The sequence below is a fragment of the Zingiber officinale genome, chromosome 6B (assembly GCF_018446385.1).
Source record: "Zingiber officinale cultivar Zhangliang chromosome 6B, Zo_v1.1, whole genome shotgun sequence".
Taxonomy (NCBI): Eukaryota; Viridiplantae; Streptophyta; class Magnoliopsida; order Zingiberales; family Zingiberaceae; genus Zingiber; species Zingiber officinale.
This window is the reverse complement of record NC_055996.1, coordinates 128,053,335-128,125,423: the sequence shown is the minus strand read 5'-3', so window position 1 is coordinate 128,125,423 and position 72,089 is coordinate 128,053,335. Positions and strand designations below refer to the sequence as shown.

Genomic DNA, 72,089 nt, shown 5'->3' with positions numbered 1-72,089 from the left:
CGAAGAAGAAACAGCGAAGAAACTAGCCGTTGCGTCACAACGGCTAGAACCCTGATCGGTCTGTGGACCGATCAGGGAAGAAGCCTTCGTTTCTGTTCCGTCCCTGATCGGTCCATGGACCGATCAGAAACCTCTGATCGGTCCGCAGATCGATCAGGTCCCGATCGGTCCGTAGACCGATCGAGCTTCTCTTCTCTGCTAGTTTACCATCGATCTCCTTCGATCGGTCTCGCACCGATCGAGATAACCATCGATAGCATCGATCGGTCACTAATCGGTCACCGACCGATCGGATGAGCCATGTATCATTGGATCTGCGGCCCGATCCAAACTTCTCGACCCTAAACCTAAGGCTTTCACACCAACATCCGGCCAACCTTGACTGTTGGTACATCACGCCTAGCATCCGGTCACTCCTCGACCTGCTAGCACTTCCCGCTAAGTGTCCGGTCAATCCTTTTGACCCACTTGAACTTCTCTCCACACCGGATGTCCGATCACCCTCGATCCATGGATTTTTCCTGCCCGCTTCACTCACGTGACTCTCCACACCGCCTAACATCCCGTTAGGACTTTCTCATGACTTCACTCACGGGACTTTCCAACCGCCTAACATCCCGCTTAGGACTTTCCCATTGCCTAACATCCTAGTTAGGACTTTTCCACCGCTTGGATTCACTGACTTCCACACGCCTAACATCCAGTTAGGACTTTCCCTGGCTTCACTCACCGGGACTTTCCAACCGCCTAACATCCAGTTAGGACTTTCCGTGCCAAGTCTCCATACTTGGACTTTTCCAAGTCTCCATACTTGGACTTTTCCGTGCCAAGTCTCCATACTTGGACTTTTCGCCAATCCTGCTTGGACTTTTCGATGCCAAGTCTCCATACTTGGACTTTTCCTGCCAAGCTCCTGCTTGGACTTTTTGCCAAGTCTCCATACTTGGACTTTTCGCGCGCCCTCCATGCTTGGCAAGTCTCCATACTTGGACTTTTTCCCGAATCAGGTCAACCAGGTCAACCTTGACCTACGGTTGCACCAATAATCTCCCAAACATCTATTCTTATCCCATATCAAGAATACAACTCTTCCACGAGTGTCAAACATCAAAATACAACTCAACTAGGTCAACCTTGACCTAAGGTTGCACCAACAATCTTCCTAAGTCAAACATCAAAATACAACTCGAGTCAGGTCAACTCGAGTCAGGTCAACCAGGTCAACCTTGACCTAAGGTTGCACCAACACAAGCATGGGTGCCAAAATCCAACTTGGTTAATCAAGTTGGAAATGGTCTCTATTGGGTCCCCAACGATCAAGTCTATTACCTTGATAGACCATATCGAGGCTATGATCCAGGGGGAGCTAATAGAAAAACAATATTAAAAACATAATTCAAATTAATATTCAAAATTAAATTCAAAATAAAAAAAAATTAAATTAAAAATTCAAAATAAAAAAAAATTCAATTAAAAATTCAAAATTAAAAAAAAATCAATTAAAAATTCAAAATTCAAAATAAAAAAAAATCAATTAAAAATTCAAAATTAAAAAAAATTCAATTAAAAATTCAAAATTAAATTCAAAATTCAAAATTCGAAATTAATAACTAAAATTCAAATTCAAAATTCATAATTAAAATTTAAAATTCAAACTCAAAATTCGTAATTAAAATTTAAAATTCAAATTCAAAAATTCGAAATTAATTATTAATCAAATAGTAGGAGGGTCCAGAATAGCTGGCAACTCCGAAATCTATCTACCCGATAGGGTAACCGAACTTAATCTACCCGAAATGGGTAAACAAGAGTAGATTACCTGGATGGGTAAATAAGGATAGATTAAAAATGGTTAAATTTTAACTTGAAGCACAGTACTGGTGAAATTTTTGGATGATAGTACGTTGGGAAAACTTGGGCATCGCATGTCTAGGAAGATATGGCTTCGACCTGGTGCATTTGGCCAAGTGGAACTAACCGAAGCTACCCTTAAATGGATCCTAACTAGTTAGACCAAGGTTTAGTATTAAGTTCAATGGGTAGGACTATTTGGAAAACCTCAAAGGCTTAGTTACTTTAATGAGCTCCTTGTGACTCACCATAGCCCAGAAGTTTATCCAAAGAATGCTTACTTGTTTAACCCAAAGATAAACCTGAATCTAACATAAAGTTAAACTAAGCCCTAAAAATTGAACTAACTCATCTCACAACAATTATAGGGTTCCCTGATTGAAAATTTAGATCGGGTGAGATGACTAGGAAATTAAAATTAAAATTAAAATTGACTTAAATCAAGTTAATTCAACTAAATTATTTCAAAATTATTTCAAAATTATTTTAAAAATCTTTTAAACTCAATTTCAAAATTATTTTAAAATTATTTCAAAAATCTTTTAAACTCAATTTTAAAATTATTTCAAAAATCTTTTAAACTCAATTTCAAAATTATTTTAAAAATCTTTTAAACTCAATTTCAAAATTATTTCAAAAATCTTTTAAACTCAATTTTAAAATTATAATGGTCACCTATTTGGAATTCTAACTGATATTTTCAATGTTGTAAATTAAAGTAAACTCCATCTCACACTCACTCATATGCTAAACATGCTTGTTAATATAGAATGAGTGAGATGGAAAATTAGGAAAATAATGTTTTAACCTCTCATGCTTGAACTCCTGAACTCAAAAAATTTATTAAGGCATTAATTAAGGGGGAGTGATTTTGAGTCAGTTTTAAAATTAGTTTTTCTTTAAAAAAAAATTTTTTGACTTGACCTCAAAATTAAAAACTATTTTTGACATATTTCGAAAGTTCAAGCTATTTTTTTTAAAATTACTTTATAACCTGACCTTTAAAACTAAGCCCTTATGTAAAACCCCTTTAAGCTAAGTACCCAATCAAATCCTCTTTAACTAAACTCAATTAAATTACACTCTAGACTTAACTATTTGGCAAGATGTTCTCTAGAGGCAATATTAAAGTTTAAGCATGCTTGTACTTAAGGGCTCTGATACCTGACCAAAACCAAATCTTGACTCATTCTTGGACCTTAGGGCTCTGATACCTTACTAAAACAAAATTTGTAAACTATTAAACACTAAAGTTAACGCTTCTCCTCTGCCTTAAGTATCTTTGAAATTCATTTCTCTTAAGCAGTTTTTCAAACTTAAAACTTTCAAATCTCTTCTATTTGAAAATTCTTTTTGGAATGTTGTTAGAAAATTATTTAAGTTGAAACTTTTTCGAAAATTCGTTAAGTTGAAATTCTCTTTAAGATGAAATAAATTCTTTAAGTTGAAAATTTTTAAGCTGGAAAAATTTTGAAATCAGAAAATTTCTGAAGTTGATTGAAATTTTTTTTTTTTTTGGAAACTTCTCAAAATTCACTAAGTTAAAAAGAGTTGAATTCTTATTTAATATAGCACAAAGAATAATCTCCTCAAGCAAAATCAATGGTCTAAAGTTTTTTTAAAACTATTTTCCTTAGCAAATTTTCAAAAATGTTGTTATTAAAACCAATTCTAAGATGTTGCTTTTCTCTTAACCCTTTTTTTTGCCTCGTACCTAAGTTTTTTCAAACAAACTCTGCTAAGTTTTGTCTTGAAAAGTCAAGTCTTTTTTCAAAACTAGCTTATTTTTGATATATGGCAAAGGGGGAGAGTAGAGAAATTCAAAAGAGAACAATAAATCCAAAGGGGAGGTTATATTAAGGGGGAGTTTGTAATGCCATGTCTTTCTTTACATCTTACTGCATATTATTACTTAACTTTGAATTTCGATTGCCATAATAAAAAAGGGGGAGATTGTTGGTGCGGGGAGCATCCGACAATCGAACCTGAGTTTTGATAATGGCAAAGGATTCAAAGTTAAGGTTTGTGGTGATCTAACGTGCTGAATAAGTGTTTCAGGAAAGTCCTAGCTGCGGTTAGGCAAAGGGAAAATCCTAAGGGGTGGTAACCTTAGGTCCTAGGGGGCGGTAACCCTAGGTGGAGGAAAACCCTAAGGGGCGGCAACCTTAGGTCCTAGGGGGCGGTAACCCTAGGTGGAGGAAAACCCTAAGGGGCGGCAACCTTAGGTCCTAGGGGGTGGTAACCCTAGGTGGAGAAAAACCCTAGGGGGCGGTAACCCTAGGTCCTAGGGGGTGGTAACCCTAGGCGAAAAGTCCAGTCGGTCTGGAGGACCGGACTGGCATCAGGTAATCTCTCCTGAGGGGAGTAGGTGAGGACGCATTCCCCGTAGAGGGAACAGTAGACGTCAGGTCGACCTAGGGTTTCCGGTTGGGAATCCGAAGTCAGACTCGGACAGTCCGAAGACTGTCAGTTATTCCTTACTGTGTTTTATCAGATTCTAACACTGTCTTGGTTGCAGGATTTTGCGGACTAACCTTGTTTTGCAGGAAAGAAGGTGCTGAAAAAGGAGGTCCGGGCGCCCGGGACCAACTTTTATCCCTGCCGCGACTTCGCCACGTGGAGCATCCTGGTTGGTTGGCCACGTCACACTCCAGGCGCCCGGAAGGGATCCAGGCGCCCGGAATGTCATATAAAAAGAGGGTCGAGGGTGCAGCCAAAGAACAACGATCTTCTAAGCATTCTCCGTGCGACAAGCTGCTAACGTCTCGACCTTGAAGTGCTACTACTCGACGTCGACAACCCGAAGCTCAGACTCTTCGATCTTTTGTTGTCGGTATTAGTTTACTTATTGTATTAATTGTAATTCAAATTGTAATCTTTTCGATATATAGTTGTTGCCCACCGAAAGCGGTCAAGGACCGCGGGCCTTCGAGTAGGAGTCGCCATAGGCTCCGAACGAAGTAAAACACCTGCGTCTCTGTGTGTTTGATTTTACTTTCCGCTGCGTTTCTATTCTGCGTTTTAAAAGTACTTAAAATAGCCACGAGCGCTATTCACCCCCCCCCCCTCTAGCGCTTTCGATCCATCACAATCTAGTAAACTTCTTTGGTCTTTCTCCATGGTTGATTGACACAGTTCCAATCGGGGTGAAGGAGATCTTCATGTGTTGAGTCTGTTGCACCTCAACACTTTGTTCTATGACCATCTCAACAAAACCGAGTCTGTTTCAAGATTGTTCGACAATCTATTGCCGGATATACTGGAGAAAATTACTAATGACCTGAGCAGATAATCTCAGGCTGCCAATGAAGTTTGTTTGAATGTTCGAGTAGAGAAGTCAAGTTGTCATGAAGCCAGTTTAGAAGACGAAGTCGAGACCTGCATTCAACACAGTTTTCTTTAAAAGAGATTCAGCCCACCTTCGACTGTGCTTTAAGACTATCTTGGGTCGAGCGGGTGCATGACTAAGAGAGTTTTTGTGGGAGAACACGAGTGGACACACGGGTGGACAGAGGTTCGCTTCGTGCTCTTCCTCGCACTCTTTTTTTTTTCTTCTGCTCAAGATCTGGTCTTAATAAATGACCAATTAATGGTCATTTATTGTCATTAATTATTGACAACTTCAATTGAATGAAAATACTCAATCGATCTAACATTCGATGTGCTTAGATCATGTTCACACATGAGTCAATTTTGGTTCAGTGCAATCTGAACCTTGGATTTACACTCACCCCCTGTGCATTCAGGGGTGAGAGAGTCTCTCCCCCATATATATGTTTATAATATCAATATATGCCCTATAATTTAAACCAATAATAAATTCAAGAAACTTTTAATATAAGATTAAAAATCCATGTATAATAGAATCTGTTTGTCTCTATTTTTTTTTCCATTCACATTTCAAATAATTACTGTATAGATTTGAACCGTTCACAATTGCTAAACAAAGTGATTTTACAAGCCCATAGGGTCCTACAAAATAAGGATTCATATTTAGGATTCAATAATTATATTTTTTTGGTAAAAATTGTCACATGGTCTTAAAACTATTTAAAATTATAAAGGATGCTATTATACAATGGCAAAGGGGAACATAAGATATGGTTCATATTTGAATTTTGGATAGTTTAGATTCATACAACAATTTTAGTCGAAATTATTATATAAACTTAAATTAGGTCCAGGAAATAAAGCATGAATCTATATTTCAAATTTGGACCTTATAAATATATGTGGCAATAAAAAATGACATCTACATAATTTGTCTTCTAGGATTCTTATGTGGAATCACATCAACAGCTTGAAATAATATATATTATGGTAAAAAAATTCTCCGAAAAAATTTAATTTTAGGGAAATTTATTTTTACAATAAATATGAAGTGACAGTTTTGGGTGGTTTGAGGAGACAAAGCCTAGGGCTGTTGAAAATGAGAAGAAAAATACAGCTATTTCCACAATTTGTCGAGACATTAATTACTGCTCTCCCTTTCAGTTTCTTTCTGGTTTAATTCTCTTGAATCACTTCAATTGGATCTTTAAATTTTTACAGTTTACAATGTGGAAGATTGGTAAGTCAAGTCAATATATAGTTTGTTTTTTAAAAAAAAAAATAATTGAAAACTTAATTTAATGATTTTCATAAAATTGTCTTCCGAAATTGGATCTTTAAATTTTACTTGGGCGCTTAAGATTAGATCAACAAAAATAAGATAAGCTGATCGAGTAAATTATTGATCAAATAAAATAATGAAATTGACATCATGTCAAATATATACTTTTCTTGAAAATGAAAAAGATTATTGAAATTATAATCATTTTATTTATAATATTAAAAAGTATTATACAACCTATCAAGTCTAAAATATACACTAGATTAATTGTTAAAGCTGAATCTGGTGCTAGATTCCTAATCAGGGTCTAAAAGGATATATTCTAGCAATTATCACAACTTTTTAAAAAAATAAAAATAAATATGCGGTTGAGAAAAAGGGGGAAAAAAAACCTTATGAAGATATTTTTGTAGCTCCAAGACCTAAATGAGGTTTAGGTTGAGGCTTATCCAGAGATAATTATTTTCTTATACCGCCCTCTCTTTTTAATATTGAAATTAATTAACTTTTTCTAATGGTATTGCAGGGCCTCCGAGAAATTGCGACAATAAATTCTACAGATGTCCGCCGCCTCCATAAAGTGTCTCATAGATGCATGCAGAGAGATCGAGAGAGATAAATTGCGAATCTAATTAAAATAAACGTGATTTCCATGAGATCACTCATACATATATGCATCTAGATGCGCATCTATATATACCACATAGATGCGCATCTATATATACCACATAGATGCGCATGTGGCATCGTATATATGTAGATGGCGGCGTACAACAGTAGACGATTATATTTTGTCGCGTATAAATATATATATTGTGTCATGTTTGAGAAAAAAAATACATGCTATAATTTATCTTCTTTACGAACTAACATACTATAATGCTATTACTCTCAGTTTCAAAGAAAAAAAATGAGAGAAAAAAATAATAAAAGCTGTCTTTTGTACTATAAAGGATAACTTTTTTATTTATCATTAAAAGAATAATTTAGTTTGTACATTTTTTTTGCCAAACATACCTATCTGAACCACATAAATCAGTACCTCGTCCGTCCACTTAAAAATTAGATTGGTCTTCTTCAAGTGTATGCCCACCCAAACTGATAAATATTCGTCTAATACTACTATATGAATCTATATTAATCAAATTTGACAACCAAATACTCGTATGTATTTTCTAGATCCTATGAAGTCGTTATATACGCACCTTGCATTTCGAATTTAGAAAAAATATAAGTTGATATAATAATTTTAATCAAAATTGTTAAGTGGGCAAATGCTAATGTATATAATTATACAAACAAATATTCTTGTATATTCCTTGAACCTCTAAAGTAACGCAATACCTTCTCTATCCAATTTAGACTACTACGGAATTATGCAACAATTTTGATCAAAATTATTACATGTACTATACTATCTTGATTTAACAAATAAGAATTTTTTTATATATATTCTTTAAACCTTCTGAAATCATATACTATCTTTTTAATCATTTTACACCAATTTAAGACTGGTGTAGCACTATAGATTAAAACTATATGAATTTATACTTGTCCAATATAATTTTACCGACAAACATTCTTATATATTCCTTGGTCCTTATGAAATCTTATAATGTTTCTTTTTTTCAATTAAGTTATATATAATTAATAATCTTGACTAAACCTACTATATGAACCTATATTGATCTACTTTCACAAACAAATACTCTTTTATATTTTCTAGATCTTATGGACTTGTATAATGTCATGTCTAATTCAGTTATATATATATATATATATATAACAATTTTGGTTTTGGACAATTTAAGTTTATATAATAATTTTGATCGAGACTTCTATATACACTTAAATTGTTCAAAATTGAATAAGAAAGACATTGTATAAGTAATCTAGAGGATATATGAGAGGCACATAGGCATGCACATAGAGAGATTTATATTTAAGTGTAGATGATCAAAATTACTATATAAAATTTAAATTCCACAGGTCTAAAAAATAAAATAAAGCACGAGTCTATATTTTAAATTAAGATTAGATGGAATATATGTGACCGTTTGACTAAAAATGACATATTCATCTTCTATGACGAGTATGAGTACTACTCTAACAGGGAATGATAGCAAAAGGTTAATTTAAATTTACTATAATCTCTAAAATCTAATCGAAACATAAACTCCATTGTCGATTGTACATGTAGCTATAGATACGTCAATTATCGATATCGATGTGAGGAAACCACTTTGTTAAATATGAAGTGACAGTTTTGGGTGGTCTGCGAAGACGAAGTCAATGAGCGTCGGAAATGACAAGGAAATTAAGTGCACATATTTCCACACTTTGTCACAAAATTCCACTCCCTTCCACTTTCTGATTTCTTGTGTATGACTTCGATTCCACAGGGTCAAGCTAAAGATATATGAACATACTAGGTCGGATCCTCTGAAATACGATCCAAGGGATAAATTATTTTATTCATAGATAAGATTTTATAGATTCCATTTGTTATATAGATAAGATCCATAGGATCCTATCTATTAGTAATCCCTAGTCCAAGAACGAATTAGAGATTCAGAGGATCTCGAATGGCAATGCATAGCTTCGTGCCTTTGTCCTTTCGAGTGTCAAGGGAAAGGAGGCATCATGTGATTTAAGAACGATTAAGAAAATAATATGTTATTTATTTCACATATAATTAAACCCCGAAAGAGAAATGTTAATTATCAAGTTCAATATTGATGAAAACTACCTAAATTAAACTGAGTTTTTGAAATATATATACCAACAAGCATCACAGTAGTAATATATCATTATGGATGCGAAAAAAATCCCAATAATATTGAAATATACTCATGTCAAGTTCTTCTTAATAGTGTAAATATGCCAAACTTTTCGAGAAAATAAAAATTATTATCGAAATTATAATAATTTTATTAAGAAATTAAAAAAAATGATACACAATTTACTAAGTCTAAAATATGGATTAGATTAATTACAAAACAAACAAAAAATATGAAACTTATAGATTGTTAAAGCTGAACCTGCAGGTGCTCCATTCTTAATATAATAAGGATCTATAAATGCCTTTGTTTTTTTTAAAAAAAAAACAACTCATAAAAAGATATTTTTTAGCTCCGAGATCTAAATGATGAGGTTTAGGTTGAGGCTTACCCTAGAGACAATGAAACTGAAGATTATCTTCGAATTTGTTGTGTTGTAAACTGAAGACAAGACCACCTTCAATTCCATTAATATAAAAAAATAATAATTAATCAAGTTAGGTAACGTCAAATTTGAGAGACCGGTCTAGTCCCACGAAAATTTCCAACTGATCGATTGTTAGGACAAATCAGAAAGCGCTCGCGATGCACGATCTAGAGCCACCCAACAAACTTTAGTTACACGTCCCAAAACCAATACATGAGAATATATTTCTTATAACTTCGAACCAAAGTTAATTAAGTAGCTAGCTAGTGTAGTGCAGTAGGATTGACAGGAAAGGTTGACGATTCCTTGTAGACTAACTACGAACGTTGGATCTCTCCACTTTGTTGCAGTACCTCTCGTCATCATCATCTTCTTCATCACTTCTATCCACTAGTTGGAAATGACAAGGAAAGTGCTCATATTTCCACACTTTGTCAAGTCACTACTGCTCTCCCTTTCAGTTCATGGTTTCTCTTTCTTTGAATCACTTCAATTCAACAGTGTCAAGCCAAAGATCTCCTTTGAACGTGCAAAGCAGAGCTTCGTATCATCTTTCCTTTCGGATGTCAAAGACTCAAAGGAGGTTCCAAGAATAATCAGGGTATTTTTTTCCTAGCAAAGCGGTCTTTAATTTGTATGGAGGATGGAGCATTTTGCATCCGTTAGAATTTAATCTTAAAATTTATTGTAGCAATCACGCATGTAGTTTTCAATCCATGTAATTAGTAGAAAGGGACTTAATTTTTTTGACTCTCTTACCGAGCAGAGATTATCTCCTACCCCAAAAGAATATGATTAACAATACTAAACATCGATGGCTTCTGAATAATTAAAACTATACTTGTACAAAAGATCGTATATATGGACAGACAATTTGTAATTTTATAAACTAAAAGGATATTGTTGAATACTTCAATTATCACTTCTTCACATAGACTTAGATTTTGTCATCAAGTCTTGGTGGATTAAGACGGATCAACAACTCAGTGATGACTTTTCAGTAATTATAAACATTCTGAAAACAAGTTAAAAATTTTCAGAAAAAAGAAAAAATAATTAATACAGATGAAATTATAATAATTTTATTTTAAAATTAAAATTGTTATACTATATATTAAGTTTAAATATTATATATGTATATATATAATAATTATCTCAACTTTTTTATAAAAAAAGGATGCTTAATTTGAAAACTAATAAAAAATAAACTCCTACAAAGCTTATCTTCGAATTGGGCCTACTGCAAAAGAAGCGAAGACCACCTTAATTCAACTGATCTCTAACTCTATAAATAGATAAGAATGGAGTTCATATAACTTCATACCGTAGTTAATTGAGTAGCTAGTGTAGTGCAGTATGGCTCATTGTAGAATAGTTATGAACAATGGACCTCTCCGCTTCGTTGTAGTACCTCTCATCATCTTCCTCATCGCTTCTGCCCTCTTGCCGCCGGCCATGGGAGCAACAGCTAGCAACCCTGCCTACGGAGCCTTAGACCCTAACAAACGTTAGTAACATGTCCCAATCATTTTAAAATGCTTTACGTTGATTTGTTTAATTTCCATATGAATTAGTGTTAGTGCTATGTATGCCTTCCTAGTTCTGCCTTGTGATTAACTGTTAGCCTTCAACTGGGCGTTGCAGCTGTATGCTATAGCAAGAATGGCAAACCATACAACTGTGGAAGTAACACACCTCCTTCAGGTACTGGTACATGTTGCAAATCGCAAATCGCAAATCACATCATGATTGCATGCGATTAATTAGTCTTACTTAATTTGTAAGAACATTTGATAATTACCTTCTTGTTCATGCATGCTTGATTAATTAGTCTTCTCACTTTTATGTTGAAATTAATTAACTTTCTATTGGTGTTGTAGGGTCGACATGCGGCAGAGGCTACTACAGATGTCCGCCTCCGAATCCTTGAGATATCTCATACATGTACGCACAAAGAGGGATAAATTGCGACCCCAACGAACATCCCTCTCTCTCCACGAGATCACTCTTACATTATTATATATATATATATATATATATATATATAAATATATATATATATAGAAGTAAAATAAAATAATGTTGAGGGAAGTCTCAATTTGCATATGTAATGCATGGTTTTCTACGATCCTCTATATTGATGAATATAAATATACTTATCTAACTACTGAATTAACCGTCTAAATATCATGTTTGATGCATCTCTCGCTGAGGACGAACGTATTCATCTTTTGTCACAACGTTTGATGCATCTCTTCTTTATAAATTAGCAAGAATAATGTTATACATTTTCAATCTCACAGAAAAAAAAAGTAAAAAATAAAAGCTATCTTTTTTATTACTAGAGATGCTCATTTTTAATTTATCATTAAAAACTAATTCAATTTGTACTTTTTGCCAATATTTGTGTACCAATCCAACCCCACTATATGAATCTATACTAAATAAATTTAACAATCAAATGGATACATGCGTTTTTTGGAACCTATGAAATTATAGTTTACGTTTCCAATTATAAAAATATAGGACCGGCCGTATAAAAATTTTGACTAAAATTAATACATATATATATATATATATATATATATACAAACAAATACTCTTGTATATTCCTTGGACTATCGATATCATACAATACATTCCTTATCCGATTTGACAACTACAGAATTATATATCTGTTTTAGACAAAATTGCTATATAAAGTATGTTAGTTTAATTTAACAAATAAGCATTCATTTATATTTCTTGAAACTTCTTGACTCATATACTATCTTTTTATTTATTTCAGATCAGTTTAAGTTTATATAGCACTTTTGACTAAAAATATCAAAACATGGCCTCAACGTAGGTCTCTGAGGGCGAGAGAAGAGAGACGGTACAGAGAAATGGAAGAGTAAAGAGGGAGAAGAAAGAGGCCTTTCTCTCTCACTCTTTTCTCTCTGTTTTAATATCAAAAATTAAAATTTCTTGAGAGAAAAAGAGAGACAGGTACAAAGAAAAGGGAAGAGTGACTGAGTGAAGAGGAAGAAGAAAGAGACTGACAAACAAGGAAGAAGAGTAAAATGAAATGCAGAAGTTATCTATCTTGCAAGTTGAAGTCCTTTATTCTTCTCTTGGAATCCGCTCAGGCCCCTCCTAAGATAAATATATATAATTAGTTTGATGGTATTTATCATTTAGTATCCCTAATCTAAAATCCTAGATCCGTCCCGGATTTCACTATATTCTTTAGACCTTATGAGCTTACGTAATGTCTTCCTTTTTCAATATAATTAATTAGTTATATATAGCACTCTTGTATTATTTTAATCCTATGGATATGTATAATGTCTTCATTTTCTATAATTTAGTTATACGTGACAAGGTTGGTCAAAACTACCATATGAATCTATACCATGATCTAATTTTCCAAACAAACACTTTTCATGCATACAACATCTGAATATATAAGAGAATTTTGATATGATACAACTTATATGTAGATACAACACTGTAATATATAACATTTTATGATTGTGTTTTGTTTGTAAGTTATAGAGTACACTAGTTTCTTCCTTGAACATGATCTGCTTAACTATCAAATATATTTTGGATAAAAATTCTAATGTTGAGATTCTCTAGGATGTCCAAATATTGAGAGATTATTGGTGCAATAATTCTCTGGTCAAGGTTGACCAATTTGACTAAACTTGAATGGGTTCGAAGAATTTCAATGTTTAGACAATATGTGAAAAAATATATGAGAAGAGGTCAAATAGGTTAAGGTTGATTGGATATTTGACGATATATGAGACAGGAGTCAAGTAGGTTACGGAGGACTGATTACTTGACTGGAAAGCCCTAACCAGATGTTAGGCAAGGAAAATCCTAACTGCAGTTAGGCAAGGGCAAAGACCTAATTGGAGATTAGGTAAGGCAAAGTCCAAGTGGGTCAAAGATGACCGCATATTGGCAAAGAAAAGTCCAAGTAAGTTAAGGAGGATCACACATTGGCAAAGGAAAGTTCAAGTGGATCTGGGAGGACCGTACGTTGGAAAAGGGTAAGTTCTAGCTACGGTTAGGTAAAGGAAAGTCAAAGTGGATCTGGGAGGACCGCACGTTGGCAAAGGATAAGTTCTAACTGCGGTTAGGTAAAGAAAAGTCCAAGTGGGTTTGCGACGATTACACGTTGGTAAGAGGAAAGTCCTAATTATTGTTAGACAAGAGGAAAATCCAAGTGGGTCAAGGAAGACCGTACGTTGGCAAAGGATAAGTCCTAGTTACGGTTAGGTAAAAGAAAGTCCAAGTGAATCTAAGAGGACCACACGTTGACAAGAGGAAAGTTCTATCTATGGTTAGGCAAGAGGAAAATTCAAGTAGGTCAAGGAGGACCACACTTAGTTATCAGAAGTCCAACGGAAAGTTGACAAAGTCCAAATGGATCAAAGGTTAATCGAGCACTTAGTGGGAAAGTCTCAACATGTCACGGTTGACCAGATGTTGAGTAAGAAAACTCTAGACTTAGATTAAGCAAGTTAGGGTTAGGCAATCGATTAGCCCTAAGCTATTCGATTAGGAGGTTCTTGCGAGAGCACATAAAGGGCCCAAATTGATTAGTCAATCGATTGGGCCGAGCTTAATTGATTGGGCTAAGCCTAATCGATTAGGGTTGCTCCAATCAATTAGGATGGATTCCTAATCGATTGGGAGCTTCAAGAAAACAAGGTTTGAATCGATTAGCCCAATCGATTCAGCCATTGCTAATCGATTGGGTCAATCTATTATACACTATTTTTTCACGAGGAGAAAGGATCGATTGAGGCAATGGATTAAGAAGACTTAATTGATTCGGCTAATCGATTAAGGTTTTTTTGTGAGAACACAGAGAGTTGTGGAATTGATTGGGTAATTAATTAAAGCCCTCTGAATCGATTGAGATGGTTCACCAATCGATTAGAGTTCCAAAAAAGATCTGTTCTGCAGGTGTTCGAACAGTCGGCTAACCTGACAATCAATTAGGGAAAAACCTAATCGATTAGAGGCGTCAAGTGAACCCTAGAAAAGGGTTTTCATGAAGGATTGAAGGCAACACTCACACTACTCTTCACCGTCGGTTCTTGGGTGTTTGGGAGAACAAGTATTGCTGTATTTTTCACCACTAAAAGGATATTCAAAGCAAGAAGAAAGCAAGCTAAGTAAAGGTTCATGTTGTAAATCGTTTTCGATTTCTTTGTAACATAGGTTGCGTTCCTTGTTGTATTTTTTATTGTGAGCTTGTACAAGATTTCTCTACCTTTGGATTATTTTTGAGGAGTATATTTTATAGTTGAGTGTGTGCACTGTGTGGATCCTTGGATTAGCCACTTCAAAGAGATGAATACCAAGTAAATCCTAGTGTTAGCAATTGCTTTGAGTTTTCAACTGCAACAGATCATCAACGAAGCTATTGAAGCTAATCACCCCCCTCTAGCTCCCAAAGTGTCCTAACAAGTGGTATTAGAATGAGGTCACTCTTCATTGAACTAATCACCGAGAGAGCAACGAACTAGAGAAAGAAGAAGACATTAAAGCCCTAATTTCAATGGTCAAAGACTCATTATCAAGAAACTCAACTTCAAATGGATTTCTGAAATAGACTCGGATACGACACTCAGGCACCTCCGCCATTTAGATTGGAAAGCTTCAATATTTCGGATCAAGGAAATAAAAAATTCCAAAACACGTGCGTCTATTCCAAAATACCTTAGGGAATAGTCTACAAATGTTTATATGTATTAACTCTAAAACATCATTACAACGACTTACCATTTATTTCTTTTTTTACTGGCATTCTCTTAACACACTCTATGTAGACATCAAAATATAACATGTCAAGGGAATCAAAAATTTCATGTGGCATTAACCATTCTAGGCATTATTTGAAACTATGTCCTAAACGCTTATGTCATAACATAAAAGAATTTTCATCAGGCAATTTACATTTCGTACCTATATCATGTATAGTTACGTTATTAACTATAGGAGTTAAGGTATTCAATTTATACAGCTTATCAATCAAGAAATTATTGTCAACCAACATTAAATTTAAAAAAAATACTAAAAATTTTATTTTTAAATTAACCAGAATAATTTGATTTGTCTAAACAACAAATTGAAATTAAATTATGTCTAAAAGATTATACAATAAATGTTTTTTTTTATTTAGAAGGACCTCAGTTCTAAATAAAGCCTAAAAACACTTACAGACTCTATTTTTATCTTCTTATCATTTTCTGTATAGATGTATCTTTCACCATCAAACGAAAGTCGGCTTTTGAGATAATCCTACATAGTGACACTTATATGAGTAATAGCACTTATATCTATCCACCAAATGTCAGTAGACACTGTAGCTAAATTGACTTTCAAACTAACAAAGTTGAGAATTTTACCTTTCTTTATACGCAAAGTTTGCACATTTGGGATAATTTTCTTCATATGACTTTTCTTCCTATAGAATAAATAAGTGACTTTCTTGTCTTGTTTCTTATACTCCTTATAGTCATAGCCCCCAGAATCTACAATTTGCTTTCTTTTACCTTTATTGTTGATCATTTTTCACTTCTTGCTCGAACCTTGAGAGTCAGATACTAAGTGAGCACTCTCAGATATCCCATGCCTTAGTCTCTCCTCTTCTTGCACACATTGAGCTATAAGCTCATTCAATGTTAATTTTCCTTTTGAGTATTATATGAAATCTTAAAAGTAGTGAATCGTGCAGACAAAGACATCAATACCAGATGCATTAACATACTCTCAGACATTTCGAGTTTTAGTAGTTTTAAACTTATAGCGATATTAAACATTTCCATAATGTATTATGTGATGTTTCCTTTGTCATTATACCACATGGACACCAACTTCGAAAGAAGTGTAGTAGTCTCGATCTTTTCTTTGATATACATAGATCTACAAGTTGGTTCAGAAAACTCCTAGTATCTTCCCTTCAGTTTTGGAGCCCTTTATTAGTGTTGGAATTGAAAGTCTTGTGATAATTAGACTCATGCAATTTGATTGCTCCCACTTTTAAATTTTGCACTTTGCTCTACAATGCCAGCACTATTCAAGAGTAAGGGTGATCGTATCTCAATGCATAATCTAAGTCTATGCATCCCAAGACTACGACTACATACTCTTTCCATTCTATAAAGTTTGATCCAGTTAATATGGAGATGTTATTAATATTAGTAATTAATAATTACACTAAATTAGAAGAGAGAAAAATATTGTTAGCTTATGATTTAATTAAGGTCAAGAAAATAGATAATTAGGATTATAAATATCATATAATTATGCAATACACATATAAATACAACCCTGTATTTATAATGTTTGGATTAAACATGCAATTTGTTATTTGTACTCACAAATATAATTCAAATTTGAGGTGACCACATAATGTACTTTCATTTGGACTAACGCATTATTAATGCGCATATTTAACACTTTATATGATCTATATAATGGTCCATAGCTTACAATTTTAATCAATCACACAATATATCTTTCTTTGGGGCAACATATTTTATGCATAATCTAAGCAAAAACTAAAATTTTGTTCCTTAATTGTAAGCTACCTTTAAACATATATCTGACCTAAAAGTAATTTTTCTTTGGGTCAATTACTTTTATCATAAACATATGTCTATTTATACAAAATATACTAAACGTACCTAAGGTATCTTCGTTGAGCCAACACAATAATTCAATTTAGTAGCACAAATATAGATAGACATAAGAAATCCCTAGGAAACATAATTGAATAGACAATCACTTGATCATCCTTAATTGCTCAATATTAGGCTTTATTAATCGTTTGATACTATATGAAAATTGATTAGAAAAACCAATTGACTGCCCCAATCAACTTGAAAGCCTACTGCATCCAACTTTAGAGTCATCAATCGATTGATAATATGTGACAATTGATTGTTATTATCCAATCAATCCCACTAGTCGATCACAGAACCTTCTGTATTCAGCATCACAACTATTATTCCCTCAACCAGGAACGCGACCTCATCTACTCTTCTCAGGAGAGTTTACTTGATGTCAAACCGGTCCTCCATATCGTTTGAATTTTTGCTCAGCATTCAAGACTTCAGGACTTTCTGCTAGAAGCCTGATCCCTGACCCGTCTATTCTTCCACCTAGTGTCCCCAAGCTCCAAGACTTTCACCTATTGTCTTCGACCAGTAGGATTTTTTGCCCAATGTTCTCGATCTGCTAAGATTTTTGCCGAGTTCCTTGGACCAGAACTTCCTTACCTAGTCACAACTAGAACTTTCCACCTGCTTAGTATTCACTAGGACTTTTACCTTACCTAAACCGACTTAGAGCTTTCTTGTACACTCAGTTAGCTTCGTCAATATAATAATAAGGCTTAACTTTGAGCATTTTGCCAATATCAAAACTCAAGTTCGATCATCTAGTGCTCCTTGCACTAATACTTCGTGTTTTTCATTAAACACATGAAGAACAATGAAAACAAGCATATCCTAAGTTTTCTTTTCAAGTGTTTTTTGACGATCAAACTTTGGTTTATACTAGCAAAATCTAATCTAGCATAAAATGTTGGATCGAGATCGTCCTAGAGGGGGGGGGGGGGTGAATAGCACTCGTGGCTAATTCGTTCGATTTAAAACTAACGGAGTAACACAGCGGAAATAATAAAAGAACAATCACACGTAAGAAGACCAAGATTTACTTGGTTCGGAGCCTAAGGCGACTCCTACTCCAAGGCTCGCGATCATAGATCGCTTTCGGTGGCCAATCACTATCAATCCGTAAATCTTTTACAATTTAAGAGTACAAGTGTTGAAGAAGGAAATATAATACCGACAATACAAAAGAATTCAAGAATGGAGTCATCGGTTGTCAGAGTAGCAGCGCGTGGTGGAAGCGTTCAAAAGCACATGTTGTTCTGTTCGAGATTGATGATTGAAGTTGCAGCCCGAGGCCCCTTTTATAGCTTTTATGGATCTGATCCAGATCCTCGAAGTTCGGGATCAGCTTTGACCCGAGGCGGATCGGTCGACCGATCCCCGGTTCGATCGACCGATCAGGCGATCTCCTCCTCATCCGATTCGCTCGCTCCGCTTCGATCTGGTCAAGTCTTATCTCCGGTTCGGTCGACCGATCACAGATTTGGTCGACCGATCCCCTGGTCGAGCCCGGTCCACTCGCTGGACATCTGATCTGCTGCTTTAGGGGTTCGGTCGACTGATTCAGATGTTCGGTCGACCGATCCCGGACAATTCTACCTCTATACAAAACTGTTAGTTTCCTGCAGAACAGAGTTAGAACAAAACAGAATATATAAGAAACTTAAGTTTGACAGTCTTCGAACTGTCCGATTCTGACTTCAAATTTTCGACCGAAAATCCTAGGTCAAACCAACGCCTACTGTTCCATCTTCCGGAGAACACGTCCTCACCTACTCTACTCAGGAGAAGTTACCTTTTGCCAGTTCGGTTCTCCAGACCGACTGGACTTTTGCTCGACGCTCAGATCTTCCAGCCGTCATGCTGGACGTCCGGTCCAGTCTTCCACCCGATTCGCGACACTAAAATTTCAACCTAGGGTTACCGCTCCCTAGGATTTTTACCCGAAGACCTCGACCCGCCAAGGCTTTTCGCATAGGGTTACCACCCCCTATGATCTAGAGTTACCGCCCCCTAAGGTTTTCTACTTGTCTAAGGTTACCACCCCCTAGGACTTAGGGTTACCACCCCCTAGGGTTGTCACCTGCCTAACCGCAGTTAGGACTTTCCTGAAACCTCATTTAAGCACGTTAGATAACAAGGAATCTTAACTTTGAATCCCTTTACCATTATCAAAACCTAAGTTCGATCGTCGGATGCTTCCTGCACCAACATAAAAAAAATAATAAATCAATGGAAAACTCTATTTTTATTGTCATAGAAAATGATGAAACAAACTGTGTTTTGATATCAATTGATAGAATTAGAGTTTTCTTCTAGACACATGAATTCTAGAAAACAAAAGAACTCGAACTAAGAAAAACAACCCTAGGCACCAAGATTTAGTTTCATCATAAATATGACATAACAATTAAAGGAACTGAAAAAAATACCGATGGAACCTAATTAAATACAGCAGAATAGCCATCATTAATTGTAGAGTGTTGTCCTCGATATCTCAAAATCTTGCGGAAGAAGAAGTGGAAGGAGAGGCCTTTCGAAGGGGCTAGGGTGACAGGGTCAAAAACTCTCGTCACTGGAAAATGAGGAGTCCTATCAGTATCCCTAATCCAACAAGGACCAAACTAATATATAGAGGATCAGTATCCATTTTTAGCTCATCATTAATAATGGATGTGGATAATGAATTCTATCATATTTAATAGTCAAAATCTAAATTAACTTAAGTTAGATCATTTAATGGGTTTGAACTTTTAACAACATAAATTCGTATATTATAAATTTCACGGGAGCCCACTAAAAGAAATAAAATCCAACAATGAAAACATAATCGGAGATTCACGTTTGAGTCTGGGATAATTTAATTACTTTTATATATATATATATATATATATATATAGGAGAATGTCTCTCTTATGTGCTAGTTATTATTCTAAAGGTTAGTAGCCGTCCGTGATTTACTTCCTCCGTATTGGTCCTGAGATGAGTTGACGGGGACACTGAGGGCGAGCGTATTTACATTTTGCCACCATGTAGCAGTAATGAAATAATAGAGGATTCGTATTTAAGATTTGTTGTAGTTTTGATAAAAACAAAATATATTACATGACTCTAAATTATTTAAAATTAGAAAAAGAAGATATTTTACAAGTGCAAAAGGTCTAGTAAATACAATATGAGTTTCATATTTAAGTTTTGGGGGGTTTGGATTTATATAATAATTATGATTGAAATGGTTACACTAATTATTTTAATGGTTCAAAATTGAAGAATAAAGATAATATTGTACAAGTGCACAGGGTTTAATTAGGGAACACCACTTGGATTCAAGTATTTGGGATTCATGTAAAAAATTTATCAAAATTATTAATATATATAACGAAAGTGCAATTATTTCCACGCTAAAAAACACCTTTGTGCCCCCGTGCCTTTCAGTTTCTTCGAATATTCGTGTCAAAATTTGATATTTAATTTAATAAATTTTTATTTATATTCATTTAATTATATAAATTAATTAAATGAATATTCGTGCCTTTCATTTAATGAAAGTTGTGACCATTATTTCAACGTCTTAATTCATTTTGTCTCAATGGACTTAGTTTAACCTGCTTATTTAAAATATGCAAATATTAATATTATTTAAAAAAATAATTCAAAATATTCATTATAAATAAGTAGGCCCATTGGGCTCACAGCTTTGACATGACAACCTCAGTTCATGGACGCAAATTGTCTTAGGGCCCAATATGATCCAAAATGGGACAGATTATTCTCGGTCCTGACTCGGCCCAATATCAAGCTTAGAATCTACGTGCCTAGGAAATGGGAATCTGATCCCTCGAGATGGAGTTCACTGTCCCCAATATCATCTATCTTCGTGTCTCACTTATCGTCCCAGCCCACTGTCGACAGCCTCCAGCCTCCAGCCTCCAGCCTCCAACCCAATCAACACTATAACCCTTAGGGAAGGTGAATCCAAGGGAGTCGCCATCGGCACGATCAACATCGGAATTCGGCCGGATCTGAGCAGACTTTTCTTTACCGTTGATCGGACGGATTGGATCATATCTCAAGAATATAGTGCACATCACGAAGATGTCATATCCAGTGACGGATCCAGGAATTCAAATATGAAGGAACAGATCACGATAAACAAAGGATGATATCCTCCATCTTCATCGGTGGAACCCCATAATACTAAGAGTTCCACCATCGGTAAGGGGGGTGACCGCCGATGCCACCCCCTCATTGAATCCGCCCCTAGTCATATCCATCTAACCGATAAGAAAACACAGGGTCACACAAATCTTGAAACAAAGGATTTTATTATTAATAATAATAATAATAATAATAATAATAATAATAATAATAAGACGTCTGCTACACAGATCAGTGCCAATATGAACGATCAAAACAGACCCGACAAATGCAGAAAATTCCCGGTCACACGAGGCCTGATTAAACATAATTTCTTTTATGCAATTAAGTTGCAGAGTTTGTCATACTTAAGAAAAGGCCAACTGATAAGCCCAAAAGGGGAAGGAAAACGCCCCATGTAGCCTAACGGTGGGTTACTACTCTACGTCTATACCAACAACGAAGTGGAACAAACTGTCACATTTAAGAGGGAATAAAATCTTAATTAAATAAAAAAAAAACAACTTAGAATTATATTAAGGATATTTTTCAAATAATCCGAACATTTTTTTACTATTTTTAATTATTTCTATTTTTTTTTATATATTTAGGATATTTTTGGTATGTTGGGCACTTATAAATTAAGGTTTGTCTATACGTCATATTTTGGTAATTTTTTTCTGTTAGTATTTCTTAATGAGATAGGAATTCAGGTTTATATATTATGATTCATTTATTTTTGTTGAGTTTTAAGGTTCAGAATTTATATAAATACATATTTAGCTATTTGAGTAATTATCCTAAAACTTATATAATGACATATTTTTCTTTGTTTTTTATAATTTATTTTCATATTTTCTCCTTAAATCTCCCTTCTCATTAATAAGATAATCGTTATTCTATCTAATGTCTGCGAATCTCCATCACTATTCTAATATTCTATCCTCAAATTTCCCTTCTCATTAATAAGATAATCGTTATTCTATCTAATGTCTGGGAATCTCTATCACTATTCTATCCGGTGTCAACCAATGGACATAAATGCCCTTGCCGCTTTATTGTTTATATGTTTGTTACTCCGCAAGATTGGTGGATGACAAAATGACTCTTATTTGGCCCTTTAGAATCATCTGCCAAGTGGGTTGTCATTATTGTACCTAAAATGGTTTTTTTTTTATAAAAAAAACAAGAGCTTTAAGAATTATTAACTTAAGTACTGATTTTGTTATATAACTAATGTGTACTATTAATCAACTGTTAAAAAGATCTATTAATTTGATAAATTAACTAATTTTTTATCGAATTAATTTTCTGATAAAATTCATTCTGTTTGTCTAAACAAAATTGATTTATTCAATTTAGATTATTCATCAATTTAGTTGCTCAGTCCTAATCGCATCCCCTCTTCCCGAAAGCTCAGTCCTAATCGCATCCCCTCTTCCCGAAAGTAACGCACCAACTTCCCATCGATCCTTCTATAATCTACAGTTCGCTAACTTGTTCAGAAATAATTGCAGGCAAAGAAATCTTTCAGAAACCATGTCGGCACCGTCAAGGTTGCCAAAGCAAAGCCCCTGATTATTATCCACGGTTACAGGTCGAGTAGCGACGAGGTCTAAACAACAAAATGATCGATCCGACTTCACGAAAATTTTCACTAGGTCTACACAAGTACAGAAAACAAATTGTACATACGAAAATCGGGATCGCATCAGCTAGCTCATATGCCGCCAATCTGATGCAGCAGCTAGCGCCAGCGGTAGTTTGACGGTCTGTTTCCGCATCTCACGATCACTCCACCAAATGTGACTTTTCCTCGCCACCGAATTGTCCCGCCAAAAATCGCAACAAATTCTCCATAAAGCTACCCCCTTTTCAAATTACACTCTATGGTCATTGTACGCCATTTTTCTAGCATGAGTTTTGACATAGTATAATTTCCATTTTCAACTGTGACACAAAATCAACCTCATTTAAATGTCAACGAGCATACGCGATGTCGAAGGCGACTTGTCATCTTACTAGAAGGCGGACATACACACGGGTCGGATGTCGTGCCCGGTTTGGTTAACCAATAACTGATTGCTACGTGTCCGTATGCCCCTATTGCAGATATATATATAATATAATCCGCCCATGGAGCTTAGCAATGACTGCTGCTACGCACTGCGGCATGGACATCGACCCTTACTTTCCGCCCGCCGCGGCGGCCGCTGCCATCGCTCTCTGCGTTGCTCTGCACCTCCTTTTCAGCTTCCGGAGACGATCGTTGCGCCTCCCCTTGCCGCCTGGCCCCCGAGGGCTCCCCATCCTGGGCGCCCTCCACCTGGTCGACGCCCACGCGCACGTCAGCCTCGCTCGCCTTGCCGCCCGCCACGGCCCTGTTATGTTCCTCCGCTTGGGCTCCCACGGCTGCGTCGTTGCTTCAGATTCCGCCGCCGCCGGATGTTTCCTCAAGGCACTCGACCTTCAGTTTGCCAACCGCCCCGACATCTTCAGCGCCCGCGACATCAGCTACAACCGCCAGAACCTCGTCATGGCCGACTACACGCCCACGTGGAAGCTCCTCCGTCGCGCCTGCACCCTCCACTTCCTCGGCGGCAAGGCCCTCGCCGAATGGGGCGGCGTCCGCCGCCGCGAGATCGCCCTCATGGTTCGGTCCCTGCGCGCCCAGGCGGGCCCCGTGGCGCTTCCGGACGTGCTGGTGTGCGCGCTGGCCAACGTGATCGGCGTGGTCGTGATGAGCAAGCGAGTGTTCGACTCGCAGGGAGAGGAGTCGAACCGGTTCAAGGAGATGGTGCTGGCGGTGGCCACCGGCGGGGGGCAGTTCAACTTGGGAGATTTCTTCCCGGCGATCGCGTGGATGGACCTGCAGGGGATACAGGGAAAGATGAAGCGGGCGCAGGTGGCGTTCGACGAGATACTAACGAAGCTACTGGCGGAGCACGAGGCGAGGAAGGAGGAACGGGAGCGCGAGGGGCGGCCGGACTTCCTCGACAAGATCATGAACGGCACAAAGGACGGCGAGGTCCTCACAGATGCCAACATCAGGTCGCTCATCATTGTAAGGACTCCTCTCTCTTTCTAAGTTTTACAGTTTTACTTCTGATGCAATTTTTTTCTTCTCAATTATTCATTTTTTATATATAAGAAAAACCTATTATATCTAAGAAAAATATAGAATTCAGTCCTGATTGACCAGTTTAACGATATAACTTTTGTTTTTTTTTTCTCCAATATAGAATCCAATGCCTACTCAATCACTTATCTAAATAAAAGAAACAGACACTCCATGTGTTGTAGTACCACCCTCCACCAATCAAGATAATTGGGTGATCCATGTGATCCTTAACTCAATTATTCTTCATTTAATATACACTCTGTTTTGGCCGATTGTCAACAACAGATGTAAGACGAACAGATCAAATTAATTGAGGTATTTATAAAAATAATAATAATAATATTATTATTAAATAAATAAATAAATAACCGTAAGAAAGATTGAAATATTATCTAGCAAAGTCTTTTGCCATTTCTATTTTATTATAATACAGTAGGGATTAATTTTTGATAAATGTATACCTCATGATTCATTTTCCTTCATTTAATTTTGAGACGAACTATGATTAACATTTACGATGAATAAAATCATCTTTTTACTATAATACAACAAGTCATTTGCCACTAGATGCTTAAGACTTCATTTGTTTAACATAAAATATTTTACTAATCTTTTAAATGAGTGGTTTGATTGAAAAAGAAAAAAGATGATAATCCTAAAACCTATTAGAATAAATATTTATATAGATACCAACTATATCAATATATAGAATATATAGAGGCAGAATATGAAATCTTGATCACTATTTAAGTTTGTTCGTCTACTCATTGAGTTTATTTATTAAAAGATTTATCGAGTTGAGTTAGATCAAGCTTTTGTCCAGGTCAACTATCTATATTATAGTCTTTTATAATTTAATTTAAATATTAATTTAATAAATGTATATTAATTTTAAGATATTATAAAAAAAAAAATTGTAATATATATATATATATATATATAAAATTAATTAATACTTATACAAGTTTATTGGTGAAATTATCTAAATAGATGCCACGTGTACTACTGCAGGACCTGTTCGTGGCCGGCACCGACACCACGGCCATCGTCGTCGAATGGGCGATCGCCGAGATGCTGAAGAAGCCGTCCATCCTGAAGCGAGCGCAGGAGGAGGCCGACGCCGCCGTCGGCCACGGTCGCCTGCTGCAAGAGTCCGACATCCCCAACCTTCCCTTCCTTCACGCCATCTGCAAGGAGGCGCTGCGCCTTCACCCGCCCACGCCGCTCGCCCTCCCCCACTTCTCCTACGAGCCCTGCGAGGTCAACGGCTTCCACGTCCCCGCCAACACCCGCCTCCTCGTCAACATCTGGGCCATCGGCCGCGACCCGGGGGTCTGGCCCGACCCGCTCCGGTTCGACCCGGACCGGTTCCTGGGCCAGCGGGCAGCCAAGTACGATCCGCTGGGGAGCGACTTCGAGTTCATCCCGTTCGGCGCAGGCCGGAGGGTGTGCACCGGCAAGGCAGCGGCCATGTTGCTGCTGCAGTACATCCTCGGCGTCCTGGTCCACGCCTTTGATTGGAGGCTGCCGGAGGGGGAGAAGCTCGACATGGAGGAGAAGCACGGACTCACGACGCCCAAGCTGGTGCCGCTCAAGGCATTGTTGACTCCACGGTTGTCGCCGGCGGCCTACGACGCCGCCTGAGCTGTACTTTGTGCTCCCCTTATATATAAATAATAAGCTACAATTTTTTGCATTTGGTATGCAAAAAATTAAATGGGATGCAGAATTATATATGATATAAAGATCAATTTGAGTTTAGTACTATAAATTTATGATTAAGATGAAACATTGAATTATTAGTGATTTTATGCCAATTCTAAAGACAATTTTTTGTTTTTGGAAGCCATTAAATTATCTTCTCGACCAATTTCTTTGGGAAAACAAACTATTGACTTGACTCGCTAGTCTTCTACATTACAAATAGAAATACTTTAAGGATGCATACGAAAAGTCGAGCATCATGAGGTCTAGCATAGACTAACCGCTAACGACTGACTAGAAATCTACAACCTTATGGTTTCTAGAAGTTTGGTTAAAATTAATTAATCTGAATAAATCCAAACTGAAAACGCTCGAAGGAATCGACCTTAGATCCTGTGGCTCACGTACGTTCAAAGAAGATTGGCTTGACACAGCATGGGATCGAAAAAGTGATATATTCATTAGAAACCTTGAACTGAAAGGGACAGTATCTTGACAAAGTGTGGAAATAATTGCACTTTCCTTGTCTCTTTCAACCCTCCTTGACTTTGTCAGCTAGCTAGCTACCTCTAGATTTTTATATTTTTTTATGGTCGATTTGGTGCATTGATGTATAGATCCGCCCAAATTAAAATAGCATATATATATATATATACACCTTCGTAATTTATCTCCGCAAGAAACTGATGGCGCCTTACTGTAAAAAATAAAAATAGTTTTTCCTATAATCAGATATTCGTGGGTCACTCGCTTATCGACAGATACAGATGAATTTAACCCAGAAAAAGCAGCAGGTGAATGCACCAGTTAATTAAAAACAAGAGACCGATACAGCAAAAACACTCCTCAATTATTTATTTATTTATTTATTTACTTCTCGCAGTAAATATATATGTGCAGATTCAAAGTAACAGTTCCATCAATGTAATTACACTGCTGAGATGCGTTCCCACCACGGTATCCGAACAGTTATGTCGCTTTCTGCCATTAACTTTGCTAGTGCCATGGCTACTTAGAAACCAAGTGAAAATTAAAAGCCATCGTCGGATTTTATTGCCCTTCCGTCCTAACGTCGAACACGCTACCAGCTAGCCCTGTAGTATATATATACACGCATAATAAATTAATGGATAATTTTTTTTAATAAACTATTGACATAAAAATACTAACTGATAGACGTTTGCTACGAGTATAATTTCTAATTTATTTTGATAATACAAATTTTAGTGGAACCTTAAATTGAATATGATTTAATTTATAAAAAATTGATTTAATTCATTTTTAAACCGATTATTCAGACCTTATTTATTTATTTATGAGTAGGGCGGCTTTCGATGAAGCGGGGCAGAGATGGATAATGAGAGAAATAGACAAATTATCATCCGTATTCACGCCAGCGTCTTTCCAGGAGTGCGTCACCGTGGGCCCCACACTCTCTGCCCATCTTATCTTCCTGGAAGAAGGCCGCACAGCAACCACCATTGACATTCATTAATTTGGCCTCTCCACCTCCCTGCTTCCTTCCTTCCTTCCTACCCATCCCTTTTTTTTTGCTTTCCAGGAAGCAGCCACTGCTCCGGCGACGACGGCCCGACCTCAACCCCTATAAAGCTCCCAGCTCCCTCCCCTCTCCTCTCCATTAACCATTATTGCTTAGATCGATCGATCGTACGATCGGTATGGAGAAGACGGTCAGCAGCCATCGTCGCCAGTGCCTCGCGGGGTCGATCGCTAAGAAGAAGCCCGTCAAGGTTGTGTACATCTCCAACCCCATGAGGTTCACCACCAGCGCCGCCGCCTTCCGTGACCTCGTGCAGAAGCTCACCGGCCGGGACTCCGACCCCGACGCCAAACCGTCGCTGTCGTCCAACAGCACCGGGTCGACCACGTCAGTGGAGCCGTGCAACAGTTTGGTGGCTCCGAACGAAGTGTTCGACGAGGGCTTCGACGCGCAGATGCTCATGGAGGGATTCTGCGAATTCTTGTCGTCGTCGTCTACGTTGGCGCCGCCGCCGCCGTATTGCGTCCAGTACTGAAGTCACAGAATCAAGCGGGAGAGCTTGGATATATACATATATACCATATATAGATAACAGAATCTATGGATTTGGTGATCAAATCTATCTATATATGAGATCTCCCGCGATCCAGGTTGTGATAGTGTTTAATTTGTCATGTGTACAGGATATATAGTTTTAATTCTGTTTCCACTATAGTATTTCATATTCGCCGAGCTTTCCAATTTTTTTTTTTATATTCATAGTAAATTTCTAGAAATAAGGCGATCCACATTTTACAATTTTATTATTTGATCTTGTGCATTCATTTTGAGAAAAAAAAAAAGTGCGTCAAAAGACAATAAATACAAGTTTGTCGTTATAATTTCTAAGATAAGAAAATAAATGTAGCATAGAAAAAAACTAGAGAAATAAATACTGCCTTAATCAATCAATTTGTTAAAAGAAAAGGTTATATAATTGTTCATAGGCAAATAGGGACGTTTGATCAACAATATTACATCCTAACTGATAAAAGAGCTTATTTGTCCTAAGCATTATTTTATTTCAAGGATAATAAATTTAAGTTAATGGAGTAATTTTGAATAGTTCTTTAAGAGGTGTCCAATTAATATTGAGTTTATTTACTAAACTACTATAATCTTGTCTAAATATTTTGGTTAAATGTCATAAAAGATTAACAATTGTTTAGCAATCACATATTTATAAATAAATTAAAAATAATTTCCAAATATTTTTTATCGACGTGGAGAGAAAGATATCATCCGTTATATATGTTCTAGAAAACTTACTTGACTAAAAAGTCACATATGATCCTAGCTTGGTGACAAAGGAAAAAAAATTATTAATTTTAAAAATTGATGTCGGACAAAATAATGATTATTGTGTAGGAGAAAAGAAAATTTTATTAATAAAAAGAGGATAAATCCTCATACAATTAGATATAAGTTTATATAGACTTTAAACCCTAAGATAAAAAAAGAAAAGAAATCTGAATATATGGATCTCAATTTCAATGTTGTAAAGAAAGAAAATAAGTCTTTTCAAAATAATAGGAATACCAAATAGCCTAAATACCATAAAATAAAAATTATTAAAATAGTAATAAAATCTTCAGATACTTGGATGAGGACCTAAACAGTGAAATTTGAGCATAAAAATTGGCAACTACTAGTACCCGATAACAAACGAAGATTTTTGAATTATACACGTATGACTATTGATAGAGTCTAATTCTGAGTCTCAAATTAAAAATTATGACTCTTTAAAATTTAAAGGATAGTAGGGGATTCATCCTGCATCAAGAATATATAAAAATAAATGAAGAGAAATGGAGACAAATAATTCTCTCCATTAATTTGTAAAAAAAGTTACATTCTTATATTTATAAGGTATAAGTGTTGAGCAATTTTACTCCAAATATCATTTACTTTTGATGTTTAGCTAAATAAGTTTAAGTTAGGTAATATTGACGATCTAACATGAATGTTGAGTAACAAGTATAAAGGAAAGTCCAGGTATGAACACTTAGCAAGGAAAGTCCAAGAAAATAGTCTTGACGAATGAAGTCATGAAGCGTGGCTCTTGGCGGTGAAGTTCTGGAAGTGCAACCTTTTGGTAAAAAAAAAAGACTTAACATGATATAGCCAAAGGAAACACTTGAAGGCAAACACAAGGATGATGAGTCGCAGACTTGAAAGCATCCTAAGGGTGCGAGGCTGATGGAAGGTGTTTAAAGGTGTAAGTTTAGGCTAAGGGTAAGCTTCAAGTATGAAAGGAACATACTTGAGTTGTTTAAAACTTAGCTTTAGGCGTATCAATCGACTGATGGTTATATTAGTGATGGTTGTATCAGAAACTCACAGAGCGTTTGCAACAGCCTATCAGTCAATTGATACATGAGGGCAGTCAATTGGTAGAGAGTATCATCAGGTTGATGACGTATAGATTAATCATCGAAGATCTTGAAAGGAATAGTAGTCGTTACTTGTTACTAGTCAACTAATGCATCCATCAGTCGACTAGTGATTGAGTTTTTCAGCTTCAAATATAAAAGGCTTGAGAGCTTGGAAAGAACACAACTATTCATGCAAAAACATCCTTAAGCTCTCCAAGTGATCTTTAAGCTTCCATTCTCTTAAGCTCTTCCTTCTAAGCTCATCTTTATCTTGTAAAAGGAAGAGATTATCTTGTAAAAGTTTCTCCACCTCCGTATTTTATTCGAGAAGAAGTTCATAGTGGAACTATGTTCATTGGTGTGGATCCTTGGATTAATCACCTTTAGGAGGTGAAGACCAAGTAAATCAAAAGTTAGCATTGCATTTCTTTGATTTTCATTCATGCTTTACCATTGTTTGTGTTTCCACTAACAAAGTTATAAGGAGAAATTAAAGAAAGGTTATTCATCCCTTTTAGCTGGATACAAAGGTCTCAACAATAAGAGGCTTTCTAGTTAATTGCGGATAAAGAAATTTATTTGTTTTAATACTTAGTTTATTTTAAAAATAACAATTTTAAGATAAAGTAATTCTGAAAATTTCATTTTTGATAATTAACTACTCACAATAACTTGTGAAGATGAACAATTTAATATAAATTGAATTTAACATCTTTGCCTTGTTCAATTGAATACATATATAATTTTTTTTTGTTACCATCATAAAGTTGTATAAATTTTACAGTTGGATCATTTCAAACAATTCATAAAATTTGATTAAAAACAAAAAAAAATTTAGAGAACAAAATTTATTTCACAAAGGGAATAAAGTGAAATATATTATTGATTAAAATCAAATATTATATATATATATACACGACATAGTTTTTATAAACTAGATTTTAAATAAACTAATAAATAAATTATTAAAAACACATATTAGACTCAATTTTGATTAAATTATTCTTGGATAGTTCTCATGTACCCAATCTAGCTCGAACTATTCTAGATCATTTTTTTCTTGCATTATCTTTTTTAGGTGAGCCGTCATCGTCTCTTCTCATTGTCATTTTGAAACATAAATGAACAATTATTTCACTAACCCATTTTAGCAATATTTTTCTATTATTCTTTTCTTCTACTAATTTGATAATGATGAGCGCATAGTTGATGATAAGAGCAACCACAGTGGGAGCTCTTTCCGAGCTCCCACTGTGACGTGGAATGAGTGAAAAACCTCCCTCCCATAGTGGGAGGGAGGTTTTTTGATTAAAATGAAGAAGCGGCTCTGCCGCTGCAGAGCCGCTTCTTCGTTCTTTTAATTTTTTTTTATTTTTTTAATAATTAAAAAAAATCAAAAAATCTGGATGAAAATCTATAAATATGAGCACTGCTTCTCATTTCAGTGAGCATAGCGCCGTTGAGCAACGGCTAATTTGTAGCCGTTGTTCAATGGTTATAATTTAATTTTTTAATATATAAAAAATCTATAAATATGAGATCTATTTCATTCATTTCATTGCTATCTTTGCTCTCAACTCAATTATTCCTTTCATTCCCTATTTGTATTCAAGATGGATGAAAATCTCAATACTTCCTTTACAAATCTTTTGAATTCTTCAAATATGGAAGGAAATACATCTTCTCAAAATACTCGCATTCCTCCAAATATCCAATATTCTCATTTTTTTCTCTCAACCACAATATCCTCCAAATTTTCAAAATATTTCATATGTTCTATAATATTCTCCAAATTTTCCAAATTCTCAAAGTTCTCAAAAATTTTTGCAGCCGTGGAATCCAAGTAACAGCGTCTCAACTCCATTTGGTATGTATCCATCCCAAGACTGGTCAGCAATGGGTAGCCAACTTGGGATGCCTTATCCTTACGGGGTTTCTCCTAATCAACCACCTGTCATACTTTCGAATGAATCTAGAAGGGCGACTATTGATCCATCTATCAGCGACAAAGAATCTCTAACGCCATCATCTGTTCCAGCAACTCAGGTGCCACCACACTCATCACAAGAAGAGCGTGAAGTTGAGCTGGAGGAAAATGAATCAAAAAGAAGATTCTGGTCTCCCGATGAAGATGTGGTCCTTGCGAATGCATGGGCAACTATAAGCACTGATGCAATCATTGGTAATGACCAGAAGGATCAAGCTTTTTGGAAACGTATTGGTGATTACTACAACAAACATCGCCCCACTGGATCTATGATGAGAAGTTATCAGCGTCTGAAATCACATTATTACAGGTTTGCACCGATGGTAAATGAATTTTCTGCAACTTATAATAATTTTTATACTCATCGGCAAAACGGTTGGAGTGACGAAAATGTGTTGGAGAATGCACTGAATATGTGGAAAGCCAACAACAATAACAAGGATTTTAAGTATATGCATGTGTGGAGGGTTCTCAAAGACTACGAGAAATATACTCCACAATCAGTTGCTCATTACTCTAACAAGAAGGCAAGAACATCCGAGTCAGGAGGAAACACTTCAACATCAAATCCAGATACAAGTGTTGATTTAGATGACTCTGAAGTCCGCATTCGTCCGATAGGGCAAAAGGCAGCGAAGAGGAAGGGCAAATCTAAAGCCAGAGAGGGCGACACAATGGAACATAACATTGACAAAGAATGACAAGATATTAAAGAATATCAAATGCAAAAAATGGCTCTGCGGGAAGCCGAGATCTTTCATAAGGATTATGAAATTCTTATGAACGATACCAGTGAGATGACACCAGGACAACTTTATTTACATGAGAAAATGGTGGAAAAAAATAAACAGAGACATGGCCTGGTGTAGATAAGTTTACGTTTATTTTTATATATTATTATAATGTATGTCTTTTCATTTGATGCAATGTAATATTTATGTTTTTTTTAATTATTAATGTTATTTCATGTTAGCAAGTGGTAAATTTAAATTTTATAAAAATTTAATGGTGTATAATGTAAAATATGAAGGATAAATGAGAATTATATATAATGAAAAATATGGGACCCATGAAGGAGTTGTTGAGAGGTTTTTTGATAGTGGAAAGAGATGTGAGGTTTTTAACTTTTGATGTGGCGCAGACGTGGCAACGAAGGAGCTCACAGTGAGGTTTAACCACTGTGGATGCTCTAAGTTAACGTACAAAAATCAATGCTCAATGATGCGTGGACCACCATGTGGAGGATAATTATCATGCTGAAGGTTAAAATTAAGACGGTCAACGTTCAGATATCACATGAGGTGATAAGTATATCAGTCGGTCGGGAGATCAGGTCGCCCGACCGAGAGGAAAGGATGCCCGATCCGACCCCACCTCTGACTCGGGGGATGTGCCGAACAGCCGATGCTCAATAAGGGAGTAAACGCCAAAGGAGATGATATGCAGAATCCAAGTCGAGCGGCTACCCCGCTCGGCCTTATGATAGGACTCGGTACAGATGCAACGGAGTCCAAGTCTAGCGGACGTGACACAAGTATAGGGGAGTTCCGGTCGAGCGGACATGACACAAGTACAGGGGAGTTCTGGTCGAGCGGACGTAACACAAGCACAATTGAGTTTCAGCCGAGCGGACGTGACACAAGCACAGGAGAGTTTCGGCCGAGTGGACACTACACATGCAACGAGGTCCTGACCGAGTGGGTGATACACAGGAACAACAAAGTCCCGGTCGAGTGGCTATTTCACTTGGCCTAGCGGTAGACCCTCGTGTTATCCATCGACATCCTTTTGGGAGTTAGTGCCGCTGACACTGAGCATGGTCAACCAGAAAATCGTACAGCGGAAACTTCCACTGTCACATCAGAAATATGCTCGGCCTATTAAGATATTGTGTCAGAGATACTTTACTGACAAGTCTTTTCAGGGAAAATTTTAGGAAGCGTACTCACCTTGGGGAGCATGTACGCACGCTACAGGAGCTCTATATAAAGGAGGGTCCAAGCATCGGCGGAGATACGCAATAGACACTATTCGTGCTACACTGTTAATTCTTTTTGCTTCGCCTTCTACTTCATCGCCGGTGACTGACTTCAACGTCAGAGGGCCAACGCCGGAGACCCCTTCCCTAGCTCGGCACTGACGTAATTTGTGTTGCAGGTCGGAGAGGAGTCTACAAGTGGTCAGTGGGAGCGCCACATCCCCAGCTTTCTATCTCATCGACTTTCGGACAGGATCATATTTGGCGCCGTCTATGGGAACTTAACTTGCATCCGAGTTGAAAAGATGGAGGATGCTGGACGACTCACCACCGTGATGCTCACCAAAGAGGGGCTCAACATGCTCGTGCAAGCCCGAGCGGCAAAGATGTTCAAGCAGCAACAACAGCAGGCACTAGCCGATCGGCTAGTACAACAGTCGGCGACATCGGTAGCAAGAGGGCGAGCGGAATTGGAAAACTAACCAGAACTAATTTCCATATGGGGACAAAATAGAGGTCCGACCGGTGCACAGGAAGCGGCACCCACGCCCATCCCATTTCATCGCATCTTGTTCCAAACCCCCTCAAAATAGCTCAGTCGAACCAAGAAAGTGGTCATCTTTGGACGACGCTCCCGTTCGGGATGCGCGAAAAGGAAAGGCACCTAGAAGTCACGCTTCGTCCGAGCGGATCAATCTGCAGTTTTCTCAGGCGATCTTGTGTGACCCTCTACCCAGGCACTATACCCCACTGGTGATCGGGGAATACAATGGAACAACTGATCCAGATGATCAACTGGATAAGTTTGATAACGCGGCCACATTGCACTAGTACACAGATGGGGTGAAGTGCCGAGTCTTTCTCACTACTCTCTCCGACTCGGGCAGCGCTGGTTCTGAAGACTGCCAGATGGATCAATATGTAACTTCAAGGACTTCCGAGCTGTGTTCCAACATCATTTTACCAGCAGCCAACGCTATCAGAAGACGAGCGTTAGCCTCTTTGCCCTAAAGCAGGGCCCCAAGGAAGCACTCCGAGTATACATTAGGTGTTTCAATCAAGTAGCCATGGATATCCCCTCGGTCTCATCCGAGACAATGATGAACACTTTCACTCAAGGGCTCGTTGAAGAAGAATTCTTCCGATGGCTCATCAGGAGGCCGCACAAGGACTTCGATCACTTGCTCAGGAAGGTCAATGAATACATAAATATGGAAGAAGCCCAGGTAGCGAGGAAGAAAGAAATGTTGGTCGAGCCTGCGGCAGTGACCGTGGAGTAGCCACTAACCGCCTAAGGGCCAAGAGTAGAGGGAGCGCGGATGTACCAAGAGGCCAGGACACATGCCGTACAGCATGTGACCTCCAGTCGATAAAAGACGACAAGAGGCAAGGTATGGACGCCAATGTTATGCTCCTTTCACCAGTCGGCGATGCACAACATGCGTGACTGCTACAATCTGACATCAACCGACGTCGAGCGGATACTGTCGCCGCTCTCCTACACCCAATCGATGACATAGACAATGATCTACCGGGTCACGAGAGACCGAAAGAAGGGTGCCCGAGTGGCACCATCAGCACCAGCGGAGGGAAAACATTGATCGCTCCTGAGTCCCGGTTGAGCGAAATAGATCCTCCGCTCAGGAAGAAGAAAATAGAAGTAACATTGCACAAGGAGAAATAGGCATGATCGCCGGAGGGTCGACCGACAGCGACTCTAATAGAGCCAAGAAGTCGTACGCTCGGCGACTGGAGATCTATGCCATGGGATGCAGCAGGGAGAAGGTCGAAGGGCCCGAGATCAGCTTCGACTCCAGCGATTTGGAGGGAGTGGAGATCCCTCTCATCCGGGTAGTAATTGCTAATTACATTATTCAATAAACTTTTGTTGATACAGGGAGTTCGGTGAACATCATCTTCAAGAAGGCGTTTGATCAATTATAAATCGATCGAAATGAGTTGCTACCGATGACGACCCCTCTCTACGATTTCACGGGCAATGAAGTGTTGCCACTCGGACAAACCCGACTAGCCATCTCACTAGGGGAAGAGCCACTAAGGAGAACCAGGACCACAAATTTCATCACGGTGGACGCACCGTTGGCCTACAACGTCATCTTAGGCCGACCGACCCTCAAAGATTTCGCGACGATGGTGTCTACATACTACCAAAAGATCAAGTTCCTGGTGGACGACCGGGTGGGCGAAGTCAAAGGCGATCAGTTGGCCGCTCGGTGATGTTACGTCGAGATGGTTAAGAAGGCGTTAAAAACACCCATACGAGCTACTATGCATGTAATTAAACTTCTGACTGCTCCAGACTTTTGCTATGACTCTATTGTGAAGCTACTGTTCCCGACAACTGTTCCGAGAAATTTCTATCACGGCCGGTAGTTTGACACCGACACACGAGTGACCCTACTTCTATCTCTAAAATGTCGGTAACTTTTTTACTTGTATACTTGATTACTAGAAAAGGGCAAGTGCAATGTGTTGCACTTGTTCTAACTTTTTTTGTACTCGATTTTCTCTTCCGGAGGTAACGAAAGAGGCCTTTAGTGGATTACCCATCGATAGATCCGCGGGACCTGGGTCTTGGAGTAGGAGTCGCCGAAGGCTCTGAATCAAGTAAATCGCTTGTGTCTTCTGGTGTTGGCTTTTCGTTTTAATTTTCCGCTGTGTTCTTGACCTTGAGTTCTTAAAATTGAAAAGAAATGTTTTAAAAATCACGTGATTCACCCCCTTCCCTCTCACGTGCATCTCGATCCAACACTTTTCACTAGTCAACAGAGAGTTGCAGAATTGATTATGTAATCAATTAAGGCTTTGTGAATCGATTGGGATGGTTCGTCAATCGAATATGGTTCAAAAAAAGAGTCTTTCTGCAGATTGAATGAGCATATCCTACACACTACAAGAAAATTGGGATTTTACAACACTTAAAAGACAATGCTTTTTAAAAAAAGCGTTGTCTTTTTCTTTTTAACAACGCTTTTAGTGAAAAATGTTGTCTATTTCTTTATTTTCTTACTAATAGACAACGTTTTTTAAAAAATTGTTGTATATTAGTGATTTTTATGGGTCAAACACAACGCTTTTTAAAAAGCGTTGTCTATTGTCAAGCCCTCATCTAAATCTAGAATGATCTGAACCGTTGGATGCAACTAAGGAGTAGAAAAGATCTAGGTTTCACTTTGGCACCCACCTTTCTCCCGAATCTCTCCTACCAACTCACCAACTCATGCATAGTCTTCTCCTCCCTCTCCCCTCTCCGCGAATCTTTCCTTCGAACTCCTCTCCGTCAAACCTCTCTTCCACAAACCACTCTCCACGAATCTCTCCTCCGAACACCTTCAAACAGTGAGCTTTTTTAGCACCAGTCGCGCCTTGCCTTGAAAGCCTTCACTGCCGCTCGAAGCGAGCAGTAGTACGATGTCGATCTCAACCTCTACGCGTCTCCACCTTGTCCAGGTGCGGATCGCGGCAGGAGATCGATACCTTGGTTGCTGATCTAATGGAGGAGGGATGACTCTCCATGAAGACCTCCAAGGGGGTTCCCTAATGGTCGATTGATGGCGAGGAGGAGAGCTAATCGGCGAGCCGATCAGCGGTGGTGTAGAAGGTCAAGATTGGATTTTACTTCACCGAGCGCTGAACGTGGTGTTCAACATCTACAGCAAGAAGGTTCTTAACGCCTTCCCCTACCCTTGGCTGACCTCCACACTCCCCCTTGCTGCCGGCTAGCTCCCTCATGTTTTAGGTCAAGTTTGATTTAACCTCTTCAAAGAACATGTTGAAATGACAAAAAAGATTTGTGGCAATGCAAATGTCCGTTACGCATGGCTTGCTTCCTCCAAGGATGCGGTGGATGAGATGATGTCTCATGGGGTTCTGAAGCAACCTGTGCATAAATGACTTTATGGAAATGGACTTCATCTTGCCCTTACAAATTGCTATGATATCTGGTAATGCTTCAAATACAACTACATTCTTCATGTTTTTTTATCTTGACGATTAACACTAATTTCTCTTTGTAAAAGCTGCCAACCATTTCTTAGTGTATCACCAAGTGCTTCCTCTATTTAGATTTTTTCTTTAATAATAGCCCATTGTGAACAATAGCTCACAAAATCAATTTCTTCAAATGCTTGTTCCTCAGCATTGCGTAAGCTTTGTGAAGATGCTTCGGCAGTTATGCAGGATCTATAAAATCTTGAAGTTTTGATCTGGATAGGCGAGGTAACAAAATACTATAGATGTAGTTGTAATACATGCAATTTAAGGTGCAACAAGAAACTGCATGATCTATAGCTTGAAATTTTTGTCTGATGCTGATATCTGTCTGCAGCCAAAAATGTATTCATGCCACTATACAGTGTTTTGATAATAAGCAATGAGGATTACCATCCTTGTTCAGAAATGATTGTAAGTTGTAACTGAATTAACATCCGTTATTGCTAGTTCAGGCCATGTTGCCAAGAAACTTCCAATGTATCTCTAGTATTCACTGTTTTACAGTATGTAATCTGTTTGAATAGTTTTTTCCACCATTAAGTTTAAGTTCTTTATCAGTATTTGATTGTAGATGTTGAATGACCATCTTGTTCTCTGCTGTGAAAGATTTATTGCTGTTAATTTTATAGCAGTACCATATACTTGGGTTCTGCATGATCTGAATGTATCTATGTTATATTCCTTTCACATGAAAATTGGCTACAGTGGCAATGTAAGAATGTGCTATACGGACAGATCCTGTTTTTTTTCCCCTCCTCTAAATGAGTATGAAATGATGAGATGCTATGCTTTTACTGTAATTTCCTATTAGTTTTAAATCTTTTAAGACACAAAAGCTACACTTTTACTGATCTTCACATAGATTAGAATATTTCAAAGAATCAAAATCGAACTTGATAGCAGGAAATAATTTATTTTGTCAACCCCCAGAACTTGATAGTAGGAAACAATTTATCTTGTCAATTGTGGCATTATAGCTTGATAAAGTTTGTTGGTATCTTCTAGATAGATAGAACCGATTACCCAAAAAGTGAAATTGTGGTTTTCTGTCTTCTAATCCTGTTGTTATAGGGAAACTGCATGAAAAAATAGATTTCACCGATTACCCAAAAAGTACTTGTATCTTCTAGATAGATAGAACCATTGACAAATTGTAGGCCTGTAAAAATGCTAAAATATCACTTTCATAGTTGTACATGTATTGATGAAACCATCCTCCTAAAGCCTTTATGAATATTTCAGAAGGGGGAGACCATCTGTCTTGTAAGCTATATGATCATCCAACGCTTATAAGTCCAAGATTATAAGGCATGTAAACAATCAAGAGTGTTTATCTAAAATATTGGAAGATGTTTGGAAGCTTTCTATTTTTTAAATTTTTATGTATTTGGGCAATCTTGGTGTTTTCTTCATAAATTGATATTGATTGGTTATTTGTTTTGTGTAACTTCTTTTCATATCTAGGACTTGGAGAAATGGAATCTTTCATATGAAGAGGAAGAGGAAGAGGAAATTGTTAGTGCAATAACTCTTACACTCAATACAATTGTTAACAAGGAGCTGAAGAAGAGTTCACTGTCTAGATTACTTTCTTCTAGATACAAAGCCATTGAGAAACTTGTATGTTATTTAGCTTGCATTTTTAAGTTGTAAAGAAAGTGAATCTCATGCTTTCTAGAATTCTAGTTCATCCGACAGCATTTTTAAATTACAGGTACCTCTCAATGATTATGTAGGATGTTTAGTAGAAGATCGATATTGAGGAATTGTTATACATGATCACATGGATAATTACACACTTTATGATATCTATATTATATATAATATTGTCAATATTGGTTACATTGCTGTGACATCCATCGTTTATATATTGTTTATACTTTACAGACACTGCACAGGAAATTTTGTTTTTGTTTTTGTTGATCGTTGACTAAATTTTCCTAATTTTCCTTAGCGTACGAAAATTTCTTTTGCATAATACTGATGGTATTATTTTCTGTGACAGATACACAGTGGTAGGTGTTTTGTCCCAGTCTCAAGCCGTCAATCCATTTTGATCAATATATCTAGTAGAAGTAAGCATGCAGATCGTTGTCTTCGAGGCCGGCTAGCTGTTTTGTGTTTTTTTTTTGTTTTAAATTTGAATGTCACTAACTACTTTGAAACAGAAATATTTAGTCTTTGTGTATAGTTGAATTCTCCTGTAAATACTAATACTTTGTAGTTGAATTCTATTGTTTGGTACGAGTTTGAAATCATTAGCTGAGCTAATTAATGCTATTTTATATGTCAAATTCGAATCTGGATATGGTAAAAGAAAATTAATAGTTTTGTAAATATAAAAAAATGATTTTGTAAATAATTTTTTTTAAAAAGACAACGCTTTTAAAGCGTTGCATAAGTGTTGTCTTTGCCAAAAACAACAACGCTTTTAAAGCGTTGCAATAATGATGTTTTTGCAAAAAATACACAACGCTTTTAAAGCGTTGCAAAAGCGTTGTCTTTGCTACAAACGACAACGCTTTAAAAGCGTTGTCGTTGAGTAGACTTTTAACAACAGTGCCTTTAACAACGCTTTTTCAGGCACAAAGATAACGCTTTAAAAGCGTTTTCTATTAGCTTTTTTCTTGTAGTGACATGACAATCGATTAGGAGTGAGTCTAATCGATTGGGAGGAAACGAAAAACCTTAGAAAAGAGTTTTCATGGACATTTGGAACCAGATCCTTTACACACAGTCGCCAGTTCTTGAGCAAGTGTTGCTACACTTTTCAAGCTTTAAGAGGCATCTACAGGTAACAAGAGATCAAACAAGCAAGGTTTTCATTGTATTATCTATTTACTTCCTTGTTTTCTTTGTATTCTTGTTGTAAGCTTGTACGAAACTTTTCCACCTTCAATTTATTTTCAAGAATAAGTGATTTCATAGTGGATGAGATTGTGAGGAGAATGGACCCTTGGATTAGTCACTTCAAGGAAGTGGAAACCAAGTAAAATCCAAATATTAGCATTAGTGAGGCCTTACTTCAAGATATCCACTGCAAATCATCATCAATGAAACGATCGAAGTTATTAACCCCCCCCCCTCTAGCTCCCAAAGTGTCCTAACAATTAGGATAATCGATTGGTCCCAAAACCAATCAATTGGATTGAATACCCCAATCGATTAGAGGCTATTCGTGGTGGCAAAAGGCGAATACGCTCGCCCCCAGCGCTCCCGCCAACCCGTCTCAGGGTCAACACGGAGGAGATAAATCACGGGCGGCTACTAGCCTTTGGAATAATACTAGCACATAAGGGAGACATTTACATTAACTTTGTCGAGATTCGAACCTCAGACCTCATGGTGGCAACACCTCATGCGCTAGTCACTAGACCCATCCGAGGCTATTCGTGCAAGCATAGAAAAGTGCTGAATCGATTGGCTAATATATTTATCCCTTTCCAATTGATTGGGCCAATCGATTGAAGGTCATTCGTACAAGCACAAAAAGGTGCTGAATCGATTGACCAATCGATTCATCCATTTCCAATTGATTGGAGCAATCGATTAGAGTATGATTTTTGCAAGGGATGTTCGCAAAGAGGCTGAATTGATTGGAAGTTTGCCCAATTGATTGGTAAGAGTTCGTGATCGAATAGCAGACTTCTAAATTGATTGCTTAGAAGCTTCCGATCCATTGATATGACTCATCAATCAATTTAATTTTCAAAAAAGAGTCATTCTATAAGTTGAATGGTCGAATGATGACTTGACAATTGATTGGAAGGAAAAATGAATCGATTGAGAGGCGAAAAATGGTTCAAACAACTTCAATATAAAGGGCAGTTCATCTAGGGTTTTTGCCATCGATTCTTGGACAATTCAGAGTGAAGTGCTACAATATTTCTGAATCAATAAGAGACTAAATCAAAGTAAGAAAAAAGCAATCAAAGCATGATTTCTTGTTGTAATCGTTTTCAATCTCTTGTGTAATCTAGTTTGTATTTCTTATATTTGATCTTGTGCGAGGCTTCTCCGCCTCCAGATCATTTCCGAGAAGGAGTGTATGTTGGTGCAGCGGGACCGACAAGAGGGGGGGGTGAATTGCCTGCAAACAAGAATACTCTCCTCAAAACTTTCAACTCAAAATAAAAGCAACAGTAAAGTTAAGTACAAATAACAGAGAAGAAAAAGGGGCTCAGCGAATTGACTTGGTTACAATCGAGACGGTTGTTAATCCAAGGCGGTTGAACAGGTGCACTAACAGAGTCTCCTTCTCTGAAGGCGGAGAAGCCTTTTACACTTTGAAAGCTCTTACACGTTGCTTGAAAATGAAATACAGAGTTGATTTTGAATAGTTGTTCGAGACCCCTTTATATAGGGGTTCCAAGACTTATCCAGTTCACTTGATCTTCGGGATCAGGATTTGACTCAAGAGGGATCGGTCGACTGATCCCCAGGTTCGGTCGACCGAACCTGCGTACTTGACCAACCTTTCGTCCAGATGCAGTCTGTGTGGATTGAGCCTGCGTTCGGTCGACGGATCCCATTGTTCAGTCGACCGATCAACCAACGATCTCTCCCTAAGCTGGCCCGATTTACATGCTCGACTAAGTCTCTGGTTTATCTCCGGTTCGGTCGACCGATCAGAAGGTTCGGTCGACCGATCAGCCAACGATTGGTTGCTGACGTGGCTGCTAACGTGTCACTAACGGTTGGCTTTTGATGATAGGGGTTCGGTCGATGAATCATAGCGTCCGGTCGACCGAACACTTGTCAAGTCAACTTCCAGGTTGACTTGCTCTGGTTCCGCTTGCTTGGGTGATTGCGGCCAACCGGAATAAGGCTCACCCAAACCCAATTCTCGGCCTTCTTCTCGAGCAGTCTTCCGTCCCGACTTTACGTCCCTCGAACGTTGTGCACGTTCTTCTCGCCCACCGGTGTACTCTTCCGCAGCTCTCTCGTCCTTCGGACGCACCGAGCCTGTCGACTCTCTTCCCGTGTCGTTCTCCTCGCTAGCTGAATCTTCCGCTCGACTTCCTGCGCTCCTAACCTCCTGCACACTTAGACATAGGGATAAAAAACAAACAGGACCTAACTAACTTGGTTGATCACATCAAAATAATCATGGGGTCCAACAATCTCCCCCTTTTTGATGTGCATCAACCCAAGTTCAAATTAGGGAAAAAATAAATAGTAATTTTAAGAAAATGACTAAACTAACATTTTAAACACAAAAATTGCAATAATAAAATTTGCAACAACAAAACAAACAAGATATTTAAAAAAATTAATTTTCCTAACTCCCCCTAAACTTGTTACTTAACTCTTCCCCTTTGATCACAGCAAAAACGGGGTAAACACAATTTTCTAAGTCATTTCCAAAATCCTAAAAAAAATTTCTAAGTCATTTGAAAAATTTGCTAAGTAAAAATTTAATATTATTTTTAGAAAAGCTTAGCTTAGAAAAAAATCTAATTTCAGAAAAGATTTTTTAAAAAAAAATTAGAATTTTACTAAGTAAAAATTTTAAACAAGGCACATTTTTCTAGATAAAAAATATTTTTGAAGAATTTTCAGGAAGATGTTTAAAATCCTTTCAAAGCATTATTTATTTTTAATTTTAATGCTTTTTCAGAAAGTTAATTAAACATTTCATTTCTATATTCGGCTTCCATGCAGTGGCGAGGTACTAGACCTTCTTGGTTATTGGAGCGACAACCACTTTCTAGTCAAAGCCTCATAACGAAATTTTACCGTTTTAATTTTCTAGCTGAAAGCTCTTAACTTATAAAAATTTTAATCTAGTAGAGATTTTGGAATCCAGTATAGATTCCTTCCTACTGGGTTATTCAAAAATTTAGGGGGTACATAGTTTCTAGGAACTTTCCTAAGTTGCCCCTGATATTTTCTAATATACCAATTTAACTTTCCATAAATTCTTAGTTTTGAATTTGGGAATTTATTAACGTATTCATCATTATTTTTCAATTTCTAAATTTCAACTTTTAATTTTTCATTTTCTAAGTTTAGATTATTATGCATTTCCAGTGGGCATGCTTTTGCTAGGTTCAATTTCAATTCAACATTTTCTTTTTCTAATTTTGCAAGATCTTTTGTCAGCATTTTGATGAACTGAAAAGACTGAGTAGGAGTGAGATCACGTACCTTACTTACCTCACTTGGTAATGCTCCCCCTTCATCGCAACTTTCTTCTTCTTCTGATGATCCTCCCCCTTCATCTATGCTTATCTCTGAGTCTGAGTCTGAGTCATTTTCAAAGAGATGATTGACCATCAGTGCTAATCCTGAAAATGCTTCGACTTCTGACTCGGAGGATGAAGAATCATCCCATGTAGCCTTCCGACTCTTGCGTGTTGAGGACGTTGGGTTTTTAGGCTTTTCCTTGTTCTTTTTCTTCAGTTTGGGACAATCATCATTGATGTGTCCTTCCTGGTTGCAGTTGTAGCATCGGACCGTCCTTCTGTTGCGTTGATATTTCCTCGACTGCGATTTAAACTTATTAGTTTTAACAAACTTATTTAATTTTCTTACCAGAAGAGCCGCTTCAGTTTCGTCGATCGATGCTTCGGAGTCGGAGTCGTCCTTTTCGGCTTTTAGGGCGATGCTAAGGTTCGACTTCTCTACTTGTTTAGGCTTTGCAAGTTGAGACTCATGAAGTTCGAAGGTAGAGAATAAGCTTTCTAAACTACTTATCTCAAATTTCTTGGAGATGTAGTATGCATCTACTAAGGACGCCCATTCAGGAGTTCTGGGGAAGACATTTGAGTGCGTATCGGATGAAATCTCGGTTCGTTACCGATTTACTGAGATTTGTCAGTTGCGTTATTAGCTCATTGACTCTCGCTTGGAATTACACTACCTTCTTGCCGTTGTTCATCCGGAGGTTTGTTAGTTATGTCCGGAGGATGTCTCACCTCGCTAGCTTTGCTTCTGAGGTGCCTTCGTGGAGCTCCAGGAATTTTTCCCAGAGGTCTTTGGTGAAGTCATAGCTTCTGATCTGACTTACCTTCTAGGGTGGCAGGGCATTTAGAAGGTGGAGTTCCGCCTTTCCGTTGGCCACGAAATCGCTTGCTCGTTCTTCGTCTAGTTGCACTCTTCTTTGTCTTTTGGCGCTGCATACCCATATTTCATTATTAAAAGTATATCAAATTTAGTTTTAAAAAAATACCTCCATTTTTCGCTTCCATGTTGTGAAGTCTCCGTCGAACTTTGGGGGATGAATGTTCGCATCGGCCATTGTCTCAATCTTTGTGCTTCAGTCGGCTGTTAGTCCTTCTGAGGTTGTCGGGCTCTGATACCATTTGTTGGTGTAGCGAGACCGGCAAGAGGGGGAGGGTGAATTGCCTGCAAACAAGAATACCCTCCTCATAACTTTCAACTCAAAATAAAAGCAACAGTAAAGTTAAGTACAAATAACAGAGAAGAAAAAGGGGCTCAGCGAATTGACTTGGTTACAACCGAGACGGTTGTTAATCCAAGACGGTTGAATAGGTGCACTAACAGAGTCTCATTCTCTGAAGGCGGAGAAGCCTTTTACACTTTGAAAGCTCTTACACGTTGCTTGGAAATGAAATACAGAGTTGATTTTCATTGATTTTGAATAGCTGTTCGAGACCCCTTTATATAGGGGTTCCAAGACTTATCCAGTTCACCTGATCTTCGGGATCAGGATTTGACTCGAGAGGGATCGGCCGACCGATCCCCAGGTTCGGTTGACCGAACCTGCGTTCTTGATCAGCCTTTCGTCCAGATGCAGTCTGTGTGGATCGAGCCTGCGTTCGGTCGACCGATCCCATTGTTCGGTCGACCGATCAGCCAACGGTTGGTTGCTGACATGGCTACTGACGTGTCACCAACGGTTGGCTTCTGATGATATGGGTTCGGTCGACGGATCATGGCGTCCGGTCGACCGAACACTTGTCAAGTCAACTTCCAGGTTGACTTGCTCTGGTTCTGCTCGCTTGAGTGATTGTTGTCAACCGGAATAGGGCTCACCCGAACCCGATTCCTGGCATTCTTCTCGAGCAGTCTTCCGTCCCGTCTTTACGTCCCTCGAATGTCGCGCACGTTCTTCTCGCCCACCGGTGTACTTTTCCGCAGTTCTCTCGTCCTTCAGACACATCGAGTTCCTCAGCTCCCTTCCCGTGCCGTCCTTCTCGCTAGCTGGGTCTTTCGCTCGATTTCCTGCGCTCCTAAGCTCCTGCACACTTAAACACAGGGATCAAAAACAAACATGATCTAACTAACTTGGTTGATCACATTAAAATAACCACGGGGTCCAACAATGTATTTATAGTAGAGTTGTGTGCACAGTGTGTATTAAAAGAATATTTCATTTGATTAATTCATGTAATAATATCCCTGATTCTCTCTTTGTATCTATGTAAATAAATTATACTAGAATCAACTAGTTATGATTTTCCATAGATAGAATCAATTGTAATCGTAAGATTATTACTTTGTAATAGGTCTATATATACCTTGTAAACTTTCGATTAATGACATGAAAATTTTCTCAAAACTTTTCTCCCTATATCTTAAATTTTTCATGGTATCAGTGCAATAAAGGTTCTGATAAATTATTTCCGCTGCAATGGGAGATGAAACCAAGAAATCGAAGAATGGAACAAACCAATCGAATATACTCACTTTACAGCAATCCGATCATCCTAGTTTGGTTCTTGTCTCCAAATTACTCGACGGGAATAATTACAGGAAATGGAGTCATGCAATGCTAATAGCATCGAGTGCCAAAAACAAAATCGGATTCTTCAATGGGACAATCAAAGCACTAGCTGCAAAAGATAATGAGTTTTCACTATGGGAACGTTGCAATCATATGGTATTGTCATGCATCCTCAAAGCCGTTCAACCTGATATCATCGGGAGTATTATTTATGCAGAATCTGCATTCGATGTTTGGAATGATCTACACGATAGATTTTCTCAAGGGAATGATGCCCATATTTTTGAATTTCGTCATGAAATCGTGGAGCACTGACAAGGACATCAATCTGTGTCGATTTATTATACCACATTGAAGGCTCTATGGAATGAGTTGGCTTCTTATCATGATATAATTGCTTGTACTTGTGGAGGTGTCAAGGGCCTTGTCGAAAGAGAAGAGAAGGAGAGAGTCATGCAATTTCTCATGGGATTAAATGATTCTTTTTCTATCATCCATGGTTCAATACTCTTGATGAATCCTTTACCTGACACCCATTAAGGTCCATGCTATTGTACAGCAACACAAGAGACAAAATGAGGTCACCGCCAATCGAGATGCTACTGGATATACTGTAAATTTTGCTCAACAAAAGATGCATAATTGGGGTCAACAAGTCAAAGGAGATGAGCCCCATCGATCAACCATTAGCAACAGACAACTTCAATGCTCTCACTGCGATAGGGATGGTGACAATATTGATCAATGTTTCTACATTCATGAGTTCCCACTCAGACATCGCTATCATGGCTAAGATGTCAAGCCGAAGGGAAAGAAAGATGTCAACACCCCATCCATCTCCAACTTGGAAACCAAACAATTCACTGCTAAGGAGTATAATCAAATCATGACACTTCTTCACAAAGAAAATGGTAACAACGAACCCCTTGTCAACACCTCAAGTAACGACTCTACCTTGATCAATGGCATATGAATACTAGACACTCATCCCAGGCCGTCAGATCGTTACTCTTTGCGATCCAACGCTCTAGATCGCATCCATCATATCTATTTGATCAATGTTGATCAACTCGCGACGATGCGTACGTGCGAAGTGCAAAGTGCGCCTACAAAGCGCCCATTGCGCACGTGCGCATGTGGCGGGTGGCGGGCTCACAGGTGTGAGCACCTGCTCGCCCTGGGCTAAGGGGTCACCTGTCCTTTTATTTTTTGTGTTAACTCCATTAACACATCTTCATTAATAAGTAGAGAATACACATCGAGAATTTCCGATGTGGGACTATTCTCCTATGCATTTTATTAATGAATAACAAATGTTATTTTGGGTTGACTTTAAACATTAATTTCTCATTCACCCTTAATCGGTTTTGAGCAAATTAATAGTCTAAATCTATCTACGCGAATCGTAGATTTTAATTTTGAAGTCAATTACGACTTTCAACAATTGATGGCTTCCTTCCTCTAAATCGTTTTGGTCCATTTAAGGCCCCAATATCCAACAATCCCCCACATGAATGGAAATTAATGCAATGCGTGTATGCATGCTGACATTTTACAAGAGTCCAATCGATAAGTCACTGCATCGGGAGAGGTAGCTTGTGGCTTTGAACCTTCCGTAGTGAAATGCTATCGAGTATACTAGGCTGCGCAGTGAACGTGATGTCTTGAACTGCTCAGCTGTTGGTGTATACTTAGACAATAACACCCACACAGAGATCTATCTCACCTACTTTAGGTTCTCATGGTTGGTTCCATTTCGGCCATGAATACCATCTTGGATTCATGAGTGTTTCATTGAAGCTGCCTGTCTTCACACTCACATATGTGACACTTCTATCAAGAGTATCCTACCATACTCCACCTTATCAGGTATAGAAGTCACTAAAAGCATAAGCTTAACCTCACTACATGAGGTAGGACAACACAAATTCATCCTAGGATTGGGATAGAGATAAACTATCTAATGTGCTGGACCACAACTTTTGTAACTTCGTTGTCCCATTGAACCAAGATCTTGGGATCTCCAGTCAACAAGGTTGGGTTACCGCTACAGTCGTTTTTAGTTGTAGATTTTTAATCCCATTCCTCTTGATGAGCAGTATACTTGATCTCGACTCAACCCCTTCGTTAGAGGATCTGCCAAATTATCTTTGGACTTAACATAGTCGATTGCAATCACTCCATTCGAGATCAACTGCCTAATGGTATTATGTCTACGACGTATATGTCGTGACTTCCCATTATACATATTACTCTGTGCCATTCCAATCGCCGATTGACTATCACAGTGGATTAGTACGGCAGGCACATGTTTCACCCAGCTAAGAATATCTTCTAAGAAATTCCTCAGCTGCTTTGTCTAGTGCTATAAACTCGGATTCCATAGTTGACCGAGCAATGCAAGTCCGCTTAGTGGATTTCCAAGATACTGCTCCCCACCGATCATGAATACATATCCACTAGTGGATTTGGAGCTTTTGTATCCGATATCCAATTAGCATCACAATATCCTTCCAATACACGGGATATTTTCCATAATGTAATTCATAGTTCATAATATATTTCAAATATCTGAGAACTCGCATCAATGCTTTCCAATGGGTGTCGTTTGGATTACTCGTAAAACGACTCATTGTTGACCGTACAGCAATATCCGGACGTGTGCAGTTTGTGAGATACATCAAACCGCCTATTATCCGAGAATATTCCAATGCGATATGGTCTCACCATGGTTTTTGCTAAGTGTTGACTTAGATCCATAGGTGTTTTCACTGTAGAGAGATCGCGCATTGAATTTTTCAATACAGATTCTACGTAATGGGATTGTGTTAAAACTATCCTTGATGTCCTGAGAATTTTAATTCCAATATAACATCCGCTTGACCCATATCTTTCATATCAAAATTTCTGGTCAACATTTTCTTTGTAGTCATGATTACATCATAATTACTGCCCATTATTAGCATGTCGTCTACGTATAGACAGACAATTACATAGCCTTCAGGTGTGTTTTTGACATAAATGCATTTGTCACATTCATTTATTATTCATCTACTTTGTCAAATTTTTTGTGTCATTGTTTAGGCGCTTACTTAAGTCCGTACAACGACTTAACAAGTCGACACATCTTTTTCTCATTTCCAAGAGCCATGAACCCTTCGGGTTGCTCCATATAAATTTCTTCTTCCAACTCACCATTTAAGAATGCAGTCTTAACATCCATTTGATGTATTTCAAGGTCATACAGTGCTGCAATGGTTATTAGCACTCGTATGGACGTAATCCTTGTCACCGGTGAGTATGTATCGAAGTAATTAAGGCCTTCCTCTTGCTTGTACCCCTTGGCTACAAGTCTGGCCTTATACTTGTCAATTGATCCATCAGCTTTATACTTACGTTTTAGTATCCACTTACAACCTAATGGTTTATTACCAGAAGGAAGGTCTACTAATTCCCAAGTATGATTATTCATGATAGACTCAATTTCACTATTGACAGCTTCTTTCCACATTGGAGCATCGGGTCTAGAGAGAGCTTCACTTAATGTTCTTGGTTCCATTTCTGACATGAAAGTCATGAAATCTGGCCCGAACGATTTCTCAACTCTAGCCCGTTTGCTACGACGTGACTCTTCACTTTGATCGCTAAGTTCGGTAACGTCATTTTTGTTTGAACTTCCATTGTTATCACTTTCAACGCTTCCCTTTTTATTTGGGAATACGTTTTCAAAGAATATCGCATTTCGAGATTCTATGGTTGTTCCCACATGTATATCGTGAATATCTGATTTGTGAACTAGGAAACGATATGCACTACTATTATGGGCATATCCGACAAATATCGCATCGAACGCTTTAGGTCCGATCTTTACTTGCTTTGGTTTAGGTACTTCGACCTTTGCCAAGCACCCCCACACCTTTCGGTATTTGTACGATGGCTCGCGACCTTTCCATAGTTCATATGGAGTTTTATCATTTTCTTATGAGGGATTCTGTTGAGAATGTGATTTGCCGATAATATTGCTTCCCACAAGTTTTAGGGTAAGCCTGAATTTATCAACAAGGCATTCATCATTTCTTTTAGTGTCCGATTTTTACGTTCGCAACACCGTTTGATTGAGGTGAGTAAGGTGCCGTTGTTTGATGGATAATGCCGATTCGACAAAATTCATCAAACGGTGCACCATATTCTCCACCTCTATCGCTCGAATTATTTTAATTCGTTTGTCAAGTTGGTTTTCAACTTTTGTTTTAGGGCTTCGTCTTTACTTCTCAAAAGAAAGACATAACAGAACTTTGTGCAGTCATCGATAAAAGTAATAAAATATTTTTTACCTCCTCTAGTTTGCACAAATTTCAAGTCACATAGATCACTATGTATTAACTCTAGAGGAGTTGTCGTCCTTTCCACCGAATGAAAAGGTAGTTTCGTCATTTTCGCTTCCACGCACACTTCACATTTGAGTGTTCCGTCAACATTGACGTTTGGTAATAAATTTAATTTGACGAGGCGTTTGAGAGTATTATTATTCACATGTCCGAGTCGATCATGCCATAAATTAAAACACTCAACAACATATCTGGAAGCATTTATTTTATTACCATCAAAATTTCGGAGTACAGGCATTACAACCATTTTGAATAGACCCTTTTCTAGGTACCCCTTTCCTACGAAGACACCATTCTTCGTAAGTACAAAGTTGTCTGATTGGAACACTAGCCTAAATCCGGCCTTGACCAATGCCGCTCCAGAAACTAGGTTCTTACTGATGTCGGGAACATGGAGTACATCAATGAGTGTTAGCTCCTTTCCGGACGTCATCTTCAGAACAACTTTTCCGAGTCCAACAATTGGCGACGTCGTGGAATTACCCATATAGAGCTTCCTGCCATTTATCAGAGTATACTTGGAGAACATCGCTTTATCGGAACAGATATGACGAGTTGCTCCAGTATCAATGAACCACTGCTTCGGGTTGGTATCCACCAAGTTGGCTTCAAATACAACCGCAGTGAGATCCAAGTCCTCAAGAGAGGTTGCGACATGATTCGCAACATCCTTTGGCCCCTTGGTTGGCTTCTTTGGGCGTCTGCAGTCCTTGGATAGGTGTCCTGCCTTTCCACAGTTGTAGCATGAGCCTTTGAACTTCTTTGCTTGAGCCTTCCTTTTGAACTGCTTCGGCTTTTTGGCGTTCGGCTCGACCAGGTTGGACATTTCGTCTATAGTCCGCTTGGTTCCTCTGGAGTCGGATAACTTTCGATTATCCTCTTCTATTCGTAGCCTCAGGATCAGGTCTTGCAGCCCTATTTCCTTTTGCTTGTGCTTTAGGTAATTCTTGAAATCCTTCCATGACGGAGGGAGCTTCTCAATTACCGTAGCAACTGCGAATTCATGCCTTCGGCGTCCAGATCATGCAGTATTAATTGCATATCTTGGACTTGAGATGAGACGCTGAGTCCACCATCTTGAAATCCAGAAATCGACCGACGATGAATTTCTTCAATCCAGATTTTCGGTCTTGTATTTCTTCTCAAGGATTTCCCACAAAGATTTTGCCGTTTCCAGAGAACAATATACGTTATATAACGTGTTGTCCAAGGCGTTGAGTATATAATTGCGGCACAGAAAATCTCCATGAGACCATGCATCGCTAGCAGCCTTACTTCCTTCCGTAGCGGCTGGCGTGTCTTCGTGCAAAAATCGTACAAGGTTTAGCGTTGTTAGATAAAACAACATCTTCTGTTGCCATCTTTTGAAGTCGGTTCCGGTGAATTTCTCCGGCTTTTCTCCGTGCGGAATGGTTGTCGGAACGACGGTCGGAACGGCCGTCGGAATGTCGTTGGTAGCCATATCAGTTTGCAGGAAATATCGTTTACGACTGTTGTCGCCGGGTAGCTTCTGGAGTATGCAAACTGATCGTCGAGGCTAGTGTTCGACACTATCTCCGTAAACGATATTGCTCCGCTACGGTGCTTAACGGATTGTTGTAATTCGTTCCCAAGATACAACGACGACGAACGTCTCGAAATCGTAGCACTCCGACTTCCGAGACCAGCGAACCTTTTAGTAGACTTCTTGGACTCTTGAATGCACAAGATGAGATGAATGCTTGAGGAAGAGAAGAGAAGATTGAGTGAGTATTCCATCATCTGGAGGGTTCTATTTATACTGAACGAAGAGGTTGAGTGTCCTTTGGGTGAGTGGATGTGTTCCTTGGGCTGGATCGATCTAGATCATCTATTCTGAAGGGTTGTAACCCTTCACCAAGCTCACTTCAATCTCATCCATCAGATCTGAGGAGTTGTGACCCTCAGATCCCGCCTATTGTCATCAGCCATCGGATCTGGATCCATTGATTCGATGCTTCAGATCAAGTCTCATCCCAGGCCGTCAGATCGTTACTCTTTGCGATCCAACGCTCTAGATCGCATCCATCATATCTATTTGATCAACGTTGATCAACGGTAGCCATCCATTCCCTAAGTCAACTGTCCAGTCATCTCCCTTTGCCCACGAGGATGCCGCATAGGCACTGCCACGTCAGGTAAGAGCCTGACACGTCACCCGAGTGCCACGCAGGCACTGCAATGTCACCTGGAGCATGAAGTGCAAAGTGCGCCTACAAAGCGCCCATTGCGCACGTGCACACGTGGCGGGTGGCGGGCTCACAGGTGCGAGCACCTGCTCGCCCTGGGCTAAGGGGTCACCTGTCCTTTTATTTTTTGTGTTAACTCCATTAACACATCTTCATTAATAAGTAGAGAATACACATCGAGAATTTCCGATGTGGGACTATTCTCCTATGCATTTTATTAATGAATAACAAATGTTATTTTGGGTTGACTTTAAACATTAATTTCTCATTCACCCTTAATCGGTTTTGAGCAAATTAATAGTCTAAATCTATCTACGCGAATCGTAGATTTTAATTTTGAAGTCAATTACGACTTTCAACAATTGATGGCTTCCTTCCTCTAAATCGTTTTGGTCCATTTAAGGCCCCAATATCCAACATCAACTACGAAGAAGATGATTGGACTGGACAAGCAGAGTAATAACCTTTATTATCTTACCCCAGACCAGAGCCCACACCTGCCACACACAATCCACCACACAACTGATCTTTAGCATAGATGACTCCGACACCCTTCCACTACTCCACTACGGTTATTGTCTCAAACCATTCCAAAAATTTCTTTTGATTCCAATAATATTTGTGATGTTTGCCATCTAGCAAAACAATCACGTTTACCATTTTCTTCTAATAGTATTTCAACTCGTAAGTCTTTTGATTTAATACATTGTGACATTTGAGGATCACATAAGATTTATTCTCATTTTAGTGCACGTTATTTTTTAACTATTGTGGATGATTTTTCTCATTACACCTGGGTTCACCTTTTGCGTCATACATATGAAACCCAATCCATCATTAAAAATTTCTTTGCTTGTGTCAAAACACAACACAATTGTTCAATAAAGGCATAAGGTCCGACAATGCACAAAAATTTCTCTCCTTGAAAACCTTCTTCAATGAATGTGGTACTAATTTTTACCGATCTTGTACTTACACACCACAACAAAATAGGGTAGTTGAACGTAAACACCGTCATATTTTAAATGTTGCTCATGCTTTATGCTTTCAAGCAAACCTTCCCTTACAATTCTTAGGAGAACATGTAAAGACGGCTTGTTACCTTATTAATCACTTTTCTAAGTCACTTTTATCTAATAAAACACCATATGAGCGACTACACAAAAAGATTCCCTTTTACTCTCATTTGTGTACCTATGGATGCCTATGTTTTGCGATAAATCTCCAACCTACTCACAAATTTGATATTCGATTACAAAGATGTGTTTTTCTTGGGTATCCATCGGGCCAAAAGGGGTATCTTGTTTATGATTTGGGAGAAAGGAAATTAATCACCTCACAAGATGTTATTTTCCATGAAAATATCTTTCCATACTCCACCATACCTAATGATGACGAAAACCGCACATTAATCTTGCCAAAACCAATAGAAATAGATCAAGAGACTGCCTTAACTACCTCATCTATACAAAATAACCATACCCCTTCTAATAACACTTTTTTTCTAGAACCTAACCCAACCCCAACACTCCATCTCGAACCACAACATCAACCAGATATAGCAGCAGAAACTCATAAAGTAATAGAATTCCAAACAACCCGAGAATCAACACTTCAACAATCCACCTATCTAAGATGCACACTACCCACCTCCAAGATTATCAAATAAATCATACTCTCCCTGTTACAGAATCGTCTCTTCTAGTTGGATCTGGCACTAAACACCCAATATCAAGGTATGTGTCGTATTCCAATCTTTCTCGTGCTCGTCGTGTTTTTACTCATAGTGTTTCACACATATTGGAACCAAAAACATATGAGCAGGCTTGTAAGGATCCAAAATGAATTGAAACAATATAGATCAAAATTTCTCCACTAGAGGCAAACAAGACCTGGTCTCTCGTCCCTCTTCCCTCTGGGCACCGTCCCATTGGGTGTAAATGTGTGTTCAAGATCAAATATAACTCCAATGGCACCATCGAGTGATATAAAGCTCGCCTTGTCGCCAAAGGATTCACTCAATGAGAAGGCATTGACTACACTGAAACCTTTGCTCTTATTTCGTTGTCTCACCACATTTCGTTGTCTCCTCGCTCTTGCTTCTATTTGTGGATGGAAACTCTACCAGATGGATGTCCAAAATACTTTTTTACATGGATATCTCACCGAGGAAGTCTACATGCATCCTCTACCAGGTTTTTGTCGACAGGGGGAGTCACTTATATGCCGACTTTATAAACCCTTATATGGCTTAAAACAAGTCTCACATTTAAGGTTTCATAAGTTTTTATCTGCCATCATAAACTTTGGCTTCCAATAATCGCAAACTGATCATTCATTTTTCATCAAGGTGCATGGAGACTCATTTACGACCATTCTATTATATGTTGATGATATGGTTATAACATGGAACAATCAAGAGGCTATTAACAATGTGAAATTCTTTCTTGCATCATGTTTCAAGTTTAAAGATCTTGGTTTGCTAAAATATTTTCTTGGGGTTGAAATAGCTTATTCTAAGATGAAAATTTCGATCAATCAACGGAAGTACACTATTGATATTCTTCAAGAGGCAGGGTTACTTGGTGCAAAACTAGCAAAGTTTCCCATGGAACAATCATTAAAGTTCACCCCCACCAAGGGTGATTTACTTAGAAATTCGATGCATTATCGATAACTTGTGGGGAAACTAATTTATTTAACAATCATAAGGCTAGAAATTTCTTTTTTGGTTAACACACTTAGCCAATTTATGCAACAACCTAGATGGCCTCATCTTGATGCAGTTCATCGTTTACTCTGATACTTGAAGAGTTTACCTGGACAAGGATTATTTTTTCCTTCTAAAAATAACTTGAATTTAGTTGCTTTTTGTGATGCAGATTGGCTCGGAGACATTACTACACATTGATCAACGACTAGTTATTGTATTTTTCTTGGAAAACCCCTAATTTTTAGGAAAACCCCTTATTTCTTGGAACAATAAAAAAATAAAAAAAATCGTATCTAGATCTTCAGTTGCTTGTGAAATAACTTGGCTAAAATATTTATTATGAGATTTGCATATTATGCATCCCCAGCCAGTGACTCTATACTGCGACAATCAGGCGACCATGCACATTGCTGCTAATCCAATTTTTCATGAAAGAACAAAGTATATCAAGATTGATTGTCATTTAATTCATGAACAAATTGACAAAGGAGAGATAAAGACGACTTATATATCACGTGAGCGTCAAGTTGTGGATATATTTACAAAGGCATTGGGGCAAGTTACATTTCGCATGCTTGTTCGCAAGTTGGGCATTCTTAACATTTACGAAAATATGTACATATGTATAAAAACTGATTTGAGAGGTAAATACTCTCAAACTGAATATCAAACCATACAATATAGCTAGGAGTTTGTCCTCTATAGTTGAGATAAACTCCTTGATCATCACTCAATTTACTTACATAATCATCCTCGCTACATCATGAATCACATGGGCACAATCCACCCATTGTGGTGTATCATATCATATGCATAAAGCAAAGTTAAACCAGTCTCCAATCACATACACACACACACACCTTTATATGTTCTACAATTGATGAACAGAAGGTATGGAAATAAAAATTCAAACAACATCAAAAACGTGGAGCAAGTGTTACTCAAGCATGAAGAACCACAGGCAGCAATTGGAGCATCCAAAAACACAGACAGTAGGTGAAGCATCAAAACACGGACAGTGAGCACCATGCTCACCTTGGATAGCTAGAAACGTTGAACTCCAAACTGCTACAACAACACTGTCAGCAATAACCTTGGACAAACCAAGGTCACACGGACAATACTCATCAAAACCGAACAGCACTTGCAAAGCATCCCGCCATAGATCATCGCCCCACTTTTAGCAAGTGGTCAGCTATCAACGAATTTGCCATGTCTTTACCGCGAGCCATTTATTGCAGACTAGATAGATCTTTATGGTTAATCTATGAACCCTCTTGGGCTTTTTGGTAAAGCCCCAACTATCAACAGATTTGACACTGTCTTTACCGCGAGCCATTTGCTACGAACTAGATAGATCATTATGGTGGATCTATTCACCCTCTTGGGCTTTTTGGCAAAGCCCCAGCCATCAATGGATTTGACGTTGTCTTTACCGCCAGCCATTTGCTGCGTTCTTAACATTCACGATTCAACTTGAGGGGGAGTATTAAAGAAATATTTTATTAATTAATTGATGCAATAATATCCCTGATTTCTCTCTTTGTATCTATGTAAATAAATTATACTATAATCAATTAGTCATGATTTTCCATAGATAGAATTAATTGTAATAGTAAGATCATTACTTTGTAATAGGTCTACATATACCTTGTAAACTCTCGATTAATGACATGAAAATTTTCTCAAAACTTTTATTTCTATATCTTTAATTTTTTAGTGTGGATATCCTTTGATTAATCACCTTAAAGAGGCAGAGACCAAGTCAAATAAAAATATTAATATTACTTTGAGTCTTCCACCGTAACATCAATAAAAAATAAATAAAAAGAACTATTCACCCTCTCCCTCTCCCTCTCCCTCAATCTCTTAAGTGTCCAACACTTCATTTTGTAGATAAAAAAAAATAAGACACCTAACTAAGTTAATTGACAAACATGCATTAAAGTTATAAGTAATTATGGATGTGTTAAGTGATTTTTAAAATTTTAAGTACATTAGCAATGCATGTTATTTGTTTTATTTAGTTTTCTCTTTTATCTCATTTGGTTACCATGGATGAGTTAGAATCTAAGAGCCTAAGTCATTAATGTCAATAGTTTGACTTCACAATGTCAAGTCAATATAAAAACTCTTCCAAAATTGCATCACTAAGGGGCTTATTAAGGTGTCAATGAGAGGATTCTTCTAAAATGTCATATGATAACTTTTTAATAGTTGGACGGTTTATTTGAGCATAGTTCGTTTATTTTAGTTAAAAAAGCTCAGACATGATACATAAATTAAGGTCTAAATGTATAATATTAAAAATATAAAAAAATTATAGATTTAAAATATAGAAGACATATATATGAAAACTTATATTTAAAGTAGATAATATTATAAGGATATGTAAAATTTTGTAACCTTAAAAAGTGGTATTAGAGCCCTCAATTTTCTTGGATTTTTTTATTATTTTACATCTAATCTTCCAACCTATATAAATTTCTTTTAAATAAGAATCCGGCCTTCCATCTTCTTCTTGTATCATACACACTCGAATCAAATGAGATCAACATGTTAATCTAAACTTAAAATAATTATTAATCATTACAACTCTCATCCGGACACGCATTTAAGTCATACACGTAACTTTAAGTTAAAACAAAATCTTCTATTGCATAAAAAATAACTTTGAGTTGATTGCTACAATATAATTAATCGAGTGTTAATCCTACAATATTTTTAGATAACTAAAAATTAGTATTCCTATTCAATTGGCAACAGTGCTTTTTAGTCGACTAACACTCATAACCGCAAAGCTTCAAAATACATAAGTTTTAGATAACCTAAATGAAACCATCACGACATCAATACAATCAAACCATACATGAGAATTACAACATTCAAATCCATTGTAAAAATCGTATAATCTTTAGCCCCTTCATCAATCTTGACGATAAAAGTCCATTATATTACTCAAATTGATTATTTCAATCTCAAGCCATATGAATAAATTCACACACTTTATTCACACGATCAAATGACAATTTAACTACAATGAAGTCCCAACAAACAAATATTTCAATCTCACAATTAAGCTCACCTTCCAACTAATGTCTTCACAAGAACTTTTAAATGCATTATTAATTAAGTTAGCACCACAAACCAGATATGCAAGTTACAAGTTTTTTTTTTCTCAAAAGCAAATAAGAGAATCAAAGTTTGAGTAGAGATGAATATTTTAGAGGTCGGCCCTGAAAGGTACATAATTAAACTGTATTTCGGATTTATGGCTAAACTTGGACACATTGTTTTGAATGGACTGTGAGATTACTTCTTTGATACTTTAAAATTACTATTAGATCTAAATGCACTCTTAACCTATAGATGATCATCAAAGAATCATACGATTGATAACTTAAAGTTTCAAATCGAGATGAAATGAAGAGTAACTTTTGAGTAATGGAGACGGCCGCAAAGTCTTGCGTGGGACAAAGGCAAAGATGTCAAGGAGAAGATCATCATTCATCAAAGAGAAGGATTGACACGAAAAGGAAAATAGAGGTTACAATCTCTTAAATTTATTCTAATATCATGTCAACGCCCGTGATAGAATATAAACTTTTCAGAGCTTTATCCTGTAAAATAAATTCTTTCCGAACTTGGTCGACCATTTAATATAATTGATTTTCATGGTGGTGGGATGCTACTTTTCTCGAAAAGAAGTGTCTTCGTCTTTTCTTTGTCTTTTCTTTATGGTTGTATCAAATTTGAGGGCCCATGACACTACGCATGGTTCCTGCTACAACCACACAATAATGAATAGAAATAAAGCTGAAGACCGAACTTGATGATACACAAAACTAGAAGACAGAGCAAAATTATACTGGGAATATTATAGATGCGACTACAAAATTAAGTATTATTTAGTGCAAGATCGGATGGACACTTTATGGAACAAATCGAACAATGCAGTTATTATTATTTAAGTCTTTAACTTTAGACTTTACTTAGTTTGAGATTCGAGCATTGGATTGGGCGAAGACAAATTGTCTCTCTGTTTTGCTGCTTGTTTGTGGGCAGGACAAATTCTGAGGCACGGAAGGAGCTGCACTTGTTTGGGGCTCGCTTGGCTTCTTGGCGTAGGGAATTAAGTAACCTAGTTATTAGGTGATAGAATCATCGATAAAATATTTAAATAGAAATAATTTTGAAAATCGACCTTTGAATGTATTATGTATATGAGTTATATATTTCAGATTTATTAGATAGACAAAGCAGGTGAAGGACGTCTACCTTCAGAATCATTTTCAAAGGAAAATAAGTCTAATAAATAATCTAGCATAATTGACTTCTAGCTAGGTCGAATTTAAAATTATAAAATTTTAAAGAAACACATCTAATTTTCAGATATTTCAAAATGCACACTTTTCCGACGCCAAAAAGAGGTAGAAATTATGGAAAAACAGAGACGAGAAATCAACAAAGAGAAACCATCTAGATCCAAAATCTTAATTTACAAGATAAAAATATAAAAAATAAATAAAATTACTAAAACTAATAAAAAAAGATGCCTAGAGCCTTAAAAAGTCCTAAACGATATTTTTTAGACTCCTAAATTTGGTGGATTATGGGTTCCACTTGATAATAAATCTAGATCTGTGAACGAGTTTCAATTAAAAAATTATATTTTATTTTGATATCTGAATCAAAAGATATAACCCGTTGAAACTTGGGTCTTCTTGTGTCAATCCTGTATCAATTTTTCATTTTATCCCTTCGGTCAATCGTTGTTATGTTACATTCAAATAATATCATCATTGTGATGTTGGATTTTAAAAAAACAACAACACTATTGTGATACTGAATTTTTAAAAACACTATTATTGTAATGTTGCATTTCAAAAATTTATTTTTTTTAAAATGTTGTTCTTTGAATGCTTATGATGCCATTCTTTGAATACAGTAACATCATAGTAATGGGCAGCAAAAGTAAAATGGAAAATAAGTGCTTCTTTTGAAAAATCTAATAAAACTTAAATGCATTTTTGAGAATTATATAATTTTAAGCACGTTCTTTAATTAATTAATTAATTATTGGAGCCTTAATTAATTATTGGAGTATTTAAGGATTGACTAGGATAAAAGGGTATTATTATTATTATTATTATAATAATAATAATAAAAAGTAATTTACTTTATTTTTCATTAAAACTACTTTTATTGTAGTGTTTTTACCCAAACTATTATAAACTCTAGCTAAATTTAGTCAAATTAATAATTTTGACAAAAACAGGAGTTTTAACTAAGTTAAAATAAATATAATTGATATTAAAATAAATTCATTTATTTTGAAGTAATTTTGACTTTCACAGTGCATTAATTGAAAAGAATATGGAAAATTTTCGTAATTCATTTTTGCATAATTTTAAAAATGATATCAAAAATAAAACCTTGGACTGCTAATCTGCTACAACTTAAAAAACGTCACCATATCTTAAAATTCCACCAATTGCTCGACAGCTGTATCAACTCATCGAGTTGTACAAGGCTTTCTTACAATATGGGTTGCAAGTGATCCGTCAACCACTACTGGAGACCGAAGCCATGCGGGTTACTGCTTAAGTTAACTTAACACGGCGGTACAACTTATCTACCAGCTTTCCTTTTTGGTTTGCGCTGCTTTTAATTCCCCCAGGCCCCAACGCCTTCGAATTCCTCCAGAAACCTACCCACCTCGGAGCAGCACTGAAACCCTAACTTCAGATCTTGTTGTGTGTGAGCCTTTATCCCGGGGGAGGAGCCATGGCCATCGCCGGCGATGCAGCCACAGGAATCATAGTGGTGGTCGTGGCGGCGGCTTTGCTCTCGCAGTCGTCGGTCTCGTCCAACTCCGAGGGGGATGCTCTGTACGCGCTGCGGAAGAGTCTTTCGGATCCTGACAACGTGCTTCAGAGCTGGGATCCGACGCTTGTGAATCCCTGCACTTGGTTCCATATCACTTGCAACCAAGACAATCGTGTCACTCGAGTGTAGGCCTTCTTTCGCCTTTTTTTTTCCCCCCTTCTGGCCTTTTGAGTTAGCTTTTGGTTTCTCTTAATTTCGGAACTTTGTCCTAATCAGGTGGGGGTAAGATAGTTGCACTTAGTGGCATATTGGTGGTTTCACTTGGCTAATAGTCGACCAATATACGTGTGAAATTTTTTAGGAAAGATTGTAAATTTGTATTAGCTATCTTGATCTGAGGGGCATCTAGGAATACAAAGTATGAATTTGAGGTGGCAGGTTAATACGGTTAAGTTTCACTTTTCATGTCAATATTTTGTGAATACCAGAGTTCTTTTCCTTTCAGACACACAGCCTTGATATTCCTCTTCCAATGTGTTACTCATGAATGCAGCTGATTGAGAGAGGTTTTTTTTATTATTAGAACCATATTTCAATAAGGCTCCTTAGTGCAGTCACATGGGGTACATTAGTTGGAAGAGTTTCTCCATTTCTTCTAGCAGTGGCTAACAGTTCTGCAACATCTACAAATAGATACTCAAAGATTATGTTCAAGGGTAGTCATAAGTTTGAATCAATGTAAAACTTGATAAAGTTGCAAAAAATCCTCTATAAACCAGTCATTAGTTGAAAACGTAAGAGGAGGAGGAAAATCTGCAATTGTCTGTTTTTTCCCTAATTGGATGGAACTAGTTTTTTAGTTGCTCTTATTCTTTGGTAGTCATATTTATAGTAATTTTGACTATAACCACCTCAAACATGCAACTTCGAGTATAAAATGGCCTGTTTCCTTCATTTAACTCACAAAATAGTGGGTGCTAGTTGCAAGTTTTGTTATTTCAATTATTTGGTATCTTATTTAACATTTCTAATAAGATTTGAATATGTTAATTTAATCATTTTTTTTGTTGTGTGCCTGTTCTCATGATTTTGTTACTAGTGATTTTCTTTTTGTTATTCACATATTGTTTTTTGCAGGGACTTGGGCAATTCAAATCTATCTGGCCATCTTGTTCCTGAACTTGGACATCTTGAACACCTGCAATATTTGTAAGAATCACTTATCTTTAGCAGTGACTTTTCTAGTTGATATGACAATCTCTGTTCCTGTGTTTTTCCATTCCTTTTTTTTGTCTTCATAAAATACATATTATTTTTATATTTCTTTGAATGTGGTTTAAACATGCTACTCAAAGTACTCATTATTAGATTGAGATTAAGGAAAATTAGTTGACTATTTTATTTGCACTAGGAACCCATTAGATTGGAAGTTCTGTTTAGTTATCCATATCAATTGTCTAGGTTTTGTATCAGTCATCCTTGTATAGTATGTATAGAAGAACTGTAGTGGGGAGTGATATTAATATTACTTAGTGATTATCATAAACAAAATATCTAGAGAGAAGACATGAGTTGATTAATTTATCATTTTTTTTATTACTTATTTGTTTTGTCCTTCCAACACATGCTTGCATCATGTGCCCAATGCAAAAGCAATTACTCACAGTAAGCATACTTATATATGCACAAATTAGGGTGATAGTTTTGTAGAACTCAGTCGTATTGCTAGTGGTTACTCTTAAACATGGCTTGTCATCATTTTGCTGATAGGCTCTGTTTGCTCCGATTCCAAATTGTGACACACCATATAGTTGTCAACAACAAGGTGTTATCAGATTCAACCAACATCCTATGCTTTTAGTATCACAGTTTTTTCCAGTGGTGAAAAGTGTGGAGTTTCATAGGAGATCAGCCATCCCAAAGTTGCTCTATACTGAGCACACTTAGCATCAGACTTCTTATGAAGAACCAAACCAATTTCACCAAGAGATATCTTACTTATTGAGAGTATGTAAATTCATTTTAAAGCATGTCACACTCATTGACGAAGTTACACCCATTCTTTTGATCGTTTTCTTCTGCTAAGAACAGATCTGCAATGCTCTCCTCATCTACAATTTAGTGTTTTTTTCCTTCTAATTTTCTCAATTGCACTTTTCGTTTTAGTAAACAAACATGGGCAATAATTTCCAAATATTCACAATCCAATATATGATAACAAACTATTTTCCTTGGATAACATTATCCTCTGTTTCTCTTGAGAATACTTTGTGTGATAGGAAATGTCTTGAAGCTTCTACTTCTTTCTGGAGCCTAGATTCTGCAGACCACTTTTTATTTCAAATTCTAAACATTAATGTTCATGTGATTGCGATACACATGGACCCTAACATTATAACTGCAAATGAACAAGGTGTTTTTGAACAAGCTCGATACTATCACAAATAACATGTTGTTTATGTTTATTCGATTCAAAGTATAGAAATCAAAAACAAGTTAACTCAATTTGTTAATATTCTATGAGCTTGCGAACATTTTATAAACAAACTTAGATATTTACTTTTCTAAATTTTGATAATGGCCATATTTCTTTATATAGATATATACAAAATATAATATTTTTATAATTTCAAATTATCTTCGGAAATAGCCTCTTGCAAAGTAGGGTAAGATTGCATACAATATACCCTTTCCCGGGACCCCGCATTGGAGGGAGCTTCGTGCACCGGGCTTTCCTTTATAATTTCAAATTATCTATAATTGGTAACAAATTTGTGAAAATGACATATATTTTTTGTTTTGTCAATGTTTTAACTAAAGACAACAATATCACTAGTTAAGCTAATCAAACGGCTCGAGCTTGGCTTGAACTCAATAAGATTTTGAATATGCAAGTTTGGTAAGAAAATAAACAGTCAAGCTCAGCTTGGCTTAGCACGTCTTGTTTACACTCCTACCTAACATGGGATCCTACTCATGTGTCATAATCTATGGAATCAAATCTTAATGTAATACATCCTAGCTAGATTCCATGAACTGATCAACAATCGAACTGTTTATTTTGTACTACCAGCTGTTCTGTTTCTTTTTATTTGAAAACTGGAATGAATTGGGTAGGTATTCATTCCATATCCCAAGCTATTCTTTAAACACTAGCTTTAGACAGTTAATCATGTTCCTGGATTGACTGATCAGATTTGGATGAAGATTTGCTGGATCCTTTCTTGAAAATTATAGTTACTGGGAAGTAAAATTGTAATTGGGCAATCTCACTAATTTAGATCAACCCTTCTCAATGATTTAATTTTATCAATTGCAGAATATTGGATCAAGTAGAATTCAGTATTTTTTTTTAAAGTAATTCAAGTCAGATAAGTCTTATTTGCCTCTTCCCAACTCTTTTAGGTGATTTTGTTCATTTCGCTGATTCTGGTCTATTTTGATATTTAGCACAAGATTTGTGAAAAATCTAATCCTTCAATGATTTACCATCTTTACTTATGAAAGAAGTTTCTCAGATCAAGTATAGTTAAAAATGCTACTTTTCACCTGCATATTATGGTCGATAATCTTCAAATACTTCTGTCTTCTTGATCTTCATGTTAGATATTGTAGAATTTATCATGGTTGCTGGATGAACTTTCACTTTAGTTTTTTGCTAATGAAGAGCACTGTAATTATATTTGCTAAAGTATAGTACTTTTCTTTGGTGTGTTTATGGTGAAGAAAACTAATACTTCTTAGTATCAGCCAAAGTTTGTAATACTTGTGTAACCCCGCCCATGCAGGGAGCTCTACAAAAACAATATTCAAGGAACAATACCAGCAGAATTTGGTAATCTGAAGAGTCTCATTAGCCTAGACTTGTATAATAACAATATCTCCGGTGTCATCCCTCCGATGCTAGGGAAGTTGAAGTCCCTAGTGTTCTTGTAAGTTATCAATTTTTAGCTTTTATTTTGATATGAAAATCATTCATCAAAAAAGTTATTTGGTATTGTTGGCAGGATCATTACTAGACAGATGTTTCATTAGCCCATGTTAAGTGAATTATAAACTAGGATAATGAACAGTGTTTTATTTTCAGTATTTTAGTTTTAAGTTGTAGAAAATTATATCTTTCTGTGCTTGTTTTAGATTTCTTTCCATCTATTTGTATCACTATCAACAATAATACATTTAATGTTTGCTTCCCAGACGGCTCAATGATAACCATTTGACTGGTCAAATTCCAAGAGAACTGGTTAAAATTTCTACACTTAAAGTTGTGTAAGTGCATCAATTTGGTTAATATACATCATGTTATTCATTGCAGGACTTAGGTTTGATATATATTAGTTTATGCCCTACAATACTTACTTTTTCTAGTTATGGTGTGCTTACTTCTGTTGCTTTCAGGGATGTATCAAACAATGACCTTTGTGGAACAATTCCCACTACTGGACCATTTGAACACTTCCCCTTAAACAAGTACCATCTTGTTCTCAATGTTTCTTCCTTATTTAGTTTTCTTTACCTATAGTTCTCTGCTATTTATATGCTGGTTGTTTTGAGCTAAGATAAATTCTTTTGCTACCTGATAGGCTAGCAATTATGTGAATGAATGTCAGCTCTCATATATACTTGATAGGCAGTGACTTGATCTGTACTGTTCTTTATATCGCTGAATTAGGTAGGAAAAAATGTTGCAGCAAAATTTGGAGTGAAATCGGCCTCTCTAACTAATTTATGTAGTTGATTAAATCAACAAAAAAACTTCCGAGTAAAGTTGGTTTAAGTTTCCACTGTGTGATTAATGTAAAGGGCTACTTGCTATTTATTAAGTTAAAATTCAAGTTGAAGAAAAAATCTAATAAAATTGCTTAATAAGCTGATAGTTTCAACTTAGGGATGTTAACCTGGTTTTGAAGTCAACCTACATCAAGTCCAACTCATGCTGGGGCTAAGCAAGCATTGAAGATGTGGCAAGAACGGTTGTTAAGATTGCAATCTGGATCTTAGGAGTCTGTGATCCTGAGAACCAAATTGACCTTAACAATCCAAGTGTCATATTGCATCTTAATTTGATTAGGATCTCATGAACCTACAATCTGATCATGTATTCATTCACTCATGCTTCTAGATAGTTAGTAATTACTATTCACTTCTAAGTCCTTGTGACGAATGGAATCATGTAGGAGTGTAGATTAATTGCTAAGAATGACTCATTGTTGAAGTTTATAAGAGCAGGACATTTTTGGCAATTAATCATCTTTGATTGTGGAGCAGTCATGCAGATGTCCCACGGACACACACCTACTTCGACAATAAGCTGATCGATGATAATAGTTCCATACCTAGTGGCGTGGTTATTTGGGTAGATGAATTGAGGGGAAAAGGTATTTGGAGAAAAAGGAACAAGGGTTTGTGCATGACCTACACATGATACTGACCCTACATGTGTGTTTAGTATATTTTCACCATTTTCATCTAGCAATATTAGTCCTGGTTTCTAACTATTTAATAACTTTTTAGGGCTGATAAAATAGATCTTATCCATCCATTGAACTTTATCGAAGACCATAATGGTAATAAGATTCAAATCAATTAAATTATGTTGTGTTGTAAACCGTGATCTTGGCAGAGTGAACTCAATCTTGCTTAGAGGCTCACAGAGAGCAAATGAACGCCATCCGCCCTTATACGCATCATTATTTATCAAAAATCTTAGATCAATGTGTTGAGAAGGGCCACTACAACTACTATGAGAGATGAGGGATATTATAGATGAACCACTACTATGAAAGAGATGAGAGATAAAGATGCTAGTAATCAAAATGCAAGATGAGCTTAGATTTATGAAAACTAGAATAGAAAATGCAGATAACTTGAGGAACATTACCCTTTATATATTGGCAAACTACGGATTATAGAAATTTGCGTTGTTAATCGCATTATTCTATGTATAGAGAAAACTCAAGTCACTTTTTTTCAAATAATAATCATTATGAGCCTAAATATATTTGGACAACCACTCTTATTTTTTTATGAAAGAATGAATTCTGATGTATTCATTGATTGGTTAATTGAAATAATAGACTTGATTATCATAACATGGCTTCCATTGAAGAAGTTCAATTTGCCAAATCATATATAGTGGACTTACTAGAACATATTGGCAATGTGTCCAAACCAATACCTGATAAAGATCAAAATCTATCAAATATTGGCTTGAAATAAAATGTAGACTTAGAGATCGGTACAACAAATTTACAAGTCTAAAATGGCCATAGTTAAGTATAGTAGAATACTAATCACAATTTGAAGTTTATGTAGGAGTAGTCATATTAGCCAAGAACCTGGATTGACATTTCCATTCACTAATGGACTTTGACCCCAAAATAAAAAAATGTGAGATATTTTCATTTACACGTACAGGATGCCTTTTTTAAAGCCAAAAGGATTGAATATAGTCTTGAGCATAAGGAAACTTTATAGGATGATTACCATTTTACATCTAGAACATCGATGACCAAAAACACAAGACTTCAAAGGGAAGAAGATTATTAAAATTCATCAACACTAAGAGCTCCGACCTTACCTAAAATTCTTGGACCTATAATTGTGGTACGAGACTCAAGAAAATTCCTCAATTGACTGTATCATAGAAGATCCTTTTAACTATTTGATTTTAAAGGACTTCTCTTGCGATTTTTTACTTGAGTCTTCTCAAGGGCACACTAACTATTCTCTAAAACCTTATAAAGAAGAACCTTCTGGCTGTCCATTGCATGAGCCTTCTAAAGTCTTGTAATGATCCCCACTTAAAACCTCTCAACAGCTCTTTGATGACCCTTCACTTGGACCTAGAGAACCCCTTATCAATACTTTATTCAGCCTTTCAGGAGCCCTCAACTTTTTTGTTTTTACTTTAATATTCTTCAAAATCCTCAACCTAAGGGGCACTCAATGTAACAAAAAATGTGCTTACGGAATGTAGGTTATCTTTTCAAGTGGAACTCACTGCAAATACATCCCTCGGGTTTAATTTTTTTTTGTTTGCTTTCTGTTTCCTACCTCTAACTGTTCCATTATGTGTAGTTTTGAAAACAATCCACGTCTGGAAGGTCCAGAGTTGCAGGGCCTCGCATTGTATGACACAAACTGCTGAAAAGGAATTGATGAAATCAAATCACAGCACCAAATCATGGTTGGCGTTAACGTGATGTGTGAGAGTAGGTTTAAATATTGAACTTGAGCTTTAATGTAGGTTCAACCTATCTTGTTTGTAATCGTATCTTAAGACGTGTTTTATTTGTATGCTTATGTAGATAAGTCTATCCTAAATGAATGCTTGTTATCAATAAAAGTTGGTGCAGTTTAATTTGAATCTGAGGATTTGGTGAACTTATCATTGCAACAAACCTCGTTTCTTATAAAGTAAATATTGAACTTGAGCTTTAATGTAGGTTCAACCTATCTTGTTTGTAATCGTATCTTAAGACGTGTTTTATTTGTATGCTTATGTAGATAAGTCTATCCTAAATGAATGCTTGTTATCAATAAAAGTTGGTGCAGTTTAATTTGAATCTGAGGATTTGGTGAACTTATCATTGCAACAAACCTCGTTTCTTATAAAGTTAATATTTTTCCACTTGATCACACAGAGACATAAAATCTCTTCATCGATGGTCACGTAACACAGTGCACTGAAATTACGAGATGGTCCCTAGGTTATGATTGTTCAATTGCGGTGCACTGTAGAAGATGACAAACTTGGGTTACTGAGCCGTCACTGTGAGTACTTTAAGATTTTCTGATGGTTGATAAAAAAATGATTTGATTTTTCAATTGCGGTGGTAGAAGTTGACAGATTTGGGTCAATGTGAGAACTTTCAAATTTGCTGATGGTTGATAATGTTTTTTTTATACAGTTGGATAATTTTTTATCCAGCTGAAAGAGCCATCCACTAGCTCTTTCAGGTTTACTGATGGTTGACGGGAACTTTTGTAGGTAGGTTCGGTCCTCTCGAGGAGGATTGAATAACCAGGGCTAGTTTATAAAAAAATCGATATTAAAAAAAAATCACAAAAAGCAGCCTAATTTTCAAACGCTCAAACAATCAATCTTCTAAATGTTCCGTTATTTTTCAATGTATAAACATGATATAAGAAAATATTAGATCAACATTAATTTGATGTTGGATTATATCAATTTAGTGTGAATTTAATATTTTTCATATTAAGTTCAACATGCATGAAATGAAAAAAATATTAAATCAAATATCAAGTCTATCCTGACTGGATCTGATATAGAAAATATCAAATTCACGTTGAATTTGATATGAGATATATCAGATCCAGCAGTAAACTTGATATAAAAATATATTATATCCTTTTTAATATTAAAGAGAGGAGATGTATTGAAAAATGATGAAAGAAAAAGAGGGGATTTAGAAAATTGATGGAAGAAATAGGAAGAGAATGATATTATTTTTAGTATTTTCATTAATAGTTTTAAAATTAGGATATTTTTAATATAAATAAATATGACCGCTTCTTACAATAAAAAACCGACAAAAAAAGAAAAGAAATGGAAACTACGAGATGACGACGACGTACACGACGACGTTAGTTGGAAGCATAGATCAGCTTTGATCCCTTTGGATGGGTTAGAATAAGTTCTGTGAGACGAGTGCCAACTCTGTTCCTTTGAGAAGAGTGAACAACGGTGCTAGATGAGCAAAAAAAGAATGTACTCAATTATGTCTTATATGGAAACATTTGTGAGGATCTAGCAACCAATTATTCGACAAATGTGTCGAGGAAAGAAGCACATGCAAATGCAACATAGGTTATTTCACAGTTCTTGTCATCCCTGAAGAATTAGAATACAAATGGTAAATAATTTAAATTAATTTTATATAATCAACCAAGTTAAATTAGGTTCGGTATTTTTTGATACATCATATCTAAGTATATAAGAATTTAGAAATATAAGAAGTTAGCGGAAAATACGATAAGCAAGAAGGATGATACGTGAAATGTGTCGACGAACTTAGTGCATTCGAGAGACGAAAACCTATGGAAAAGTATACTAATAGACGAAAAGGATATACACGGAGCTTTCAAAAGACGAGAAACCGAGAGGAACCCTAACTTGAGGAGAAGGACGGAGTTAGACTGGATGAGCTCAACTCCGGTCGATCTAATTAAGCATCAGCCAAAGAAGTACAAGGAAGAGTTAACTATTTGGAGGTTAACTTGAGCTCCAACTGATTGGAGACATCTCCAAAATGGTTGGAGGTGCCCTTGTGCTCTTAATGGAGCGCCTTGATGGAGGTTGGAGGCACCCTCGTGCCTCTCTTGGAGACGCCTTGGAGCTTTCATAAAGAGACCGCCAATGAATAGTAACCATTGGCTGACCATTAGAATGTGGATAAAATTTTATCCACTTGAAGATACTTGTGGATGACTTTGGAGGCTCCTCTAAGTAATGATAATTTATCTCAAGAGGTTATAAAAAATTCCTTGGAACTAGGAATAAAACAACAATCATTGTATTCAGCTTCCTAATTATTTTTGATTTTTCAAACACAATAAGAAATCACTCCGCATTCACGAAATTTTTTTTTAATGAAACTTTCAACTACTTTAAATTAATAATCATTTAGAGGGTAACCAAATAAAATTCTTTTATTTATTTTATATTATTACTTTTAATATTAATTAATCATATTTAATTAATATCATGTCTTACTAGCTATAAAAGTCAAACAAACAAAGCAATTTCTTTTTATTCATCCCCTCTCATCCGTCGTCAAACCACCGGACCTATACAAATAACTGTTTTCCTCTTCAAGCCAATTTCCTTTTATTTATATATAAATGAGATTGATAAACAAGAACAAATACAAACGAACCTTGGAAGGACTCCTATAACATTTGTCTCCATTAAATCATCTCTATTGTATACAAATAATGATATTATTGGCCTAATCTATGGATTTTTTAATATTAATTATAAGTGTAATTATATATTTAAATTCTATAGATCTCATATATATATATAT

The 72,089-nt window shown here is 36.9% G+C and overlaps 3 protein-coding genes and 1 long non-coding RNA gene across 4 annotated transcripts; all 4 read left to right on the top strand.

The window, feature by feature from the left end:
• The first annotated feature begins 23,637 nt into the window (after positions 1 to 23,637).
• LOC121989454 (flavonoid 3',5'-hydroxylase 1-like) lies at positions 23,638 to 26,464 on the top strand. The gene is made up of 2 exons (XM_042543526.1): positions 23,638 to 24,553; positions 25,622 to 26,464. The coding sequence occupies exons 1-2, from the start codon at positions 23,639 to 23,641 to the stop codon at positions 26,252 to 26,254; spliced, it is 1,548 nt and encodes a 515-aa protein (XP_042399460.1). The 5' UTR covers position 23,638; the 3' UTR covers positions 26,255 to 26,464.
• Positions 26,465 to 32,125: 5,661 nt separating this feature from the next.
• Positions 32,126 to 32,917, top strand: LOC121991515. Its single transcript, XM_042545509.1, has 2 exons — positions 32,126 to 32,526; positions 32,683 to 32,917. The coding sequence occupies exons 1-2, from the start codon at positions 32,126 to 32,128 to the stop codon at positions 32,915 to 32,917; spliced, it is 636 nt and encodes a 211-aa protein (XP_042401443.1).
• Positions 32,918 to 37,877: 4,960 nt separating this feature from the next.
• Positions 37,878 to 40,442, top strand: LOC121990660. Its single transcript, XR_006114651.1, has 3 exons — positions 37,878 to 38,159; positions 38,354 to 38,433; positions 40,214 to 40,442. It is a non-coding gene; the product is annotated as an uncharacterized LOC121990660 (long non-coding RNA).
• A 21,449-nt stretch (positions 40,443 to 61,891) lies between these two features.
• On the top strand, positions 61,892 to 69,406 carry LOC121989452 (leucine-rich repeat protein 1-like). Its single transcript, XM_042543523.1, has 6 exons — positions 61,892 to 62,222; positions 63,175 to 63,246; positions 65,826 to 65,969; positions 66,235 to 66,306; positions 66,436 to 66,507; positions 69,118 to 69,406. Exons 1-6 carry the CDS (start codon positions 61,996 to 61,998, stop codon positions 69,185 to 69,187), a joined length of 657 nt encoding a protein of 218 aa, XP_042399457.1. The 5' UTR covers positions 61,892 to 61,995; the 3' UTR covers positions 69,188 to 69,406.
• The last annotated feature ends 2,683 nt before the right edge of the window (positions 69,407 to 72,089 follow it).

Excerpts from the sequence above, each read along its gene's own strand:
- LOC121989454 (XM_042543526.1), top strand. The coding sequence starts at position 23,639 with ATGACTGCTGCTACGCACTGCGGCATGGACATCGACCCTTACTTTCCG. Across the intron at positions 24,554-25,621 it reads ACATCAGGTCGCTCATCATT|GACCTGTTCGTGGCCGGCAC; the intron begins GTAAGGACTCCT and ends GTACTACTGCAG.
- LOC121991515 (XM_042545509.1), top strand. The coding sequence starts at position 32,126 with ATGGGTAGCCAACTTGGGATGCCTTATCCTTACGGGGTTTCTCCTAAT. Across the intron at positions 32,527-32,682 it reads CTGAAATCACATTATTACAG|GGTTCTCAAAGACTACGAGA; the intron begins GTTTGCACCGAT and ends GCATGTGTGGAG.
- LOC121989452 (XM_042543523.1), top strand. The coding sequence starts at position 61,996 with ATGGCCATCGCCGGCGATGCAGCCACAGGAATCATAGTGGTGGTCGTG. Across the intron at positions 62,223-63,174 it reads GACAATCGTGTCACTCGAGT|GGACTTGGGCAATTCAAATC; the intron begins GTAGGCCTTCTT and ends TGTTTTTTGCAG. Across the intron at positions 66,508-69,117 it reads GAACACTTCCCCTTAAACAA|TTTTGAAAACAATCCACGTC; the intron begins GTACCATCTTGT and ends CATTATGTGTAG.